This window comes from Oncorhynchus keta, chromosome 17 (genome assembly GCF_023373465.1).
Source record: "Oncorhynchus keta strain PuntledgeMale-10-30-2019 chromosome 17, Oket_V2, whole genome shotgun sequence".
Lineage (NCBI taxonomy): Eukaryota > Metazoa > Chordata > Actinopteri > Salmoniformes > Salmonidae > Oncorhynchus > Oncorhynchus keta.
In genome coordinates, this window is record NC_068437.1 from 43,961,469 (window position 1) to 44,033,557 (window position 72,089).

At 45.2% G+C, this 72,089-nt stretch overlaps 1 protein-coding gene and 2 long non-coding RNA genes across 52 annotated transcripts; 1 reads left to right on the top strand and 2 right to left on the bottom strand.

Moving 5' to 3' along the window:
- Positions 1-2,119: 2,119 nt before the first annotated feature.
- LOC118395896 (Wilms tumor protein homolog A) lies at positions 2,120-34,638 on the top strand. Of its 50 annotated transcripts, none has more exons than XM_052466173.1 (14): positions 2,122-2,919; positions 8,399-8,515; positions 9,559-9,661; positions 20,096-20,179; positions 26,641-26,878; positions 26,967-27,104; positions 27,329-27,972; positions 28,112-28,387; positions 28,434-28,571; positions 28,618-28,663; positions 30,273-30,417; positions 30,517-30,606; positions 30,875-30,967; positions 31,239-34,638. In XM_052466173.1, the coding sequence occupies exons 1-14, from the start codon at positions 2,520-2,522 to the stop codon at positions 31,358-31,360; spliced, it is 2,634 nt and encodes an 877-aa protein (XP_052322133.1). In that variant the 5' UTR covers positions 2,122-2,519; the 3' UTR covers positions 31,361-34,638. The 50 variants fall into 50 exon arrangements, with proteins under 50 accessions (XP_052322150.1, XP_052322148.1, XP_052322146.1 ...); XM_052466172.1 differs by having other exon boundaries at positions 28,112-28,341; positions 28,388-28,525; positions 28,572-28,663; XM_052466174.1 differs by having other exon boundaries at positions 27,329-27,880; positions 27,927-27,972; positions 28,112-28,571.
- Positions 15,051-20,088, bottom strand: LOC127908306 (uncharacterized). The gene is made up of 3 exons (XR_008066759.1): positions 19,443-20,088; positions 18,355-18,848; positions 15,051-15,942 (listed from the first exon to the last, which is right to left on the bottom strand). It is a non-coding gene; the product is annotated as an uncharacterized LOC127908306 (long non-coding RNA).
- An 11,073-nt stretch (positions 34,639-45,711) lies between the features above and the next one.
- LOC127908526 (uncharacterized) lies at positions 45,712-46,156 on the bottom strand. The gene is made up of 3 exons (XR_008067562.1): positions 46,125-46,156; positions 45,903-46,087; positions 45,712-45,791 (listed from the first exon to the last, which is right to left on the bottom strand). It is a non-coding gene; the product is annotated as an uncharacterized LOC127908526 (long non-coding RNA).
- Positions 46,157-72,089: the final 25,933 nt, after the last annotated feature.

The window sequence follows — 72,089 nt, forward strand, 5'->3', positions numbered from 1 at the left end:
TGAGTGTCTTTGTGTTGCTCGCTTAACTTTGCCAGAGAGTTCAACCAAGAGTCAGCACCTGTAGGTTTTGCGCGGCCCTTTTTTGGTAGGCTATAAATATATAAGACTTGGCCATATATACTCCTTTCTAATCGAAACGGAATTCTCACTGTGCTGATGCAAGCTAGCTACATTAATTATTATGCACCACGTGAAGTTTTGACTAGTTCTTCGACTCAGTGGCTGCAGTGCCATCGTCAAATGGCGGGAGGAAATCGGTAGGCTGTGCCAGTTAAATAGCCATAATCCATGCTGTGTTACAGTGAGAGCATTTTAGGTGAACATTTCTTTCTTGCTATAGCAGCCTATACATAACCTTCCGTTATAGAGAAGGTGTTGGATTCTTTCCGATGGCACAATTTGTCTCCCTGTAGTCGAGGTAACGAGATAGGCTAGTCCTATATGTTTCGTCTTTCAGACTATTTCTACGTTTTTTAAATAACATAATTCGTTTAGTTTCGGACCAAATAACAGTGACATGTCAATGTGTTGCCTTTTCTAAGTCATAGCCCCGTAAAAATACCGGTAATTTACACAGGGAGATACTTGGGCATGTATTGTAATAAAGGATGTATAGCCAAACCCTCAATTTCAGTGTCAAGGTCACAAACCTGTTTTGACAGAATTTACACAAATAAACATGTCTATAAATGTCACGTCACCATCGACAAAACATTCATAATAGCCTATAAATGTAGGCATACTTCAAATTAAGGAGCGTAATTTGTAACTATTAATATAAATATAATATAACAATAAAACATAATAATACGTTATTATTATCATTATTAGGCTAATATTTGTATTATTATAGGCTATTTTGATAAACGTTTAGACTGAGATATGTTCAACTTTTTCGACAGCTTCATATAATGTTTAGAGATAGAGTGAACGAATGAAGAAAAAATACAGGAATGATCAGAATACATTTAGTCAAAACAATTACATATACCTATCAGAAGATAATTGACCAAGGCACCTCTCGAAAAACAAATTGTTTTACCTTCATAGGAGCCGCTTATTTAATCAATGTTAAAACATATTCAGGCTATGATATAATTTCGCAAAACATTTCGAGAGACGAGAATGCCACTCCATTGTTCATGTTGTATTTACGAATTGTATTTTCGTAAATAGGCCACTTTTAATTGCTTTCATGATACAGGCTAGGCTACGTGCAGTGACGAACTGTATGAGAGACAATTATGTTCAACTCACCGAACCATGACGACTTCCTCATGACGCACGACATGGAAAAGAGACACTGATTTACATTTATTTTAATTTTATTTAACCTTTATTTAACTAGGCAAGTCAGTTAAAAACAAATTCTTATTTACAACGACGGCTTACCGGGGAACAGTGGGTTAACTGCCTTGTTCAGGCGCAGAACCACAGATTTATACCTTGTCAGCTCGGGGATTCGATCCAGCAACCTTCGGTCACTGGCCCAAAGCTCTAACCGCTAGGCCCCGGCAGCGTTAAAATGCGTTAAAATGTTTTAGCTAACATAAGTGTTTGTGACCAAAAATATGATAAATGATATTGTTATTTCAGAAGCATATAGCTTCCACATGTTGTTGGTCTTCGTATGCAGTAATATTAAATATGTATCCACTTCCCATATAGGTCCTATTTTTTGATAAATGATTAGAAATAAGCCACCTCCAGAATAAATAAAACACACACAGTAATAATCATTCCAAATCGAACTATTTGGCAACATCCAAAGATTCAATATATAATCATGTTCCAGAAAAATCAAGCAGTAACATTGGTACTGACAATTTATTTGGACATGTTGTGAAAATAATAGTGAAACGATGTACAATTGTATTATTATTTCTAAATCCCCCAATTTCGTGCTATTCAAACAGAACTCTCTCTCTCTTACTCACACACACGCACACACACGCACGCACACTCACATGAGCGCAGGCTCATTTAGGGTGCACAGAGAGATGGGCGTTTAAAGTGAGAGGCTGAGGGGCAGTACTAAATGAATGAAGCCCAGCACTCATCCCTCTTGCTTATTGGCCTTGGCTCCTCCTCCAGCCGTCTCACTGGGTCTGTATTTGAGGTTTGTGGGCTCTACAGAAAACAGACGCATGAGTAAAGGAATAGAGGGCTACCCCCCTCCTCCTCTCTTCCTCTCCCACTCTTTCTCCTCCATTGACAGAGCTGAGAGAACGCTCCCCAGGTTAGACATCCAGACAGACCTCTCTCCACTACATGGACTATCTACCACAGCACACAAAACAGACACCTTCTATTGTTTCGACTTTCGTTTGGGGGGAATTGTGTGTTTTCCTTTAAAAAATCTGTCTTTCAATGCAACAATGAAGCTTTGTTGGACTTAAGTTTCCACAGAACCAGGAGCCGGTACATCAGAACGCCGAAGAAGACTTAGGTCCGTTTTCAGAGTGATCCTGTCGGGTTTTTGGACAGACTGGTTTCCAGGTGCGGTTGCTCCAACAGAGATGGGCTCAGACGTACGTGACCTCAATGCCCTGCTGCCCCCGGTGCCAGCCCTGCCAGGGGGGAATGGGAACTGTACCCTGCCCGTCAGCAGTGCCCCTCAGTGGGGCCCTGTACTGGACTTCCACACTGGCGCCCCCTACAGCTCGCTGGCCCCCCACTCCTTCATCAAGCAGGAGCCCAGCTGGAGCTCTGGGGATCCCCAGGAGGACCCTCACTGTGGCCTGAGTGCCTTCACCCTGCACTTCTCTGGCCAGTTCACTGGCACAGGGGCCTGCAGGTACGGGGCCTTCGGGGCCCCCCCTCCACCCAGTCAGCCCCCACCAAGCCAGCCAAGGATGTTCAGCAACGCACCCTACCTGACCAATTGTATGGACACCCAGCCCTCTTCCAGGAACCAGGGTAAGATCAATATCTAATCTGGAGATTAGTGTATTAAAAAGTTATTGTGGTTGCACTAGGACTTGATATTTGGTTAATTAAATATTTTCATTCACAGAAATATGGCATTTGTTTAGTAATGTTCATTATGGTCATTGTAGTTTCAACAGTTGGTATACTTCTAGTACTTTTGTATCATGTTGTACAGTTATTGTAGTTTCAACAGTTGGTATACTTCTAGTACTTTTGTATCATGTTGTACAGTTATTGTAGTTTCAACAGTTGGTATACTTCTAGTACTTTTGTATCATGTTGTACAGTTATTGTAGTTTCAACAGTTGGTATACTTCTAGTACTTTTGTATCATGTTGTACAGTTATTGTAGTTTCAACAGTTGGTATACTTCTAGTACTTTTGTATCATGTTGTACAGTTATTGTAGTTTCAACAGTTGGTATACTTCTAGTACTTTTGTATCATGTTGTACAGTTATTGCACTTTTATGTTTTTATGCTTCCATGACTATTTCCCTGCTGACAGTTTTTGTTAACTCTGGTGATGTACAGCTGTGTCTAGTTCATGATCAATAAACAAACAAAGGAATGATAGGTAGACCTGAAAAACAATAAATACATTCATAATGTCAAGCTCATATCGAGGATTACATTTTCTTAGGTGAAGCTTGTGTTTTATTTTGCTAGTATGTATGTCAGTGAAATAACTGATCTTATTGCCAGCACAGTACAATGACAATTTGTTCACATTAGTTTACAATGTAGAAAATATCTGCATTTGCTATGCTGTTTTCTTTATTTCCTTATAAGAACTTTAAGTTATTTGAACTTTGTACTGTTTAAATGATTTGTCATTAGTATATGCTATAGTCAGTCATTTTCATTAGGAATAATATTATGAACTTCTGACATTGCTTTTAAATGAATGTGTCATTTTAACCCAAATTATTTTCAAACAGAATATATTATTTTCCTTAAAAGTGGACACACAATTTGATCTGTGAAATTCTAACAGCAGCTGTGGTATAGTTAAACTGATCATATGAGAGTGTACAGTATTCAAAGAAATTGTTGACTTGTGGTTTTATTACAATTGATTGTTGCAAATACAAATGGTTAGGAGTCTTGGGGTTGAAAAGGTACACACATACTAAACATTCATAATTAATGGAATCATTGTTTGATGAACTGAACCATTAATTAGCCATGGCATATACTGTAGCTACTGTATAGGCTATATAATATTATACTAAATTAATATAAATGAAGGGGAAAAAAATTCTCAGTGATGACAGAAAATGTAATTACTTGTGAACTTGTAGTAAATTGACATAAACTAATCTCAGTATAACTCCTTAAATCAGTAAAATATTTGAAGCTGACCAATTGTGAGTGACATCTACCTGGCTCCTGATTTCCAAGTTTTTTGAAAAGTGATATTATTAAGACAGCTATTTGTAGTCATACTCTAGGATTTCTCTTCAGGGCTACTGGGGTCACCCGTGCTCACACCCCAAATGTAACCTGTCTGCACTTTTAATGTAGGATTAATTACAACTAACATCAGTATCAAAGGGCTCATCCAACCTTCAATCCCCTTATCATACCCCTCCTGCGCCTGGCCAAGCAGTGAAAACAAGCCATGGCTAAATCTCAGGCGGGTTACTTTCACTAGATACTGATAATACACTGAGGCTCACTGAGGGAGAATCCACTGTACTCGGGATCTGTTTACGGTTACCATGCGAAACGACACAGTCCAAACTAGTTAGTGTGAGGACAGGCATTATGTGTGTATTTGGGTCTGTTTTGCCAATGTACTTGTGCTTGTGTAATTGCAGTTTACTTGAGTGGAAGAGGAGAACATGAGGATAAAGTAGTTAAGGAATTATTCTAGGCACTTTCCTTGTACACAATGATCCAAAACGGGAAATATTTGTGTTACCCTTCAGAACATTCCCTTTTTATTATGTTTAGATTTCTTAATTAACGTTTTGTTTTTAAGTAGGCTTATCATTCAGATATTCTGTTGTCACACAGTTGTATAAGTGAGTTCCCTTGATTTACCATGCTGGGTGACATTTGTATTACATGTACATTCTGTAATAGTATGTAAAAGCATAACAATATTTCTTGAAGTATTCTTTCAACATTTGTAGGCTACTTTCGCCTGCTTTGTCAGAATGCACAGTAAAAAGAAGAAGTCGCTTACCGAAATATAATTACTGGGGAATCACAGATGGAATTCTGAAGTGTATTAATATCTACAGTATATCTATAGCCACTTTAAAATGTGTTTTTATTTATGAAAGCACTAATTTATAGAATTAGACACTTGGCGTCTGACTATTAATTAGGTTATGAGTTGACTATTAATGAGGTTATGAGTTGACTATTAATTAGGTTATGAGTTGACTATTAATTAGGTTATGAGTTGACTATTAATTAGGTTATGAGTTGACTATTAATTAGGGTATGAGTTGATTATTAATTAGGTTATGAGTTGACTATTAATTAGGTTATGAGTTGACTATTAATTAGGGTATGAGTTGACATAATTAGGTTATGAGTTGACTATTAATTAGGTTATGAGTTGACTATTAATTAGGTTATGAGTTGACTATTAATTAGGTTATGAGTTGACTATTAATTAGGGTATGAGTTGACATAATTAGGTTATGAGTTGACTATTAATTAGGTTATGAGTTGACTATTAACTAGGTTATGAGTTGACTATTAATTAGGTTATGAGTTGACTATTAATTAGGGTATGAGTTGATTATTAATTAGGTTATGAGTTGATTATTAATTAGGTTATGAGTTGACTATTAATTAGGTTATGAGTTGATTATTAATTAGGTTATGAGTTGACTATTAATTAGGTTATGAGTTGACTATTAATTAGGTTATGAGTTGACTATTAATTAGGTTATGAGTTGATTATTAATTAGGTTATGAGTTGATTATTAATTAGGTTATGAGTTGACTATTAATTAGGTTATGAGTTGATTATTAATTCGGTTATGAGTTGACTATTAATTAGGTTATGAGTTGACTATTAATTAGGTTATGAGTTGACTATTAATTAGGTTATGAGTTGACTATTAATTAGGTTATGAGTTGACTATTAATTCGGTTATGAGTTGACTATTAATTAGGTTATGAGTTGACTATTAATTAGGTTATGAGTTGATTATTAATTCGGTTATGAGTTGACTATTAATTAGGTTATGAGTTTACTATTAATTAGGTTATGAGTTGATTATTAATTTGGTTATGAGTTGACTATTAATTAGGTTATGAGTTTACTATTCACAATGGCTTCTGTAGCATGTTAACACTTTGGGAGTCGGTATAACTTCAATGTGTATTATTACATAGATACTGCAAGTATGATACTAGATACTGGATACATAGATACTAGGTACTAGATACATAGATACTGTAAGTATGATACTAGATACTGGATACATAGATACTAGGTACTAGATACATAGATACTGTAAGTATGATAGTAGATACTGGATACATAGATACTGTAAGTATGATACTAGATACTGGATACATAGATACTGTAAGTATGATAACTGATACTGGATACATAGATACTAGGTACGAGATACATATATACTGTAAGTATGATACTAGATACTGGATACATAGATACTGTAAGTATGATACTAGATACTGGATACATAGATACTAGGTACTAGATACATAGATACTGTAAGTATGATAGTAGATACTGGATACATAGATACTAGGTACTAGATACATAGATACTAGGTACTAGATACATAGATACTGTAAGTATGATAGTAGATACTGGATACATAGATACTAGGTACTAGATACATAGATACTAGGTACTAGATACATAGATACTGTGAGTATGATACTAGATACTGGATACATGGATACTAGGTACTAGATACATAGATACTTTAAGTATGATACTAGATACTGGATACATAGATACTAGGTACTATATACATAGCTACTGTAAGTATGATACTAGATACTAGATATGTGGATGTCATAAGGTGAATGCACCAATTTGTAAGTCGCTCTGGATAAGAGCGTCTGCTAAATGACTTAAATGTAAAATGTAAAAATGTAGATACGTAGATACTAGGTACTAGATACATATATACTGTCAGTATGATACTAGATACTGGATACATAGATACTAGGTACTAGATACATATATACTAGATACTAGATACCTAGAAAATTGTAAGTATGATACTAGATACTGGATACATAGATACTAGGTACTAGATACATAGATACTGTAAGTATGATACTAGGTACTGGATACATAGATACTGTAAGTATGATACTAGGTACTGGATACATAGATACTGTAAGTATGATACTAGGCACTGGATACATAGATACTGTAAGTATGATACTAGGTACTAGATACATAGATAATGTAAGTATGATACTAGGTACTGGATACATAGATACTGTAAGTATGATACTAGGTACTAGATACATAGATACCATAAGTATGATACTAGATACTAGATACATAAATACTGTAAGTGTGATACTAGGTACTAGATACATAGATACTGTAAGTATGATACTAGATACTAGATACATAGATACTAGGTACTAGATACATAGATACTAGATACTAGATACATAGTAACTAGATATTGGATACATAGATACTAGATACATAGATACTGTAAGTAATACCCTTAAGGTCATTGTTCAGTGATTTATCTTTGATTACGGGTCCTCAAAATCAATGGCTTGTGAATGGTTCATAATATATTTCACAATGGTTTATAAGAAGTTTATAACCGTCAAAACAACAAATAAACCAACAAATGAACATTCTATTTTAGAAGAGATATAGGACAAATGTCATGTCACTTTGTAAGTGCATTTGGTATTTCTTCACATCCCACTGTACTGCAGTGCGTAAAGCAGACTGGTCTGCACACAAACTGCCTAGGCAGTGCCCTTCACTATGCCCACTGTGACCCAGACCAGCCCTGTGTAATGTGATGGGGATCAGTCCTCCTCTACTCAGTCAGTCAGACAGGGATGGAAGACAAATAGAGCTCTTTAATGAGTTTTGAGTTAACCCTGCTGGGCCGCTGGTGAAAGTTGTGCTGGTGTGTAATTAATGGCATTGCTGTTTGCTGGTGTGTGATTGATGATCTGGTGTCCCACCCTGGGTCAGACATAGGCATGATTCTGGTGTCAGCCCTCCAGTGTCCTGCCACAGTTTGTTTTCACTCAGGAGCCTTTCACTCTCACCCCAATGCAGGGGTTACTGGGGAAGGGAGGGAATTTACCTACATATGCAGGACAAAGGGTCAGGGTGATGAATGTTAAGCAGTGAGCTAAATGATAATTGATACAGTAACTTCTACCATGTATCCACGTTTTTACCTACTTCAATGTTCTGAAAGTCTTGGAATTATTCATTTAGTTTTTCTAAACCTTTCTTCTTTGTGTTTACAGGTTACAGTGCTTTCGATGGTGCCACTAATTACGGTCACACTCCCACACATCACTCCTCCCAGTTCCTCAGCCACTCCTTTAAAGATGAAAACTCCCTAGCTCAGCAGACCAGTATGGGTAAACAGCACCTAGATTACTGCAATGTTTGTTTGTGTGTGTGTGTGTGTGTGTGCAGGTGTGCGTGTGTGCGGGTGTGTGTGTGTGCGTGTGTGTGTGTGTGCAGGTGTGCGGGTGTGCGGGTGTGCGTGTGCGGGTGTGCGGGTGTATGTGTGCGGGTGCGGGTGTGCGGGTGTATGTGAGCAGTCATATGTGTGTACGTGGATGCACAGTCTTAGAATAAAAGGTGCCATCTAGAACCTAAAAGGGTCTCTTGGCTGTCCCCATAGGAGAACCCTTTGAAGAACCCTTTTTGGTTCTAGGTAGAACCTTTTCCACAGAGGATTCTGCATGGTAAACATGTGTATTGTGAACTCCGTACTCCTCACCGAGGGAGTGGCCTCCATCTTAAAGTCACTGTGAGGTTAAGTCTTACACTGACCTTCACGTCACTGTCATAAATTAATAGCATCTTTTTCTTTATTGTCCTTTTCTTCATCCATGGTCCTGCTGTTAGTAAGCAGCCGGATGTGTGTGTTGCTAATTGTATTACTGTGATGTTGTAAATCGTGAGCTCTCTGTATAGAAATGATAACTGGAGGAAACGGCAATACAAGGTTTTTGGAATGTTTCGAACTGCCCTGGGACCCATTCACAACACGTGGAGGCAGAGCCAAAGCAGTGATCCTTCATTTGCACTTTGAAAAATCAAAAATTGTCTGTGTGCTTTACGGCTTCAAAGAACAGCCTCTTGTTTTTAGAAGTGCTGTCTATATTCAGACACAGTTCACAGGTTTCTTTCTCAATGTCCCTCTCAGGATAGTTTTTTTCAGAGGAGGCGCTGTCAGACAAACAGCTCCATTGGACCAGGGATGAGTTTCCTGAAAGCTTTGTGGTTAATGTGGTACTTCCAGACCCAGACAGTATAAAGTGTCACGTTGGCTACACATCTATCAGGAAACTTACCTCTGTGCAGTTGTGAAGCACTCCTTAATATACCATCGCACTGGTTTAATTCTCAATCAGTGGAGTTGGTGGGTGATAAATGTATTTTGCTTGTGTAGGTGAGCAGCCGTATTCTGTCCCTCCACCCGTGTATGGATGCCACACCCCATCAGACAGCTGTACAGGCAGCCAAGCCCTACTGCTGAGGAACCCTTACAACAGGTGAGTACTGGAGCAGCCCCACTACAGTAGATTCACTTGCCCTTACCTGACATCACATCCCTGCCACTCACCTCAGCCCCACTCCTATCACTCACCGAAGCCCCACACCTATCACTCACCTTAGCCCCACTCCAATCCGTCACCTTAGCCCCATTCCTATCACTCACCTAAGCCCCACCCCTGCCAGTCACCGAAGCCCCACTCCTATCACTCACCGAAGCCCCACACCTATCACTCACCTTAGCCCCACTCCTATCCGTCACCTTAGCCCCACTCCTATCACTCACCTAAGCCCCACCCCTGCCAGTCACCGAAGCCCCACTCCTACCACTCACCTAAGCCCCACCCCTGCCAGTCACCGAAGCCCCACTCCTATCACTCACCTAAGCCCCACCCCTGCCAGTCACCGAAGCCCCACTCCTATCACTCACCCAAGCCCCACCCCTGCCAGTCACCGAAGCCCCACTCCTATCACTCACCTAAGCCCCACCCATTGCCAGTCACCGAAGCCCCACTCCTATCACTCACCTAAGCCCCACCCCTGCCAGTCACCGAAGCCCCACTCCTATCACTCACCTAAGCCCCACTCCTATCCGTCACCTTAGCCCCACTCCTATCACTCACCTAAGCCCCACCCCTGCCAGTCACCGAAGCCCCACTCCTACCACTCACCTAAGCCCCACTCCTATCCGTCACCTTAGCCCCACTCCTATCACTCACCTAAGCCCCACCCCTGCCAGTCACCGAAGCCCCACTCCTACCACTCACCTAAGCCCCACCCCCGTCATCACCGAGCCCCACTCCTATCACTCACCTAAGCCCCACCCCTGCCAGTCACCGAAGCCCCACTCCTACCACTCACCTAAGCCCCACCCCTGCCAGTCACCGAAGCCCCACTCCTACCACTCACCTAAGCCCCACCCCTGCCAGTCACCTTAGCCCCACTCCTACCACTCACCTAAGCCCCACTCCTATCCGTCATCTTAGCCCCACTCCTATCACTCACCTAAGCCCCACCCCTGCCAGTCACCGAAGCCGCACTCCTGCCAGTCACCGAAGCCCCACTCCTATAACTCACCTAAGCCCCACCCCTGCCAGTCACCGAAGCCCCACTCCTACCACTCACCAGTGCTAAAACATCTGTTAATGTTACAAAGCAGTCTAACATGCAGACATCTTATTAAGCAAATATAGTTTTGATGATTCTAGTCATTGAAGTTAGTTAAAGACAGTGGTGGAAAAAGTACTCAATTATCATACGTGAGTAAAAGTAAATACATAAAGAAAATTACTCAAGTAAAAGTGAAAGTCACCCAGTAAAATACTACTTGAGTAAGTCTAAAAGTATTTGGTTTTAAATATACTTAAGTATCAAAAGTAAAAGTATGAATAATTTCAAATTCCTGATATTAAGCAACCCAGACTGCACGATATTCTTGTTTTTTTAATATACGGATAGCCAGGGGCACACTTCAACAATCAGACTAATTTACAAACTAAGCATTTGTGTTTAGCGAGTCTGCCATATCAGAGGCAGTAGGACTCACCAGGGATGTTCTCTTGATAAGTGCGTGAATTAGACAATTGTCCTGTCCTGCTAAGCATTCAAAATGTAATGAGTACTTTTTGGTGTCAAGGAAAATGTAAGGAGTAAAAAGTACATTGTTTTCTTTAGGAATGTAGTGGAGTAAAAGTAAAAGTTATCAAAATTATAAATAGTTAAGTTAAGTACAGATACTCAACAAAAACTACTTAAGTAGTACTTTAAAGTAATTTTACTTAAGTACTTTACACCACTGGTTAAAGGGGGTCAGGAAGCTGCACCTTTATAGCTGTCCTGACTGGCCAAGGTTGTGCTGCCGTCAAAGAAGAAAATAATCATCATCAACATAGTTCTAAAATTAAATGTGGAGAAGTCACTCTGCCATGGAGCACTCCGAGTGGCTAGAGGAAGGAGGAAGTGAAGTAACAGTGGCAGGAAGTTGGAAGTACGAGACTGTACTGATTTCCATTCAGGAAATGATCTAAAGAAAGGCATTTATCATGTTTGTACTGTAGTTATACTCTCAAAACTTTCCATTGGACTGAATCCATTCACCGCTTTTTCAAATCACATTCACGACCTGACAAAGAATAAGATAATAGCATATTTACTGTGTTTTATTCATATTTGAAGTTTGTTTCATTGAGTTAAATAGTTAAATACAGTATGTAGATGGTATGGATGAGGATCATGTCCAGATAAATGAATCACAGTTGTCCAGACAGAGAATGGGAGCAGTGCTCAGCAGGCCAAGATAAGTGGTGTAAACACTACTGGTTTCCAGTCTTAGGCCAATGTTGAATTCCTTCTACTGATAAGTAGCTCACTGTTCTCTGAGGGGAGAGAACCCCAGTGTAACCTTACACAACTGTTTACTCCCTCGCCTTGAGATGGCACAAAATTAGCTTGCATTCTTTGAATACCTTTAACATTTTGTTTTCAGCTCCAGGGAACATAAAGATTCAAAATAAGGGAATTTGGACTTGATAAGAGTGTGTTAGTCAGACTGGATACTTGTGCTGGAAGCCTCATTCTGCAGGCTCTGCTCCTCCTGCTGTCATAAACAGCCTGATATCTGCTGTGGAAGGGAAGGGGCTGGGAATCCTCAAATCAAACCGCTAAGCCGTTCTCCAATCAAATGCCCGGTACCAACAGCGCTGTATTTATACAGTCAGACGGCAGTTATGCACTTTTTAACATTTTGGAAATACATGAAATAAAAAGACATCCACTTATGAAACTAAGAACCAGGGAACCAGGGACAAAGTTCCTTTGGGAAGCAGTGGTGTAGAGGACGATGACTGAAACTTTTGAGCCGCTTAAACCAAAACACCCCTGCATTTGATTATTTTCTCAAGAGATGAAAATCTCAGGTATGTATAGAGCTGTTCACAGAGGACACTACCTACCACGTACAGTAATGGTTTAGACTGCAAAGTTCCCATTAGAGGTGCTAATGGATACACTCTTCATCATCCTTCAACCCTCATTATCCTTCAACCCTCATCATCCTTTAACCCTCATAATCCTTTAACCCTCTGTCATCCTTCAACCCTTATCATCCTTCAACCCTCATCATCCTATTCAACTTCTCTTTCGTATCGTCTGAGATCCCCAAAGATTGGAAAGCTGCCACGGTCATCCCCCTCTTTAAAGGGGGAGACACTCTAGACCCAAACTGTTATAGGCCTGTATCCAGCCAGCCCTGCCCTTCTAAAATCTTCTAAAGCCAAGTTAATAAACAGATCACCGACCATTTCGAATCCCACCGTACCTTCTCCACTATGCAATCTGGTTTCCGAGCTGGTCATGGGTGCACCTCAGCCACGCACAAGGTCCTAAACGATATCATAACCGACATCGATAAAAGACAGTACTGTGCAGCCATCTTCATCGACCTGGCCAAGGCTTTCGACTTGTCCGGACCTCTGGAAGTCTCTATGGTGGTGCCACAGGGTTAAATTCTTGGGCCGACTCTTCTCTATATATATCAATGATGTCGCTCTTGCTGTTGGTGATTCTCTGATCCACCTCTACGCAGACGACGGCATTCTGTATACATCTGGCCCTTCTTTGGACACTGTGTTAACAAACCTCCAAACGAGCTTCAACGCCATACAACTCACCTTCTGTGGCCTCCAACTACTTTTAAATGCTAGTGAAACTAAATGCATGCCCTTCAACCGATGGTTGCCCGCACCCTCCGGCCCGACTAGCATAACTACTCTGGACGGTTCTGACCTAGAATATGTGGACAACTACAAATACCTAGGTGTCTGGTTAGACTGTAAACTCTCCTTCCAGACTTACATTAAGCATCTCCAATCCAAAATGAAATCTAGAACCAGCTTCCTATTTCGCAACAATGCCTCCTTCACTCATGCCGCCAAACTTACCCTCGTAAAACTGACTATCCTACCGATCCTTGACTTCGGCGATGTCATTTACAAAATAGCCCCCAACACCCTACTCAGCAAACTGGATGTAGTCTATCACAGTGCCATCCGTTTTATCACCAGAGCCACATATACTACCCACCACTGCGACCTGTATGCTCTCATTGGCTGGCCCTCACTACATATCCGTCACCAGACCCACTGGCTCCAGATCATCTGTAAGTCTTTTCTAGGTAAAGAATCTCAGCTCAATGGTCACCATAGCAACACCCACCCGTAGCACGCGCTCCAGCAGGTGTATTTCACTGGTCACCCCCAAAACGAACACTTCCTTTGGCCGCCTTTCCTTCCAGTTCTCTGCTGCCAATGACCAGAACTAATTGCAAAAATCAAGTATCTCTACTTGCACATTCATCATCTGCACATCTATCACTCCAGTATTAATGCTAAATTGTAATTTCTTTTGCCGCTAGGGCCTATTTATTGTCTTACCTCCCTACTCTTCTATATTTGCACACACTGTACATATATTTTTCTATTTTTCTTTTCTTTTGTGTTATTGACTGTACGTTTGTTTCTGTGTAACTCTGTGTTGTTGTTTTTGTTGCACTGCTTTGCTTTATCTTGGCCAGATCACAGTTGTAAATGAGAACTTGTTCTTAACTAGCCTACTTAGGGTGAAATAAAAAATAAAAATAAAATCCTTTAACCCTCATCATATTTTAACCCTCATCATCGTTTAACCCTCATCCTCCTTTAACCCTCATCATATTTTAACCCTCATCATCGTTTAACCCTCATCATCGTTTAACCCTCATCATCTTTTAACCCTCATTATCCTTTAACCCCCATCATCGTTTAACCCTCATCATCCTTTAACCCTCATCATATTTTAACCCTAATCATCGTTTAACCCTCATCATTCTTTAACCCTCATCATCTTTTAACCCCCATCAGGGGCCCTCATCATCGAACCCTCAAACCCTCATCATATTTTAACCCTCATCATCGTTTAACCCTCATCATCTTTAACCATCATCAACCCCCATCATCGGTAACCCTCATCATCTTTTAACCCTCATTATCCTTTAACCCTCATACAGTTAACCCAATCATCCTTTAACCCTCATCATCTTTTAACCCTCATCATCCTTTAACCCTCATCATCCTTTAACCCTCATCATCTTTTAACCCCCATCATCGTTTAACCCTCATCATCTTTTAACCCTCATAATCCTTTAACCCTCATCATCCTTTAACCCTAATCATCCTTTAACCCTCATCATCTTTTAACCCTCATCATCCTTTAACGCTCATCATCCTTTAACCCTCATCATCATTTAACCCTCATCATCCTTTAACCCTCATCATCTTTTAACCCTCATCATCTTTTAACCCTCATCATCCTTTAACCCTCATCATCCTTTAACCCTAATCATCCTTTAACCTTCATCATCCTTTAACCCTCATCATCGTTTAACCCTCATCATCCTTTAACCCTCATCATCCTTTAACCCTCATCATCATTTAACACTCATCATCCTTTAACCCTCACCATCCTTTAACCCTCATCATCCTTTAACCCTCATCATCCTTTAACCCTCATCATCCTTTAACACTCATCATCCTTTAACCCTCATCATCCTTTAACCCTCATCATCCTTTAACCCTCATCATCCTTTAACACTCATCATCTTTTAACCCTCATCATCCTTTAACCCTCATCATCCTTTAACCCTCATCATTGTTTAACCCTCATCATCCTTTAACCCTCATCATCCTTTAACCCTCATCATCCTTTAACCCTCATTATTTTTTAACCCTCATCTTTTAACCGTTATCATCCTTTAACCCTCATCATCGTTTAACCCTCATCATCCTTTAAACATCTTCATCTTTTAACCCTCATCATCCTTTAATCCTCATCATCTTTTAACCCTCATCATCCTTTAACCCTCATTATCCTTTAACCCTCATCTTTTAACCGTTATCATCCTTTAACCCTCATCATCCTTTAAACATCTTCATCTTTTAACCCTCATCATCCTTTAACCCTCATCATCTTTTAACCCTCATCATCCTTTAACCCTCATCATCCTTTATCACTCATCATCGTTTAACCCTCATCATCATTTAACCCTCATCATCCTTTAACCCTCATTATCTTTTAACGCTCATCACCCTTTAACCCTCATCATCTTTTAAACCTCATCATCTTTTAACCCTCATCATCTTTTAACCCTCATCATCCTTTAACCCTCATCATCGTTTAACCCTCATCATCATTTAACCCTCATCATCCTTTAACCCTCATCATCTTTTAACCCTCATCATCTTTTAACCTCATCATCCTTTAACACTCATCATCGTTTAACTGTGCATTTAACCCTCATCATCCTTTAACCCTCATCCTTTTAACCCTTCATCTTTTAAACCGGATCATCTGGAACCCTCTCATCTTTAACCTGCATCATCCTTAACACTCATCATCGTTTAACCCTCACTCTTTAACCCTCATCATCCTTTAACCCTCATTATCTTTAACTCATCATCTTTTAAACCTCATCATCCTTTAACCCTCATCATCCTTTAACCCTCATCATCCTTTAACACTCATCATCGTTTAACCCTCATCATCTTTAACCCTCATCATCCTCTTGCTGTTGGTGATTCTCTGCAGCAGACCCTCATTATCTTTGGCCCTTCCCTCATCATGTTTTAACCCTCATCATCCTTAACACTTCATCGTTTAACCCTCATCATCTTTTAACCTCATCATCCTTAACCTCCTTTTAACCTCATCATTTTAACCCTCATCATCTTTAACCCTCAAATCTTTAACCCTCATCATCCTTTAACCCTCATCATCCTTCAACCCTCATCATCCTTTAACCCCATCATTGTTTAACCCTATCATCCTTTAACCCTCATCATCATTTAACCTCATCATCTTTAACCTCATTATTTTTTAACCCTCATCTTTTAACCGTTATCATCCTTTAACCCTCATCATCGTTTAACCCTCATCATCCTTTAAACATCTTCATCTTTTAACCCTCATCATCCTTTAATCCTCATCATCTTTTAACCCTCATCATCCTTTAACCCTCATTATCTTTTAACCCTCATCTTTTAACCGTTATCATCCTTTAACCCTCATCATCCTTTAAACATCTTCATCTTTTAACCCTCATCATCCTTTAACCCTCATCATCTTTTAACCCTCATCATCCTTTAACCCTCATCATCCTTTATCACTCATCATCGTTTAACCCTCATCATCTTTTAACCCTCATCATCCTTTAATCCTCATCATCTTTTAACCCTCATCATCCTTTAACCCTCATTATCAACCCTCATCTTTAACCGCATCCTTTAACCATCATCACCTTAACCTCATCATCCTTTAACCCTCATCATCTTTTAACCTCATCATCCTTTAACCCTCATCATCCTTTATCACTCATCATCGTTTTCATCATTTAACCCTCATCATCCCCCTCATTATCTTTTAACGCTATCACAACCCTCATCATCTTTTAAACCTCATCATCTTTAACCCTCATCATCTTTTAACCCTCATCATCCTTTAACCTCATCATCGTTTAACCCTCATCATCATTTAACCCCCATCATCCTTTAACCCTCATCATCTTTTAACCCACCATCATCTTTTAACCCTCATCATCCTTTAACACTCATCATCGTTTAACCTCATCATCATTTAACCCTCATCATCCTTTAACCCTCATCATCTTTTAACCCTCATCATCTTTAAACCTCATCATCCTTTAACCCTCATCATCTTTTAACTCCATCCTTAACACTCATCATCGTTTAACCCTCATCATCTTTTAACATTCATCATCCTTTAACCCTCATTATCTTTTAACCTCATCATCTTTTAAACCTCATCATCCTTAACCCTCATCATCCTTTAACCCTCATCATCCAGCAACACTGTATTCATCGTTTAACCTCATCAAACCCTCATCATCCTTTAACCCTCATTATCTTTTAACCCTCATCATCTTTTAACCTCATCATCCTTTAACACTCATCATCGTCTTTAACCCTCATCATCCTTAACCCTCATTATCTTTAACCCTCATCATCTTTTAACCCTCATCATCCTTAACCCTCATCATCATTTAACCCTCATCATCCTTAACCTCATCATCCTTAACCCTCATCATCCTTAACCCTCATTCCCTCATCATCCTTTAACCCTCATCATCATTTAACCCTCATCATCCTTTAACCCTATTTTTTTTAACCCTCATCTTTTAACCGTTATCATCCTTTAACCCTCATCATCGTTTAACTCATCATCCTTTAAACTCTTCATCTTTTAACCCTCATCATCCTTAATTCATCTCTTTTAACCCTTCATCTTTAACCCTCATTATCTTTAACCCTCATTTTTAACCGTTATCATCCTTTAACCCTGATCATCCTTTAAACATCTTCATTTTTAACCTGTCATCATCCTTTAACCTCATCATCTTTAACCTGTCATCATCCTTTATCACTCATCATCGTTTAACCCTCATCATCATTTAACCCTCATCATCCTTTAACCCTCATTATCTTTTAACGCCATCATCAACCCTCATCATCTTTTAAACCTCATCATCTTTTAACCCTCATCATCTTTTAACCCTCATCATCCTTTAACCCTCATCATCGTTTAACCCTCATCATCATTTAACCCTCATCATCTAACCTCATCATAACCCTCATCATCTTTTAACCCTCATCATCCTTTAACACTCATCATCGTTTAACCCTCATCATCATTTAACCCTCATCATCCTTTAACCCTCATCATCTTTTAACCCTCATCATCTTTTAAACCTCATCATCCTTTAACCCTCATCATCTTTTAACCCTCATCATCCTTTAACACTCATCATCGTTTAACCCTCATCATCTTTTAACCCTCATCATCCTTTAACCCTCATTATCTTTTAACCCTCATCATCTTTTAAACCTCATCATCCTTTAACCCTCATCATCCTTTAACCCTCATCATCCTTTAACACTCATCATCGTTTAACCCTCATCATCTTTTAACCCTCATCATCCTTTAACCCTCATTATCTTTTAACCCTCATCATCTTTTAACCCTCATCATCCTTTAACACTCATCATCGTTTAACCCTCATCATCTTTTAACCCTCATCATCCTTTAACCCTCATCATCTTTTAACCCTCATCATCTTTTAACCCTCATCATCCTTTAACCCTCATCATCTTTAACCCTCATCATCCTTTAACCCTCATCATCTTTAACCCTCATCATCTTTTAACCCTCATCATCTTTTAACCCTCATCATCCTTTAACCCTCATCATCTTTTAACCCTCATCATCTTTTAACCCTCATCATCCTTTAACCCTCATTATCTTTTAACCCTCATCATCCTTTAACCCTCATCATCTTTTAACCCTCATCATCTTTTAACCCTCATCATCTTTTAACCCTCATCATCCTTTAACCCTCATCATCCTTAAACTTCATTATCTTTTAACACTCATCATCCTTTAACCCTCATCATCCTTTAACCCTCATTATCTTTTAACCCTCATCATCAACCCTCATCATCTTTAACCCTCATCATCAACCCTCATCATCCTTTAACCCTCATCATCATTTTAACCCTCATCATCTTTTAACCCTCATCATCTTTTAACCCTCATCATTTTAACCCTCATCATCTTTTAACTCTCATCATCTTTAACCCTCATCATCCTTTAACCCTCATCATTTAACCTTCTTTAACCCTCATCATCCTTTAACACTCATCATCTTTTCATTACCCTCATCATCCTTTCCTTAACCTCATCATCTTTTAACCCTCATCATCCTTTAACCCTCATCATCATTTAACCCTCATCATCTTTTAACCCTCATCATCCTTTAACACTCATCATCGTTTAACCCTCATCATCTTTTAACCCTCATCATCTTTTAACCCTCTGTCCTCCAAATAGTTGAATTGATTTGAAGTGAAACTCTACAGAACACTGTACTGTACGTACTTTAATCACTAGACAGAGTGTAGGCTACCGTCAGTGTACAGGGTACCAGGCACCAGAGCATCCCACTACAGTGAGCTGTTCTTGTGGTATGATAAAACGATGTGATGTCAGGGGCAGCAGTGATACATCTAAAGTATGTGTTTGGGAAAGCACCTGGCAGTTTAACTAATGATCCTGGAGCCAGACGCTTAATAACAGATGGTTATTTGGATCTGAGGGTTGGAGGGCTATGGAGGGCTATGGTTAACACATCACCCTGTTGGTGTGAGTGTGGGTGGATCCTGATTCTGTGGAACATTCATGAGCCGTTGTCCAGGATGAACCTGTATAGATGGGGCCACATTTGATAATTCTCTGACTCTCCTGTGGTGCTTGTCTACACTGAAAACAGTGGTACCACGTTGTCCCAAGGAAAAATTCCTAAAAATGTTTTTTATTTGTTTAAATCCCAGCAGTGATAATTTATACCAAATGGCATCTCAGCTGGAATGCATGGCATGGAACCCTGTTAGCACGCTGGCTTCCACCATTAAGAGGTATGTCGACGTGACCCGCTCCTGTCATCTGAAACATTCCTCTTTGATCGGGATTAACAGTCATTAATCTGCACTAGTCTCAGAATAGCGGAGAGAGGGGGTGGTTGTTGGGGGTGGAGGGCTCCCTTCATTAAATCACACATTTGAACCCTCACTGGCATTGTTTAAATATTTGATTTAGTAGCAGAGTGAGGCTCCACATGGGGCCTGTGAAATACATCATTTCTCACTGAGGTGATTAGAAAGAAAAAACATTCCCAATATCACAGATGTCACATGTCACATATGGGTTGTTTTTTCTTTTCTCTTAGCTCTCTCTCTCTCTCTCACACACACACACACACACACACACACACACACACACACACACACACACACACACACACACACACACACACACACACACACACACACACACACACACACACACACACACACACTGTATAGGGAGTAAATATAAGGAGTAAGTATAGGGAGTAAGTATAGGGAGTAAATATAGGGAGTAAATATAGGGAGTAAATATAAGGAGAAGTATAGGGAGTAAATATAGGGAGTAAATATAGGGAGTAAATATAGGGAGTAAATATAAGGAGTAAGTATAGGGAGTAACTATAGGGAGTAAATATAGGAAGTAAATATAGGGAGTAAATATAAGGAGAAGTATAGGGAGTAAATATAGGGAGTAAATATAAGGAGAAGTATAGGGAGTAAATATAGGGAGAAAATATAGGGAGTAAATATAGCAAGTAAATATAAGGGGTAAGTATAGGGAGAAAGTATAGGGAGTAAATATAGCAAGTAAATATAAGGGGTAAGTATAGGGAGAAAGTATAGGGAGTAAGTGTAGGGAGAAAGTATAGGGAGTAAGTATAGGGAGAAAGTATAGGGAGTAAGTATAGGGAGAAGTATAGGGAATAAATATAGGGAGTAAATATAAGGAGAAGTATAGGGAGTAAATATAGGGAGAAAATATAGGGAGTAAATATAGGGAGTAAATATAAGGAGAAGTATAGGGAGTAAATATAGGGAGTAAATATAGGGAGAAAATATAGGGAGTAAATATAGCAAGTAAATATAAGGGGTAAGTATAGGGAGAAAGTATAGGGAGTAAATATAGCAAGTAAATATAAGGGGTAAGTATAGGGAGAAAGTATAGGGAGTAAGTGTAGGGAGAAAGTATAGGGAGTAAGTATAGGGAGAAAGTATAGGGAGTAAGTATAGGGAGTAAGTATAGGGAGTAAATATAGGGAGTAAATATAGGGAGTAAATATAGGGAGTAAATATAAGGAGAAGTATAGGGAGTAAATATAGGGAGTAAATATAGGGAGTAAGTATAGGGAGTAAGTATAGGGAGTAAATATAGGGAGTAAATATAGGGAGTAAATATAGGGAGTAAATATAGGGAGTAAATATAGGGAGTAAATATTGGGAGCGTTACTTTCTTCACATGACGGTGATCAGAGTTAACCTACCTATTTCCTTATCACTACATCACTGTCTCTAGTTGAGGGGGAAACATCACATTTTCACTTGCTTTACTGCTCTAATGAAAAGGTCCTCTTTCATTCTTGCTTTGTTGTCATTTTCAGTGTCCCTCTTTTTCTAACTCCCCTCCTCCCCTCCTCCCGAACCCTCCCTCTGTTTCTGTCTGTTTTCTCCGGAGATTGTGTGCATGTTAAATTAGCCTCTCTGTTTTGTCTGTCCTGGCTGGGAAATGTATCCTGCTATAATTTTCCCGTGTGGGGCATCAACCTTGACCACGGTGGGACATGTAACAGAGGGGAAGGGCTCTGCACTGGGGAGTAGTGGAAGTAGATCAGTAGGCTTTCCCCCTGGGATCCTCCAGCCTGGGCTCCAGAGCCAGGGCTTAGTTAGACTGGAGGGGAGGGTCTGACCCTTCCACCACCTCCCCGAAAAAGCCAGCAGAGGCCTGGGTGACTGAATGATTAATCTGCTTCTAAATGAGAGGGACTAGTGCTTAGGCTGTGGAAAATTAGACTTGGAGTCTCATCTCAAGGAACGCACGGCAAAGTATGCATGTGCCTCTTCCAGATAAACGCCACCACTCCCCAATCACCCTCCCCAGCCCTGTCACCCTCCCAAGCCCTGTCACCATCCCCAGCCTCATCTCCCTCCCCAGCCTCATCTCCCTCCCCAGCCTCATCTCCCTCCCAAGCCCAGTCTCCCTCCCCAGCCCTATCTCCCTCCCCTCCAAAGCCCAGTTTCCCTCCCCAACCCAGTCTCCCTCCTCAGCCTCGCCCCTCTCCAGCCCCATCTCCCCTCCCCAGCCTCGCCCCCTTCAGCCCCGTCCCCCTCCCCAGCCCTGTCTCCCTCCCCAGTCCCCTCTCACTCCCCTCCCCAGCCCTGTCTCCCTCCCCAGTCCCCTCTCACTCCCCTCCCCAGCCTTGTCTCCCTCCCCAGCCCAGTCTCCCTCCCTCCCCAGCCCTGTCTCCCTCCCCAGTCCCCTCTCACTCCCCTCCCCAGCCCTGTCTCCCTCCCCAGCCCCTCTCATTCCCCCCCAGCCCTCCCCTCCCCAGACCCTGCCCTCTCCCTCCCCAGTCCCCTCTCACTCCCCTCCCCAGCCCTGTCTCCCTCCCCAGTCCCCTCTCACTCCCCTCCCCAGCCCTGTCTCCCTCCCCAGGTCCCCTCCCCTCTCCCTGTCCCCTCCCCAGCCCCTGTCTCCCTCCCTCCCCAGTCCCCTCTCATTCCCCTCCCCAGCCCTGTCTCCCTCCCCCCAGTCCCCTCCCTCCCCAGCCCTGTCTCCCTCCCCAGTCCCCAGCCCCTTGTCTCCCTCCCCAGTCCCCTCCCCTCCCCTCCCCAGCCTTGTCTCCCCCCAGCCCCGTTTACCTCCCCCCCCAGGCCTGTCTCCCTCCCTCCCCAGCCCCGTCTCCCTCCCCTCCCCAGCCTCTCCCTCCCCAGCCCCGTTTACCTCCCCTCCCCAGCCCTGTCTCCCTCCCCAGCCCCGTCTCCCTCCCCAGCCTGTCTCCCTCCCCAGCCCTGTCTCCCTCCCCAGGCCTGTCTCCTCCCCAGCCTCGTCTCCCTCCCCGCCTCCCCTCCCCAGGCCTGTCTCCCTCCCCCAGCTTCGTCTCCCTCCCCAGGCCTGTCTCCCTCCCCGCCTCCTCCTCCCTTCCCAGCCCTCCCTCCCTCCCAGCCTCGTCTCCCTCCCCCTGTCTCCCTCCAAAGCCTCATCTCCTCCCCAGCCTCGTCTCTCCCTCCCCTCCCCAGGCCTGTCTCCCTCCCCAGCCTCCCCTTCCCAGCCCTGTCCCTCCCCTCCCCAGGCCTGTCTCCCTTCCCAGCCCTGTCTCCCTCCCCAGCCTCCTCTTCCCAGCCCCGTCTCCCTCCCCCCAGGCCTCCAGCCCTGTCTCCTCTCCCCAGCTCTCCCTCCCTCCCCAGCCCTGTCTCCCTCCCCTCCCCAGCCCTGTCTCCTCTCCCAGCCCCATCTCCCCCTCCCCAGCCTTGTCTCCCTCCCCAGCCCGTCTCCCTCCCTCCCCAGCCCTGTCTCCCTCCCCAGTCCCCTCCCTCCCCCCAGCCCTGTCTCCCTCCCCAGCCCTGTCTCCCTCCCCAGCCCTCCTCCCCAGCCCTCTCCCTCCCCAGCCCCCCTCCCCAGTCTCCCCCCAGTCCCCTCCCCAGGCCCCCCAGCCCTGTTTCCTCCCTCCCCAGGCCTGTCTCCCTCCCTCCCCAGCCCCGTCTCCCTCCCTCCCCAGCCTCCCTCCCTCCCCAGCCCCGTCCCCCCAGCCCTGTCTCCCTCCCCAGCCCCAGCCCTGTCTCCCTCCCCAGCCCTGTCTCCCTCCCCAGCCTCGTCTCCCTCCTCCCAGCCCTCCTCCCCTCCCCAGGCCTCTCCCTCCCCCCGCCTCCCCTCCTTCCCAGCCCCGTCTCCCTCCCCTCCCCAGCCTCGCCCCTTCCCAGCCCTGTCTCCCTCCAAAGCCTCATCTCCCTCCCCAGCCTCTCCCTTCCCAGCCCTGTCTCCCTCCCCTCCCCAGGCCTGTCTCCCTTCCCAGCCCTGTCTCCCTCCCCAGCCTCGTCTCCCTTCCCAGCCCTGTCTCCCTCCCCTCCCCAGGCCTGTCTCCCTTCCCAGCCCTGTCTCCCTCCCCAGCCTCGTCTCCCTTCCCAGCCCCGTCTCCCTCCCCTCCCCAGGCCTCTCCCTCCCCAGCCCTGTCTCCCTCCCCAGCTCTGTCTCCCTCCCCTCCCCAGCCCCGTCTCCCTCCCCAGCCCTGTCTCCCTCCCCTCCCCAGCCCTGTCTCCCTCCCCAGCCTCGTCTCCCTTCCCAGCCCCATCTCCCTCCCCTCCCCAGGCCTGTCTCCCTCCCCAGCCCTGTCTCCCTCCCCAGCCCTGTCTCCCTCCCCAGCCTCATCTCACTTCCCAGCCCCATCTCCCTCCCCTCCCCAGCCTCCCCTCCCTTCCCAGCCCTGTCTCCCTCCCCTCCCCAGGCCTGTCTCCCTCCCCAGCCTTGTCTCCCTCCCCAGCCTTGTCTCCCTCCCCAGCCTCGTCTCCCTCCCCTCCCCAGCCTCGTCTCCCTCCCCAGCCTTGTCTCCCTCCCCAGCCTCCCCTCCCTCCCCAGCCCCGTCTCCCTCCCCTCCCCAGCCTCGTCTCCCTCCCCAGCCCCATCTCCCTCCCCTCCCCAGCCTTGTCTCCCTCCCCAGCCTCGTCTCCCTCCCCTCCCCAGCCCTGTCTCCCTCCCCAGCCTCGTCTCCCTCCCCAGCCCTGTCTCCCTCCCCAGCCTCGTCTCCCTCCCCAGCCCTGTCTCCCTCCCCTCCCCAGCCTTGTCTCCCTCCCCAGCCTCGTCTCCCTCCCCTCCCCAGCCCTGTCTCCCTCCCCAGCCCTGTCTCCCACCACAGCCCTGTCTCCCTCCCCTCCCCAGCCCTGTCTCCCTCCCCAGCCCTGTCTCCCTCCCCAGCCTCGTCTCCCTCCCCTCCCCAACCTCGTCTCCCTCCCCAGCCCTGTCTCCCTCCCCAGCCCTGTCTCCCTCCCCAGCCCTGTCTCCCTCCCCAGCCTCATCTCCCTCCCCAGCCTTATCTCCCTCCCCTCCCCAGCCCTGTCTCCCTCCCCAGCCCCATCTCCCTCCCCAGCCCTGTCTCCCTCCCCAGCCCCATCTCCCTCCCCTCCCCAGCCCTGTCTCCCTCCCCAGCCCTGTCTCCCTCCCCAGCCCTGTCTCCCTCCCCAGCCCCATCTCCGTCCCCAGGCTCTGACTGTATATGTTAACGTGAGCCTGAGGTGTTAAGCGCCACAATGAATGAGTGAATGATCTGTGGGGAGATTTATTGCAGCATGCAGCTTCACTGTCTCCACTCCGGCTGTCCTTGGAAAGAGCAGAGACAAAGACTGCTTTATGCCCTCTCAACCATGTATTGATCATTTAACTGTACAGGATACAAACCCTCCTTCCCTGAAATAGAAAAATGACAGAGTGCTTTTTAAAACTAATAACAGATATAAGCCGTCTGGATATTATGGGACTAAATGTGAACCGTAGCTGTCTTGAAATGCTGTAGCTGCAGTGTACTGTGCATAACTGAACCGTCTTCAGTTAATACTCTCAGAGGCTGCCTTCAGTTTGTGATGGGTTAATAAGTGTTCAGAAAACATTTCTAAAACAAGTAGGCTAGTAGGCTGGGGAGGGAGACAGGCCTGGGGAGGGAGACAGGCCTGGGGAGGGAGACAGGCCTGGGGAGGGAGACAGGCCTGGGGAGGGAGACAAGGATCGCACACAATACCTAAACTATGTTTCATACATATTTAATATTTCTGGATATACTACAATGGATCATGGTACTTTTGTGCTATGTCCTTCTCCTGTACCTCTATTTGATTGAGAGTAGTAGGTGGGTGACAACCAGGTCTTGCAGTGCTAACCAGTTCCTCTTTGATTTATTAAGACAAGCCCTTATTTACTGAGGAAAACTAATATAGTATGCAGCTTGAACGTGTGTTAATCCCGGGTCAGAGAGAGAGGCCTAGCCTTACGAATAAATCTGTGAATGACAGGAAGTGAACCTTTTGTCTTTCCTCCGAGTTCCACTTTGGATGCTTTAGGTGAATATACTGCACTGTGACGCATAGAGCAATTTGCTCCTATGTCAAAACAAGTTATAGCGGGTGATTTCGCGGCATTTATTTATTCTGGGCTTTTACCTACTGTGCATGCTATTGAAATACAATGCCAATGCAGCTGAACCTGAGTGCTAAACTCCTAAATGACAAGTTTTATTTAGGACAGGGAGACCCTTTACAAGAGGGACCATTTACTGCAGTTTTACAGTACATTTAACAACGTGAAAATAATAGGCATTGCCATTGCATCCTACATTTTCTTGACTTCCACTCTGCCGTTTTTCATGGCCCTGAAGCTGCTGAATGCTCTTGAACTTCAGCTTTTATGTGAGTTGTAATTTGGCAGACAAAATAGAAAATGGTCACATCATTCCTCACTAAAAATGCTCTTGTGTCTTCCTGTTTGTGGACAGCCATGCTACGGGTTATGAAAGTGACCCCAACCCTCCCATGGTGTATAGCTGCAGCACCCAGTACCGCATCCACACCCATGGCATCTTCAGAGGCATGCAGGTCAGTTCTCTTCTCTCACACCCACGGCATCTTCAGAGGCATGCAGGTCAGTTCTCTTCTCTCACACCCACGGCATCTTCAGAGGCATGCAGGTCAGTTCTCTCCTCTCACACCCACGGCATCTTCAGAGGCATGCAGGTCAGTTCTCTCCTCTCACACCCACAGCATCTTCAGAGGCATGCAGGTCATCTTCTCTCACACCCACGGCATCTTCAGAGGCATGCAGGTCAGTTCTCTTCTCTCACACCCACGGCATCTTCAGAGGCATGCAGGTCAGTTCTCTTCTCTCACACCCACGGCATCTTCAGAGGCATGCAGGTCAGTTCTCTCCTCTCACACCCACGGCATCTTCAGAGGCATGCAGGTCAGTTCTCTCCTCTCACACCCACGGGCATCTTCAGAGGCATGCAGGTCAGTTCTCTCTCTCACACCCACGGCATCTTCAGAGGCATGCAGGCTCAGTTCTCTTCTCTCACACCCACGGCATCTTCAGAGGCATGCAGGCTCTTCTCTCACACCCACGGCATCTTCAGAGGCATGCAGGCAGTTCTCTTCTCTCACACCCACGGCATCTTCAGAGGCATGCAGGTCAGTTCTCTCCTCTCACACCCACGGCATCTTCAGAGGCATGCAGGTCAGTTCTCTTCTCTCACACCCACGGCATCTTCAGAGGCATGCAGGTCAGTTCTCTCCTCTCACACCCACGGCATCTTCAGAGGCATGCAGGTCAGTTCTCTCCTCTCACACCCACGGCATCTTCAGAGGCATGCAGGTCAGTTCTCTCCTCTCACACCCACGGCATCTTCAGAGGCATGCAGGTCAGTTCTCTCCTCTCACACCCACGGCATCTTCAGAGGCATGCAGGTCAGTTCTCTTCTCTCACACCCACGGCATCTTCAGAGGCATGCAGGTCAGTTCTCTCCTCTCACACCCACGGCATCTTCAGAGGCATGCAGGTCAGTTCTCTCCTCTCACACCCACGGCATCTTCAGAGGCATGCAGGTCAGTTCTCTCCTCTCACACCCACGGCATCTTCAGAGGCATGCAGGTCAGTTCTCTTCTCTCACACCCACGGCATCTTCAGAGGCATGCAGGTCAGTTCTCTCCTCTCACACCCACGGCATCTTCAGAGGCATGCAGGTCAGTTCTCTTCTCTCACACCCACGGCATCTTCAGAGGCATGCAGGTCAGTTCTCTCCTCTCACACCCACGGCATCTTCAGAGGCATGCAGGTCAGTTCTCTTCTCTCTCACACCCACAGCATCTTCAGAGGCATGCAGGTCAGTTCTCTCTCTCACACCCACGGCACCTTCAGAGGCATGCAGGTCAGTTCTCTTCTCTCACACCCACAGCATCTTCAGAGGCATGCAGGTCAGTTCTCTTCTCTCACACCCACGGCATCTTCAGAGGCATGCAGGTCAGTTCTCTTCTCTCACACCCACGGCATCTTCAGAGGCATGCAGGTCAGTTCTCTTCTCTCACACCCACGGCATCTTCAGAGGCATGCAGGTCAGTTCTCTTCTCTCACACCCACGGCATCTTCAGAGGCATGCAGGTCAGTTCTCTTCTCTCACACCCACGGCATCTTCAGAGGCATGCAGGTCAGTTCTCTCCTCTCACACCCACGGCATCTTCAGAGGCATGCAGGTCAGTTCTCTTCTCTCACACCCACGGCATCTTCAGAGGCATGCAGGTCAGTTCTCTTCTCTCACACCCACGGCATCTTCAGAGGCATGCAGGTCAGTTCTCTCCTCTCACACCCACGGCATCTTCAGAGGCATGCAGGTCAGTTCTCTTCTCTCACACCCACGGCATCTTCAGAGGCATGCAGGTCAGTTCTCTCCTCTCACACCCACGGCATCTTCAGAGGCATGCAGGTCAGTTCTCTCCTCTCACACCCACGGCATCTTCAGAGGCATGCAGGTCAGTTCTCTTCTCTCACACCCACGGCATCTTCAGAGGCATGCAGGTCAGTTCTCTCCTCTCACACCCACGGCATCTTCAGAGGCATGCAGGTCAGTTCTCTCCTCTCATGGATTCTTCACACCCAGGTCACACTCTGATTCCTACTCTCCACACATAACTTTCCTTATGTGCTCAGGTCCAAGGTCGGCACAAGGAGCACAGACACATATTCTCTCATGAACACACACACACACACACACACACACACACACACACACACACACACACACACACACACACACACACACACACACACACACACACACACACACACACACACACACACACACACACACACACACACACATAAACACACACACACTCCCTAAATGCCAGAACAAGGTCATCCTCTACTGCCAAGTCCAGGCACTGCACGGGTGCTGGCAGAAGAGGAGGAGGAGGTGAGAGAGACTAGAGATGTAGAGTAGAGAGAGAGAGATCGAAAGAGCCTGACGCAGTGAGCAGAATGCCAGAATAGTTGGGACATTTAAAAGGCATCTCAGGATGAAAAGGGAAGAGGAATCACTTTCAAGAAAACCATGAACAATAAAGATAGTTTCCATACGCAGGCCCATGTTAATAAATCATTAGATCTTAGTTAGTGTCCGTCGGCAGCTTGAAAACACAGAGAGCAGAGATTCTCCAGACCTATTCTCACTCCCTTCTCATTGTTTTCAAATGAAACCAGGAAACCCTCATTCACAAAAAATACATACTTGGATGAAACATTTGAAATGTATGGTATGAAAAGTGGACACAATTAAAAAGTGTTTTGGTGCTCAGAAAGCCTTTTATTGGACAATCCCAACATTGGCTCTGCCCCCTCTGTGAAGTGTTGGTGTCTAGATAAGGAACAAGGCAGGCAGTACAGCAGTGCTATAAAACACTGAAATCATTTACTTATCAATAGGCTGCTAACACTATTATTTAGACTGCCAGTGTCCACAGAGCCCATTACACTAAGAGCCTCCTAATGAACATCAGATGGGTTTCAGGGTCTGGGGGGTTGAAGAAGGGGAGGAGTACAGGGGGGCATGGACAACTGAGATGGGGTCTGCCTAACGTCCGTGACTAACGGCTTACGTTTAGAGACTAAATCAGTGGCATGGAGTTCATTTGAGCGCTCGTTTTACGGCTAATTCTAGTATAATGAGCCTCCGTTAGCGAGATAATCACACTTCTTTTGCCTTGGCCTTTTTTAATTGGTCATTAATTTTGAGTTACCTTTTGCTGTGATAGACTAGTAGGTAGCTTAGTTACTGTTATCTCTTTATATGATATGTTGTGGTTCTAAACCTGTACCATTGCTTACTATGTGTGTGTGTGTGTGTGTGTGTGTGTGTGTGTGTGTGTGTGTGTGTGTGTGTGTGTGTGTGTGTGTGCTTGCGCGCGTGTGTATGCGTGCGTGTGTGTCCGTGTGTGTGCGTGTGTGTGCGTGTGTGTGCGTGTGTGTGCGTGTGTGTGCGTGTGTGTGCGTGTGTGTCCGTGTGTGTGCGTGTGTGTCCGTGTGTGTGCGTGTGTGTGCGTGTGTGTCCGTGTGTGTGCGTGTGTGCGCACCACATCACAGGATGTCCGACGGGTGCCAGGTATCGCTCCAGCCATTGTTCGCTCAGAGACCAATGAGAAGAGGCCATTCATGTGTGCATATCCTGGCTGCAACAAACGATACTTCAAGCTGTCCCACCTGCAAATGCACGGCAGGAAACACACAGGTAAGAGCCAGGGCAACCATAGATCAAACCCTATTACACTAACAGACTAGTGTATCAGTGATCCAGCCCACTCTGTGTTCCCCTCTGCCCTCCCTCCAGGTGAGAAGCCCTACCAGTGTGACTTTACCGACTGTGGACGAAGGTTCTCCAGGTCAGACCAGCTCAAGAGACACCAGCGAAGACACACAGGTTTGCCCTTTCTCTCTCTTTCTCCTTCATTTTCTCTTATTTATTTTCTCTCTCTCTCTTTCTCTTATTTATTTTCTGTCTCTTTCTCTTTCTCTTATTTATTTTCTCTCTCTTTCTCTTATTTATTTTCCCTCTCTCTCTGTTTGAGCTCCCTCCATCTCTCTGCCCTCTCTGTTGTTAATGGAACACTATAACTCAGGTTCCCTTTGCAATGGCTTCCCTCCTGGCCTGTGCTCTACTCTGTCTATCTCTCTCTGTGTGTGCCTAGGGGTTAAACCGTTCCAGTGCGAGACGTGTCAGAGAAAGTTCTCGCGGTCTGACCACCTTAAGACCCACACCCGGACTCATACAGGTAAAACAAGTGCGTAAACGTTTATTTTTACACATCTACTTATCTCTTTTCTGCTTAGAACTTAGTTAGGTACGTTTCATGAACTGTAGAGCTCAAGGCTTTGTGGGTACAGTGTTTCAACGAGTCAAGGTTATGTTATTTTACCAGATGGAAATTGGTTAGATAAAATGTTACTAAAAGTGATCTAAAAGGATCATAGGAAATGAATTGGAATTCTTCCTCCCCTTCAGTATAATTTAAACCAGATACTACCTAACAACGCTCTCTCTCCCTCTCCTAGGCGAGAAGCCCTTCAACTGCAGATGGCCCAACTGTCAGAAGAAGTTTGCCAGGTCTGATGAGCTGGTTCGTCACCACAACATGCACCAGAGGAACCTGACCAAGCTGCAGCTTGCCATCTGAGCCAGATCTGAACCAGACCACTCTGCTCTGCATACACACCGGCCTCGCTGCTCTCTAACACTCTGCCTACATGAGACTCTGAATCTCCATCTCGTCAACGATGCCTGTAGCACAAAGGGGACACGCAGCAGAGCAGGTCTATCCACTAGATAGCACAGCCACAAAGTAAAACATGACTGCGTTGTAAAGATTCATAAAAACAACAATGAGCTTTTTAGTCTTAATTTAAGGTAAGGGTTAGGTATAAGGTTTTAAAGAAGAGAAATTGTAGATATTTAAAGAAGAGAAATTGTAGGAATAGGCGGGGTTTATTACTTTGTGGCTGTGGTAACAGAGCAGGGGGCTGACAGTCTTGTTCATCTGCATGTAGCTGTAGAGCCTCACCTACGCACAGTCCTCCAAACAGCCCCATCTAAGGATGGTCCTCTGTCCAGATGCTCTGATCCAGAGGGTTATTTTTAGTAAGACATTTAAAGAGGGAAAAAAAATGTTTCTGTCTCTTGTTGGTGTTGTATACAGTAGATGTGAATGACTTTATGCCTTTCATTTGTAGTGTTACTTTGAGCAGTTTCAGATTAATTTATTATTTTATCATACTTTTGTGAATTAAAATATCTTTCACTGGAATGATTTCTGGAACGGGGGACATTTTTTACTTTGGTCCAGCAGCATGTTCATAATCGCTTTCGTTCAGTCCACAAATTTGATCTGCACCAGGTAGTTGAATCATAAAGCTACAGTAAGTCCGCTTCAGTCTGTGATGTTGTCTGTAAATATTGTTTCACTTTGACTGTGGATTTTGGGGATGTGAGTTAAAAAATATACATGTATCATCACACTGGCTATGTGGCCAAGAAGTTGTGCTATTAAATTATGTAAATAATAGTACTGGACAATGGATTGTATTTGAAAAAAATATCCTTGCCATGGAAACATGTGACTTAACTATTATACTTTAGACTAGACCTACTTTGATAGATCCAGGAAATGCTTTTTTACAGTTTTTCTCAACTGCTAAAATACTAAAACCCATTGGCTGAACAAAGTTCTCAGTTGCCTGGACTCATTTAGCTAATTATGCAGTCTGTTGTCAATACCTTAAACCGTTTCACATGGTAAAACACCATTAGCAGATCTCACTTAGATTTTTCAGCAAAACTCTAAACACGTTCTCATTCTCAAAACACATTCTGCACTCTAATGCACATGTCATCCATACTGGTAAACACAAGTGGCAACAAGCAAATACAAATAGAGAACAAATGTCATTGATTGAACACAACCTCTCAAAATTGATTTAACCTGTTTCAAATGATGCGACACAACCAATATAAGCCAGTTCAGAGAGCAAACAGGTTGTTGAAGGTGGGAAGGAGAAAGTCTGAGAATGGATACTGTAGTACAGTGCATTGTAGGCTGTATACTGTACAATGGATGAATTGTATGGCCCTGAACATTGTGCTTTCCATTTATTAACAGTACTGACTGATCAATAGATTTTGACTGGTTGCAGGTTCATATCAACACAGAACAAGAATTACAGTATCACAGAGACATAAGACAAGTTTGTGAGGTGCAGCGTACAGTACTGTAAAAATAGGGGTACAAGGAGGAGGAAGAACAAAAAAACAAAATTGCAAAGAGCAAAGCAGAGTAGTCATTTCTGATCAATTTTGAGCTACTATGATAGAACATGATTTCATGTTCATCAAAAGACAATGACAGAAAAATATGAATATTTTTTTAGATAAAAAATGTACTTCTCCCTGAGAACTGTATGTTTTGAACAATGTGTTTTCTATTGCTTGAGAGTGTATATCACTCTCAATCATTTTGATCACTTTGTTTATGATTTGAGAGCAGTGTTTGATTTTGAACACAGATAAAACTGTTTTGAGGTGAATGTTTCATTTTGAGAGAGGAGTCAGAGGTTACGTAAATAGTACTTGAAGATGAGGTTTTGTGTTTAATGTTTTCAGGAAATGGAGCAAGGTTTCAGAAAATGTGTTTTAGTAATTGAGAAAAACTGTAAGTGTCAAAACACTTATCTGTCATGGAAACATTTTTTTTTTTACTCTGAAGTGTATTATCAGTATATTATGTTCTGTTCCCCTCTGTTTAAACTGTATCTTTCCCCACTATTTTTATACAGTATATATATATATATATACTGTCAACGATTCTTAGACACCATCATCATTCCTATCCTTAAGTTCTATATGCTGATTCTGTTGTTGTTATTTTTCCCCATTGAGTTCTGTATTAAAGTCCTCCAGCAGTGTGTGGCCTGCCTGGGCAGCTGTGTTGGCTCAGGGGGCCAGTGTTGAGTTACTTTTGCCCTCACTAACAGGGCTGATCAACCGCGCTCCTGAGACCCAATGACCAGACCATAGCCTGACCTTAACCTGACCAGGTCGTGACCGCTCGTAGGTCATCTTACACGAGTCGCCAGAGGAGGCTCATACTGGCCAGCATAAAAGTAGTTATGATAACAAAACAGAACTCTTTGACTGTAGCTAACATCCGCTGCTTTCTTTATCTCGAACCAGATTATTTAAAAATTCCTTGGCTTCTGAGTGAAACAGGAGACACAGATAAACATAAACATGTTTTCTCTCAAACTCACTGTTGCTCAGCACTCCATCTTCATCAAGCCAGCTATGCATCTCCCTGCACTTAGACAAAGAACACACTTCTATGTTGTTTCTCTTTCCGTTGTCAGTTTGTTTATCATTTGACATCCACATTAATGCACTGTCACTGTGAAAACAACAGACAAAAAGCTTGCTATAATGTCAAAATGTACTACAGCTAGCTTTAAAACATCAAGCCTTCTCTCCGAGTGGCTGACTGCACGGTGATAGTGTTTTATCACATTGGGGGAATATTGTTGTTGAGATCCTCTTCTTTCTTTAACTATTCGCTTGGCCCCAGTGTTGTGTAAATCAGCTTGACTCTCTCACACTATTACTCATATAGAAAAACGCTATATCTCAAGAGTGCCAGTGGTTAATCTCTGTCCCAGATTTCTGCTCCAAGGCCCAGCTCCACAGCCTTTGAAGAGAGGTGACTGTTTTTTGTAACTTTAGTGCAGTCCACTTATAATCGTCACAACAGAGGCTGTATGAAAACCATCCATTTAGAAATAGTACATTCCTTTACACAAATGTGGGGCATTCTAAGAGGATAGGGTTGAATGGGAAAGAATACGGATGACATCAGTATAGTGTACTGTCGTAGGACAACTTTACAGTACATTAAACACTGCTTTCAAAGCCTTTTGTGTTATCTAAGAAGTCATTGTTCATGAGGTTTACCTTCATCATAAAAGGTAATTCACATTTTACATCTGAAGATCCTGTGACTGTTGAAAAGAAAGTGATGTACAGTACATATAACACATTACAGTAACCCCTTAAACCATCTGAAGATCCTGTGACTGTTGAAAAGAAAGTGATGTACAGTACATATAACACATTACAGTAACCCCTTAAACCATCTGAAGATCCTGTGACTGTTAAAAAGAAAGTGATGTACAGTACATATAACACATTACAGTAACCCCTTAAACCATCTGAAGATCCTGTGACTGTTAAAAAGAAAGTGATGTACAGTACATATAACACATTACAGTAACCCCATTAAACCATCTGAAGATCCTGTGACTGTTGAAAAGAAAGTGATGTACAGTACATATAACACATTACAGTAACCCCTTAAACCATCTGAAGATCCTGTGACTGTTAAAAAGAAAGTGATGTACAGTACATATAACACATTACAGTAACCCCTTAAACCATCTGAAGATCCTGTGACTGTTAAAAAGAAAGTGATGTACAGTACATATAACACATTACAGTAACCCCTTAAACCATCTGAAGATCCTGTGACTGTTAAAAAGAAAGTGATGTACAGTACATATAACACATTACAGTAACCCCTTAAACCATCTGAAGATCCTGTGACTGTTAAAAAGAAAGTGATGTACAGTACATATAACACATTACAGTAACCCCTTAAACCATCTGAAGATCCTGTGACTGTTGAAAAGAAAGTGATGTACAGTACATATAACACATTACAGTAACCCCTTAAACCATCTGAAGATCCTGTGACTGTTAAAAAGAAAGTGTGGTTTTAGGTTCAGAACAGAAAGATGTCTCAGTGGGGTTCTCCTCTATGTCAGTTGACCCAAAGAAACCAAACAATCGACTGATATCTGATAGAACACGCTAGCATAAACAATATAGTGTACATTTGATTTCTCCATATAGATGTGCCATCTTCCTACAACTTTGAAATCCCCTCAGAATCCTCTTTCATCCATTTCCAGAATGCAAAAGCCATGGCACTGTGTCCAGAGATGTGGGAATAACACAGAATGTAGAACACATTTGTTGTATTAACAATGGCTCATCCCAACAGCTGCTATGCAAACCATTCAACTGATACAGACGCTGTTCAGAGAATATACACATTCAAACCTGCTCCCCATCTTATTTTTAGCACATTAAACCAGTCTTTCTATATAGCAGCTAATTATATTAACCATTGCATACTATATTATATCACTTTATATAATATTAGTGACCTTATTGAACACACAACATTATTAAGGAGTTCTGGCTCAGTGATATAGTAAACAGTGTGACCAGTGACCAGAGAGTGAGTGTGGGGTTGGTGTGTGTTGAGCTTGTAAAGTGCTGGTGGGTGATTCCAACCTGATAAGCCCTTAGCTGCTCTGCTGGTCAAAGCATCCTGCCGTGTCGCTGACACGTTTACGACCCAGACCAGTGGGCCCGTCTCAGCCCTTCAGTCAAGCCTCTGATTTGATAAGATTAACAGGGAGATGGTGATAAATAATGAGGCCTATTAAAGAGTAAAGACACAGGAGGGAATGTATAGGGTCTTAGGCACTCAGCGTCTGATCAGTTTGTTTATTTGGGGAATAGGTAGTGAGACTGGAGGAGTCTGTCAGCAATTAGAAGCTTAAGGCCTGTCGCTGAGAATCTGATCCAAGGAGAGCGGAGATAATCTGATCCAAGGAGGGTGGAGAGAATCTGATCCAAGGAGAGTGGAGAGAATCTGATCCAAGGAGAGTGGAGAGAATCTGATCCAAGGAGAGCGGAGAGAATCTGATCCAAGGAGAGCGGAGAGAATCTGATCCAAGGAGAGTGGAGAGAATCTGATCCAAGGAGAGCGGAGAGAATCTGATCCAAGGAGAGTGGAGAGAATCTGATCCAAGGAGAGCGGAGAGAATCTGATCCAAGGAGAGCGGAGAGAATCTGATCCAAGGAGGGTGGAGAGAATCTGATCCAAGGAGAGCGGAGAGAATCTGATCCAAGGAGAGCGGAGAGAATCTGATCCAAGGAGAGCGGAGAGAATCTGATCCAAGGAGAGCGGAGAGAATCTGATCCAAGGAGAGCGGAGAGAATCTGATCCAAGGAGAGCGGAGAGAATCTGATCCAAGGAGAGCGGAGAGAATCTGATCCAAGGAGAGCGGAGAGAATCTGATCCAAGGAGAGCGGAGAGAATCTGATCCAAGGAGAGCGGAGATAATCTGATCCAAGGAGAGCGGAGAGAATCTGATCCAAGGAGAGCGGAGATAATCTGATCCAAGGAGGGTGGAGAGAATCTGATCCAAGGAGAGTGGAGAGAATCTGATCCAAGGAGAGTGGAGAGAATCTGATCCAAGGAGAGTGGAGAGAATCTGATCCAAGGAGGGTGGAGAGAATCTGATCCAAGGAGAGTGGAGAGAATCTGATCCAAGGAGAGCGGAGAGAATCTGATCCAAGGAGAGCGGAGAGAATCTGATCCAAGGAGGGCGGAGAGAATCTGATCCAAGGAGAGCGGAGAGAATCTGATCCAAGGAGGGCGGAGAGAATCTGATCCAAGGAGAGCGGAGAGAATCTGATCCAAGGAGAGCGGAGAGAATCTGATCCAAGGAGAGCGGAGAGAATCTGATCCAAGGAGAGCGGAGAGAATCTGATCCAAGGAGAGCGGAGAGAATCTGATCCAAGGAGAGCGGAGAGAATCTGATCCAAGGAGAGCGGAGAGAATCTGATCCAAGGAGAGCGGAGATAATCTGATCCAAGGAGAGCGGAGATAATCTGATCCAAGGAGAGCGGAGATAATCTGATCCAAGGAGAGTGGAGAGAATCTGATCCAAGGAGAGCGGAGAGAATCTGATCCAAGGAGAGCGGATAGAATCTGATCCAAGGAGAGAATCTGATCCAAGGAGGGTGGAGAGAATCTGATCCAAGGAGAGCGGAGATAATCTGATCCAAGGAGAGTGGAGAGAATCTGATCCAAGGAGAGCAGAGATAATCTGATCCAAGGAGGGTGGAGAGAATCTGATCCAAGGAGAGTGGAGAGAATCTGATCCAAGGAGAGTGGAGAGAATCTGATCCAAGGAGAGTGGAGATAATCTGATCCAAGGAGAGCGGAGAGAATCTGATCCAAGGAGAGTGGAGAGAATCTGATCCAAGGAGAGTGGAGAGAATCTGATCCAAGGAGAGTGGAGAGAATCTGATCCAAGGAGAGTGGATAGTAGCTGAAGTATCAGTGAGTTGTAAATCTCATGAAGTTACACTCCTACTTCTCACCCCCATCCACACTCACTCTGCCCAAAAACATCTGTACTCCAACCTGCATGGCAACGGAATAAATCCACAGAACCTATAACATATAACATCACCTTGAGGTCATAGTCTTTTAGGAGCTCCCTTTAATGTCCTTGATTAACCTTACTTGATTACAAATCATCTGTGGATGTTTTACCTCCTGGATCTAAGGGACACAATACAATGAAGGACACTTAGTGCACTTTGAAAATAAAAAGCAAACGAAACAATGGATACTAAACACTGCCTTAACTGCAATTTATAGAAGCTCTACCCCGATAACAAAAGGAGAGGGTTGATCATAAACAAATGCAGAACAGTTTGAGTAAAAATGCAATTAATTCAAATAATCATAAATATTGTTATGATTATGAGAAAAGAATTATTGAATATAGAATGGAAAATTGAAATCGTTGATAGCACTCAAATCCCAGCTTTTTTTCACCAGGCAGGCAGTACAGTAAGCTGAGCCAAATCAGGGCTATATTGGGAGACAGAGAGAGAGAGAATCGGAGAGAGACAGAGAGATAGAGAGAGACAGAGAGGCGGAGAGAAAGAGACAGAGAGATATATAGAGAGAAGAGAGAGACGGAGAGATAGAGAGAGAGAGAGAGAGAGAGAGAGAGAGAGAGAGAGAGAGAGAGAGAGAGAGAGAGAGAGAGAGAGAGAGAGAGAGAGAGCAGAAGATAAACAGAAAGAAAGAGAGAGAGAGAGAAAGAGAAAGAGAGCAGAAGAGAAACAGAGAGAGAGAGAGAGAGAGAGAGAAATAGAGCAGAAGAGAAACAGAGAGGGAGAGAAATAAACAAGTGCAAAGGAGCGAGAGAGAGAGAGAGAGAGGGAGCTAGTGAGTGTTGGTGTTGTGCAGGCCTCTTGGCCACTGGGTAATGCTGTAATGATAGGAGATGGACCTGGTACAGCTTAGCGCCGAGTGGAGCGCTGGCCGTTCCGTTCTGGTATGTTCTGGTATGGGGGGGCTGTAGCTAGTTGAGCCTTACACTGTAGTTGTGCTTTGATATCAATCAAATCAATGAATCACATGTATTTATAAAGCCCTTTTTACATCAGCAGTTGACACAAAGTTCTTATACAGCAACCCAGCCTAAAACCCAGAGCAACATTATATTTAGATTAAATTGCAGTGTCCTTATTACAGTAATTACAGTGTAACATGTATTGTAACTCATTGTTACACTGGACTTACAATGTACTTATCTAGGGTTAGTGTTGAGGCTATAGGGTTAGTGTTAAATCGAGAAGTTATCTAGGGTTAGTGTTGAGGCTATAGGGTTAGTGTTAAACCGAGAAGTTATCTAGGGTTAGTGTTGAGGCTATAGGGTTAGTGTTAAACCGAGAAGTTATCTAGGGTTAGTGTTGAGGCTATAGGGTTAGTGTTAAACCGAGAAGTTATCTAGGGTTAGTGTTGAGGCTATAGGGTTAGTGTTAAACCGAGAAGTTATCTAGGGTTAGTGTTGAGGCTATAGGGTTAGTGTTAAACCGAGAAGTTATCTAGGGTTAGTGTTGAGGCTATAGGGTTAGTGTTAAACCGAGAAGTTATCTAGGGTTAGTGTTGAGGCTATAGGGTTAGTGTTAAACCGAGAAGTTATCTAGGGTTAGTGTTGAGGCTATAGGGTGTATGTGTTAATACGGGAAGTCGACATGAATCTAGGTTGAGGTAAGGGGACTAGAGGTCTGTTACCCACGAAAGGGACATATCCCCTCGACCAACCATACTCAACTGGCAGACTGCAGGTACCCCTGACCGAGACCAACCATACTCAACTGGCAGACTGCAGGTACCCCTGACCTAGACCAACCATACTCAACTGGTGGACTGCAGATTCCCCTGACCGACACCAACCATACTCAACTGGTGGACTGCAGATACCCCTGACCTAGACCAACCATACTCAACTGGCGGACTGCAGATACCCCTGACCGACACCAACCATACCCAACTGGTGGACTGCAGATACCCCTGACCTAGACCAACCATACTCAACTGGCAGACTGCAGGTACCCCTGACCGACACCAACCATACCCAACTGGTGGACTGCAGATACCCCTGACCTAGACCAACCATACTCAACTGGCAGACTGCAGGTACCCCTGACCGAGACCAACCATACTCAACTGGCAGACCTAGACCAACCATACTCAACTGGTGGACTGCAGATACCCCTGACCGACACCAACCATACTCAACTGGTGGACTGCAGATACCCCTGACCTAGACCAACCATACTCAACTGGTGGACTGCAGATACCCCTGACCGACACCAACCATACTCAACTGGTGGACTGCAGGTACCCCTGACCGACACCAACCATACTCAACTGGTAGACTGCAGATACCCCTGACCTAGACCAATCATACTCAACTGGAGGACTGCAGATACCCCTGACCGACACCAACCATACTCAACTGGTGGACTGCAGATACCCCTGACCTAGACCAACCATACTCAACTGGCGGACTGCAGATACCCCTGACCGACACCAACCATACCCAACTGGTGGACTGCAGATACCCCTGACCTAGACCAACCATACTCAACTGGCAGACTGCAGGTACCCCTGACCGACACCAACCATACCCAACTGGTGGACTGCAGGTACCCCTGACCTAGACCAACCATACTCAACTGGCAGACTGCAGGTACCCCTGACCGAGACCAACCATACTCAACTGGCAGACCTAGACCAACCATACTCAACTGGTGGACTGCAGATACCCCTGACCGACACCAACCATACTCAACTGGTGGACTGCAGATACCCCTGACCTAGACCAATCATACTCAACTGGAGGACTGCAGATACCCCTGACCGACACCAACCATACTCAACTGGTGGACTGCAGATACCCCTGACCTAGACCAACCATACTCAACTGGCAGACTGCAGGTACCCCTGACCGACACCAACCATACCCAACTGGTGGACTGCAGGTACCCCTGACCTAGACCAACCATACTCAACTGGCAGACTGCAGGTACCCCTGACCGAGACCAACCATACTCAACTGGCAGACTGCAGGTACCCCTGACCTAGACCAACCATACTCAACTGGTGGACTGCAGATACCCCTGACTGACACCAACCATACTCAACTGGTGGACTGCAGATACCCCTGACCTAGACCAACCATACTCAACTGGTGGACTGCAGATACCCCTGACCGACACCAACCATACTCAACTGGTGGACTGCAGGTACCCCTGACCTAGACCAACCATACTCAACTGGTGGACTGCAGATACCCCTGACCTAGACCAACCATACTCAACTGGTGGACTGCAGATACCCCTGACCTAGACCAACCATACTCAACTGGTGGACTGCAGATACCCCTGACCTAGACCAACCATACTCAACTGGCAGACTTGCAGATACCCTTGACCTAGACCAACCATACTCAACTGGTGGACTGCAGATACCCCTGACCTAGACCAACCATACTCAACTGGCAGATTGCAGATACCCCTGACCTAGACCAACCATACTCAACTGGTGGACTGCAGATACCCCTGACCTAGACCAACCATACTCAACTGGTGATTGCAGATACCCTTGACCTAGACCAACCATACTCAACTGGCAGATTGCAGATACCCCTGACCTAGACCAACCATACTCAACTGGTGGACTGCAGATACCCCTGACCTAGACCAACCATACTCAACTGGCAGATTGCAGATACCCCTGACCTAGACCAACCATACTCAACTGGTGGACTGCAGATACCCCTGACCTAGACCAACCATACTCAACTGGCAGATTGCAGATACCCCTGACCTAGACCAACCATACTCAACTGGCAGATTGCAGATACCCCTGACCTAGACCAACCATACTCAACTGGTGGACTGCAGATACCCCTGACCTAGACCAACCATACTCAACTGGCAGATTGCAGATACCCCTGACCTAGACCAACCATACTCAACTGGCAGATTGCAGATACCCCTGACCTAGACCAACCATACTCAACTGGCAGATTGCAGATACCCCTGACCTAGACCAACCATACTCAACTGGCAGATTGCAGATACCCTTGACCTAGACCAACCATACTCAACTGGCAGATTGCAGATACCCCTGACCTAGACCAACCATACTCAACTGGCAGATTGCAGATACCCCTGACCTAGACCAACCATACTCAACTGGCAGATTGCAGATACCCCTGACCTAGACCAACCATACTCAACTGGCAGATTGCAGATACCCCTGACCTAGACCAACCATACTCAACTGGCAGATTGCAGATACCCCTGACCTAGACCAACCATACTCAACTGGCAGATTGCAGATACCCCTGACCTAGACCAACCATACTCAACTGGCAGCCTGCAGATACCCCTGACCTAGACCAACCATACTCAACTGGCAGATTGCAGATACCCTGACCTAGACCAACCATACTCAACTGGCAGATTGCAGATACCCCTGACCTAGACCAACCATACTCAACTGGCAGATTGCAGATACCCTGACCTAGACCAACCATACTCAACTGGCAGATTGCAGATACCCTGACCTAGACCAACCATACTCAACTGGCAGATTGCAGATACCCCTGACCTAGACCAACCATACTCAACTGGCAGATTGCAGATACCCCTGACCTAGACCAACCATACTCAACTGGCAGATTGCAGATACCCCTGACCTAGACCAACCATACTCAACTGGCAGATTGCAGATACCCCTGACCTAGACCAACCATACTCAACTGGCAGCCTGCAGGTACCCCTGACCTAGACCAACCATACTCAACTGGCAGATTGCAGATACCCCTGACCTAGACCAACCATACTCAACTGGCAGATTGCAGATACCCCTGACCTAGACCAACCATACTCAACTGGCAGATTGCAGATACCCCTGACCTAGACCAACCATACTCAACTGGCAGATTGCAGATACCCCTGACCTAGACCAACCATACTCAACTGGTGGACTGCAGATACCCTTGACCTAGACCAACCATACCCAACTGGCAGATTGCAGATACCCCTGACCTAGACCAACCATACTCAACTGGCAGATTGCAGATACCCCTGACCTAGACCAACCATACTCAACTGGCAGATTGCAGATACCCTTGACCTAGACCAACCATACTCAACTGGCAGATTGCAGATACCCCTGACCTAGACCAACCAAAATCAACTGGCAGATTAGATACCCCTGACCTAGACCAACCATACTCAACTGGCAGATTGCAGATACCCCTGACCTGACCAACCATACTCAACTGGCAGATGATACCCCTGACCTAGACCAACCATACTCAACTGGCAGCCTGCAGGTACCCCTGACCTAGACCAACCATACTCAACTGGCAGATTGCAGATACCCCTGACCTAGACCAACCATACTCAACTGGCAGATTGCAGATACCCCTGACCTAGACCAACCATACTCAACTGGCAGATTGCAGATACCCCTGACCTAGACCAACCATACTCAACTGGCAGATTGCAGATACCCCTGACCTAGACCAACCATACTCAACTGGCAGATTGCAGATACCCTTGACCTAGACCAACCATACTCAACTGGTGGACTGCAGATACCCTTGACCTAGACCAACCATACTCAACTGGCAGATTGCAGATACCCTTGACCTAGACCAACCATACTCAACTGGCAGATTGCAGATACCCCTGACCTAGACCAACCAAAATCACCTCCAGTTAATAATGAACACTTCAAAAAGCTGCCAGAGAGGTGAAAGGTTCGGGGAAAGGTTCACACAGGCCACTTCAAACTCCTACCAGAATGAAAAGCTGCCCTGTAGTGCTTCCAATTGGTATGGGTTAGGGTTAGGGTATGGGTTAGGGTAAGGGTTAGGGTAAGGGTTAGGGTTAGGGTAAGGGTAAGGGTAAGGGTAAGGGTAAGGGTAAGGGTAAGGGTAAAGGTTAGGCTTATGGTTAGGGTAAGGTTTAGGGTTAGGGTTGGGGTAAGGGTGAGGGTTAGGGTTAGGGTAAGGGTAAGGGTTAGGGTAAGGGTAAGGGTAAGGGTAAGGGTAAGGGTAAGGGTAAGGGTAAAGGTTAGGCTTATGGTTAGGGTAAGGTTTAGGGTTAGGGTTGGGGTAAGGGTTAGGGTTGGGGTAAGGGTTAGGGTTGGGGTAAGGGTTAGGGTTGGGGTAAGGGTTAGGGTTAGGGTTAGGGTCAGGGTTAGGGTTAGGGTTAGGGTTAGGGTTAGGGTTAGGGTTAGGGTTAGGGTTAGGGTTAGGGTTAGGGTTAGGGTTAGTGTTAGTGTTAGGGTTAGAGTTGAGGCTACAGTTAGATATGAATTGGGATGTGGACATGAAGTCAATGTGGCAAAATTCAACACGATCACACACACAACTCTTAAAACATATTGTGAAACATATGGAGAGGCACAACTGGGACTAGAAGCTGTAACAGTATATGTGATGGAATGCTTGGTTTAATGTTGGAAGTGCACATCGCTGCGCTACAAACCTGCCCTGTGAGTTCAGGGTGATGGGGGTCTGTTGCTGTTCCACACAGTAAAGTAGACAGACAGAAGAAAGCAAACACAAAGGAGATGAAATACAGCGCTTCATAGGGGCCAATGCTGCAGCTGCACCACAGAGGGCAGAGGGTGAGCTGCTTTAGGTGCACCTCACCACTGGCCCCTTAAAGTGGCAGTTAACCATTTAGGTGGCAGTACTCTGGAGAGAAGAGAGACAGGTTACTGCCCACACACACACACACACACACACACACACACACACACACACACACACACACACACACACACACACACACACACACACACACACACACACACACACACACACACACACACACACACACACGCACAGTGCAGCTGTGCTGGCCTTCGATGAGCCCCTGTCTGATAATTTATCCCCCTGGTTTAAGAGAGGGGAACAGAGTGATCTGAGATATGAGCGTTGATTTAAATACCTTTTAAAATTCTCTCAGGCATATGGCTCTTCCTCTCTTAGAGTGCTGGCTGCTGGTCTTTCTCAGTGCCACTGTGGCACTACTCTCCTCTGATGAATGATTTAATTTGATGGGGTGTTTCCCTCGGACAGCGTTATTCTGTTCGCACTGTTGTAAAACAAACCATGTTGTTGTTGTGATAGAATGGGAAAAATATGACATGATCAACATGAAAAGTGGGATATAAAACAACATTTTAGAATGGAAAAAAGCTTTCGTTTCCAGGTTTCCAGGTTTTACCGTTTTTTTACAACCACTCTGGCACTAATTTCAGAACCTTGTGGTCATTTTTCAAAACTCTAGACACAAAACTCAAAACAGTCATCACTTGTAACACAGGCTGGCCAATGTTCAAAACATTGCATTGTGCATTCATATCTTTAAAGAAACCTTGCACTTCCAGAATCATTGGTTCAAATAACTCATTTATCATGAAATACCATAGGAACATTCATTTAGATCACCCACACATAAGATACCGATAGTTTCCCTCTGTAGTTGTTCGTACAATCATTAAATATTGTAGTACAAAATATGTGATACATGTTTCATTATGCTACTACACGTAAATACATCACTGTAAAAGGACTAGTAGAGAGAATACTACAGACAGAGTGCCATCATTGCACAAAATATGATATTTCTGGTGAAATGCAATAAAATCACAACATAGGTTTCTTTGAATCAAAGGAAAAATAATTAGCAACAAAAAATAAAAAACAGTTAAAGGTGAACTGCAGTGTTCCTCACCTGGCTTACTGTAAAACATCACTGCAGTGTTCCTCACCTGGCTTACTGTAAAACATCACTGCAGTGTTCCTCACCTGGCTTACTGTAAAACATCACTGTAGTGTTCCTCACCTGGCTTACTGTAAAACATCACTGTAGTGTTCCTCACCTGGCTTACTGTAAAACATCACTGTAGTGTTCCTCACCTGGCTTACTGTAAAACATCACTGCAGTGTTCCTCACCTGGCTTACTGTAAAACATCACTGCAGTGTTCCTCACCTGGCTTACTGTAAAACATCACTGCAGTGTTCCTCACCTGACTTACTGTAAAACATCACTGCAGTGTTCCTCACCTGGCTTACTGTAAAACATCACTGCAGTGTTCCTCACCTGGTTTACTGTAAAACATCACTGCAGTGTTCCTCACCTGGCTTACTGTAAAACATCACTGCAGTGTTCCTCACCTGGCTTACTGTAAAACATCACTGCAGTGTTCCCTACCTGGCTTACTGTACTTCTATATTTCCTTCAACTCTGTCTTGTGGATTTGGCCACAGGTTCTCATCCACATCACAATGGATGTTTTCATTAGCCAAACATCTTGGGAAGAATCTTCGGGCGAATCCAGGCCTGACACTGGTCTGCCGTGATGTCATTGCATGTGTCATCCATGGCCTGGAGAAGGGCGCCTATCAAATACCTTCCACCTGCATGTGGAGAAAAATTCCTCAATCGGATTAAGGAAAGGAGAGTATGGGGGAAAGTACAAGGTGGTAAATTGTGGTTGGGCCTGAAACCATGCTTGCCCAATTTGAGCAAGGTGTAACCTGACATTATCCCACACAATGACATAGGTCATGCCATCAGCTCTACACACCTGATTTAGCTCATCAAGGAAGGTTACATTCGAACAGCGAATCATGTGGCTGCCTGCAACTCAATATGTAGAGTATATAGAGTAGAGAGCTTTAGATGTTGTTCGATCAAACATTAGAATGGGAAAGATGAGTAATTTAAGCAACTTTGACCGTGGTATGATGTGGTATGATTGTTGATGCCACACATGGTGATTCCAGCATCTCAGAAACAGCTGCCTTCCTGAGATTTTTATGCACTACAGTCTCTAGAGTTCACAGAGAATGATGCAATAAACAAAACACATTCAGTGAGCGGCAGTTCTGTGGGAAAAACACCTTGTTAATGAGAGGGGTCAGAGGAGAATGTCCAGACTCATTTAAGCTAACAGGAAGGCCACAAATGCTCAAATAACAGCTGTTTAAAACAGTGGTGTGCAGAAGGGCATCTCTTAACGTACAACACCGTGAATAATTCAGGCTGTTGTGGAGGCAGGGGGGTCCTACCCAGTACTAGATAGGTGTACTTAATAAAGTTGCTGGTGAGTGTACAGTAATGTCAAATCTGAAAACATGGTCTGGAAAAGTGGTACATGGGACCATAGAAACAGTGTCTGATAAAGAATGATGATGAAATATTACATCCATAGATAATGTAGTCCAATTGGTTCATGTTCCACGGTAATTGGTGTCAATGGATCTCGTTATCCTGAAACTTTCATGATCTAAACATGGAATATTGTTTGTCAGTTTCCATAAAACTATACATTAAGAGTAATGCAACAGTTACTTATCATTTTGATCAGTTGTATCAATTGATAGTTAGATCATTGTAATGAAATGAATAGACAGTCATTTCAGATGTAATGTGTGAATTGCATTTTGAAATGGTAATACTTCCAATCAAATCAAATCAAATTGTATTTGTCACATACACATGGTTAGCAGATGTTAATGCGAGTGTAGCGAAATGCTTGTGCTTCTAGTTCCGACAATGCAGTGATAACCAACAAGTAATCTAACTAACAATTCCTAAACTACTGTCTTATACACAGTGTAAGGGGATAAAGAACATGTACATAAGGATATATGAATGAGTGATGGTACAGAGCAGCATAGGCAAGATGTTATGTTGTGTCATTTTGAACAGGTGATTTTAGTTCAATGACCAAATTATGTGTATTGTATCCAAGCAATTGGAAAAAGTGTGTTAGCGTTTTGAAAAATTTGCATTTTGATCATTGGTTGTGAGTTTGGTGTCTAGAGTTTTGAAAAATTACATCAAGGTTCCACAATTAGTGCCAAAGTGATTGTAAAAAAACTGTATTAAACTTGATGAAATCATTATATGTGGATCTCTTACATCAACAATGATGACGGGATCTCTACTATTAAGAGCAGATAGATCAGTGTAAAGGTTTGGAGAGGAATGCGTGTGGATTACAAGCTTTGCTCCCATGTCATGTTCCAATACCTAAAGGAGTTAGGGCCCAAAATATATCAGTTAAGGGCTATCTAGATCCTGTTCTAGTGGCCCACATAGAGTTTCATTCATCAAAAGGAGATAAGATTAAGAACAAAACTTTTATTTTGAAAGGTAAACCCTGCTTGCCTTGTCCGGTCGGTGATATATGGCACCTAATAAAAACATGAACTAGACTAGATGTATTATCTCTGGTGAGGAAATCTGATGAAAGCATCGAGCAAAACCTAGATTTATACAAAACAAGTATTTTATTATTCATCTCTCATGTTAAGATACATTATTTTAATGGCTATCTTGATTATCTGTAAGTAAGCCTACAGGAAGTACAAGTTTATTTTTGTCATTAGTGGAATTTATCTATCAATTTGCACATGTAATCATGTGGCTTGGCAACTCCCAGTTGACACTCATGTGCCCAAATTCCTCTGTGAAAATGTTATTTTTGAAAAAAGGTCTATGAGTATAGGCGATAGCTCTCTCTAGTGGTTAAAAGCACACAAGCACATTTGACCATATTTTTTCACATCTAAATGCAATGCCCATGTCACAGGCCTCTCTTTTTGTTGATGCTGTTATTACCAAACCCACAGTGCCACCTAGCAATTGAAATAGATGATCATTTTAAAGGTCCAATGCAGACATTTTTATCTGAATTTGAAATAATTTCTGGGAATCAATTAAGTACATTACTGTGGTTGTTGCCATTAAAATTGTGAAAATCGCGTCTTAGCCAAGAGCAAATCCTCAAACAATACTTTTGCTTGGACTGTCTGGGAGTGGTCTGAGTGGGAAGGGGAAAACTGAAAAGCAAATGGTTTTGGTAGAGAGGTTTGGAACTCTCTCTCTTATTCGTCTACTCACTAATTGACCACTTGGTGATGTCACCAGGCAGGCCAAATCCCACTAAAACAGGCAAAAATTTCAGGCAGTCTTTTCAAACTGCTCTTACACTAAAAGGGCATTATCACAATTTCACAGTATTATTCCAACCTCATAGTGTGGAAATATAAAACACAGGAGGATCTAGTTTTTGACTGCGCTGAGCCTTTAATAATAGCAGTTGGAACAGCCAGATAGATTATCATAATGTCATCCAGTAATTTACAATGTAAATATCTTTCTCACTTAGTGGTTGTTGTATATTTTCCCTCATATAATGAAAAGCCCCATGAGGATAACATGGATGGTTTGGATCAGGAAGGAGTGGAGTGTGTTTGTACAGAGCTAAGTGAAACTGCCCAGCAGAGTATCACATTTCAGGCCCACATCCATCACTCTACAGACAGAGGTAACTGACAGCCAGTCATTGGCTGGGAAGGTTTGTCCGATTTATAAACTGTCAGTGGGAGCTTTAAAAAGAGATTATCCCCAACAAGGAGATGTGTGATGTAAACAAAGTGAGGAGGCTGTGAGTGGCCAGGGAAACATTCAGCGGAGAACAGAAGCTAAGGTGCTGATGAACAGTCAGACACACAGTGAGAGGGGTATTGGCTCTCAGCCAGGGATATATTGTTTGGTTGCTTTAGGTTTGTAATCTTCCGTTGGGGTGTGTGTTCTATTCAAGGATACTACAATTGCAAATACTGTTGGTTAAAAGTAGAGAAATGTATGAACATGTTTTTTATTGAATGAATGCTTACTAATATAACTTAATGTGCATGTACAGTATATATATTTTAACCTTTATTTAACTAGGCAAGTCAGTTAAGAACAAATTCTTATTTTCAATGACGGCCTAGGAACAGTGGGTTAACTGCCTGTTCAGGGGCAGAACGACAGATTTTTACTTTGTCAGCTCGGGGATTCAATCTTGCAACCTTTCGCTCTAACCACTAGGCTACCTGCCACTGTATAACTGTGTGTGTGTGTGTGTGTGTGTGTGTGTGTGTGTGTGTGTGTGTGTGTGTGTGTGTGTGTGTGTGTGTGTGTGTGTGTGTGTGTGTGTGTGTGTGTGTGTGTGTGTGTGTGTGTGTGTGTGTGTGTGTGTGTGTGTGTGTGTATGTGCCAGAGAGCCAAGATGTCTACGTGTGTGTGTATTTCTATGTCTATCTATGTGTGTGTGTATTTGTATTTGTATGTCTATGTGTGTGCATGCTCAGGTTTCTTCTGTATGTCTTCAGAGTCTTCAGAGTCTCGTTGATGTTGTAAGTATATAAAAAAAAAAAAAGTATATGCCATTTAGCTGACGCTTTTATCCAAAGCGACTTACAGTCATGTGTGCATACATTCTACGTATGGGTGGTCCCGGGAATCGAACCCACTACCCTGGCGTTACAAGCGCCATGCTCTACCAACTGAGCCATGTCCCCAAGGGCAAGAAGGAATTGGCAGGGGTGCTCAGTCTTGGACCACCCAAATGACCGAGCCCATGCCCTCACCTCCCTTTCCCATTCATCTCTCATCCCTCCATCCCTCCAACCCTCCATCTCTCCATCCCTCCATCCCTTCCCCCCATCCTAGGGGCTTTCCAACACTCTGGAGCAAGGCCTACTGCAGGGGCCAAGCCTCCACCAATACACAGGCAGATAAAGAAACCCCACACACAAAATAATTATGTTAAACCCCCTAGCCCTCGTTATGAGATAAGACTGTGTTGTAGTTGCTCTTTATAACCACACGAGTGCAGTGTTTGTCTTTGTCAGAGAGGAGGGCTGATCAGTGTAGCTGCTAATGACACTGAGGGGAATCCATAACATCCAAATCAGAGTTAGAGAATGTGTATTAAACATGTATGATGTGCACAGAGTTGTTTAATTTAAACACCTTTACCTCAAATATGTAAAGATTTATTAAACTCCCCCCCTCACACACACACACACACACACACACACACACACACACACACACACACACACACACACACACACACACACACACACACACACACACACACACACACACACACACACACACACACACACACACACACAGTGGAGGAGGTTTTCATCAAGGATCTCTCTGTACTTTGCTCTGTTCATTTTTGCCTCGATCCTGACTAGTCTCCCAGTCATTGTCGCTGAAAAACATCCCCAAAGCATGATGCTGCCACCACCATGCTTCACCATACGGATGGTGGCAGGTTTCCTCCAGACATGACGCTTGGCATTCAGGCCAAATAGTTCAAACTTGGTTTAATCAGACCAGAGAATCTTGTTTCTGATGGTCTGAGAGTCTTTAGGTGCCTTTTGACAAACTCCAAGCGGGCTGTCATGTGCCTTTTACTGAGGAGTGGCTTCTGCCACTACCAGAAAGGCCTGATTGCTGTAGTGCTGCAGAGATTGTTGTCCTTCTGGAAGGTTCTCCCATCTCCACAGAGGAACTCTGGAGCTCTGTCAGTGACGAATAAGGTTCTTGGTCACCTCCCTGACCAAGGCCTATCTCCCCCTATTGCTCAATTTGGCCAGGCGGCCAGCTCTAGGAAGAGTCTTGGTGGTTCCAAATTTGCCACTGTGTTCTTGGGGACCTTCATTGCTGCAGAAATGTTTTGGTACCCTTCCCCAGAACTGTGCCTCAACAAAATCTTTTTTTTTTTCGCTTTGTCATTATGGGACATTGTGTATAGATTGATGAGGATTTTTTTATAAAAATCAATTTTAGAATAAGGCTGTAACATAACAAAATGTGTAAAAAGCGAAGGGGTCTGAATACTTTCTGAATGCATTGTACACACAAACTTACAAGCACACAGCAAGTTAAAAGCTCCGTCAATGGTACCGTTTTAGATCACGCAATATTTACATCTATAAAGATAATTAGATTTTTTGTTCATTATCAGAACCAAAATATTTTTTAAGCTTAAAAAATAATCTATAATGGTACAGTAACTGTAGTGAAATGAGGCAGAATATAAGGAAGGGGGTCTGTGGGGTTCTAGCCTAGTGCAGAGAGAGGCACATGTCACGTTCCCTTCCCCTACATCACCAGATACTATCTGAGGTGACAAAACCCATGCCGTCGTGTTTGCAAGTCAAATGAGCCTGTTGTGCATATGCTAATGACAGCTTGGATCTGCTCGTTCTGTGTTCTCTGTATTGATGGTCATGTCTGATGAGAGTCACAGCGAGGAGTGTGCTGCCCAAATATGTGTTCATCTGCAGAGTTGCTGTGTTTCGTTTGTGTAGCCTGCAGCCTTGGCGACCCTCCTAACCCCCTCTCTAAGGGCCTTGTCAGCCACTAAGCTTTCAGGGGCACAGTGGCGCTGTGACAACTGGCTATTACATATGCACTGACATACAGAAAACTGTCACTTGGGCAAATCAGACACAATATATGATAATGATTTGATTTGGGCCAAGCCAATGTGTTACCATTGCACCAAGCCCTTTATTCTTTATGTTTTACTGGCTCTTTTTTCCTCTGAGTCGTTTTCCGACTCCTCTGCATCCTGTGTGCTACAGTGGTACATGAAACACACTGGATGGATGTGCGCACTCTGTGTCTGTGGGGGAAAGAGCATACAGCCAAGAGTTTTAACGCCCTCAACTCTGCTGCTCATTGCGACTTGGCTCGGCTTTTTCCAATTTGGAGGATGAAAAAGATATGTTCTGACTAAACTGAATACATAACTCTTAACTGGGTGATCTCATGCATTCATAAGTAGGTACAACTACTTCCGATAAGACTTCTCACAGCCTTGGCCTGGATACAGCATCCTAAATCTGACTCGCTCATTAAAAAGGCTGCTGTTGTGTAGTTCCTGTTCTTTGCTGAGAAGTTTTTGTATTTTTTCTTTTTTTACAGTGAATGGGTCAAATATGTCCACAGCCAGCACTGAACCCTCAGTTGGGTCCACAGCCAGCACTGAACCCTCAGTTGGGTCCACAGCCAGCACTGAACCCTCAGTTGGGTCCACAGCCAGCACTGAACCCTCAGTTGGGTCCACAGCCAGCACTGAACCCCCAGTTCAGTTCATTAACATGACATAGTATACCAGGCTTTTAGTTAAGTGGGGAAGTTCATAGCTCAGTTCGTTCTGGGTCAGACTCTCGCCTCATGGCATATAATTGGCGAAGGCTGTGATTTACAGAATGAAGATTGCACTCGCTATCAGAATAATGAATGTTATTCTCCTCATTTATTCCTGTTTGTCCAAGCTCCACCATTATTAGTGTGATGGTCAGCCCAGGGCTCGTTTTCACACAGGTACTTGTGGGAAGGACAGAGCAGTGGTTAAAGCCATGCAATCAGATTATGCCTTTCCAGTTAGCAGGACAGTGTGCAGATGGATTTGGGAGGGAATAGTCACCAAAGGAAATAGCTGTTGGAATTTGATCGTCCTGGAAAGAGATTCAATGGTATATTTTCCGTTTGACTGATCTGCCCTACATACTAGGAGACACATACAGTATATAATGATTACACTGTGGAGAAAACAAGCCGGCCAGGAGACACATACAGTATATAATGATTACAATGTGGAGAAAACAAGCCGGCCAGGAGACACATACAGTATATAATGATTACAATGTGGAGAAAACAAGCCGGTCAGGAGACACATACAGTATATAATGATTACAATGTGGAGAAAACAAGCCGGCCAGGAGACACATACAGTATATAATGATTACAATGTGGAGAAAACAAGCCGGTCAGGAGACACATACAGTATATAATGATTACACTGTGGAGAAAACAAGCCGGTCAGGAGACACATACAGTATATAATGATTACAATGTGGAGAAAACAAGCCGGTCAGGAGACACATACAGTATATAATGATTACACTGTGGAGAAAACAAGCCGGCCAGGAGACACATACAGTATATAATGATTACACTGTGGAGAAAACAAGCCGGTCAGGAGACACATACAGTATATAATGATTACACTGTGGAGAAAACAAGCCGGCCAGGAGACACATACAGTATATAATGATTACAATGTGGAGAAAACAAGCGGGCCAGGAGACACAGACAGTATATAATGATTACACTGTGGAGAAAACAAGCCGGCCAGGAGACACATACAGTATATAATGATTACACTGTGGAGAAAACAAGCCGGCCAGGAGACACATACAGTATATAATGATTACAATGTGGAGAAAACAAGCCGGTCAGGAGACACATACAGTATATAATGATTACAATGTGGAGAAAACAAGCCGGCCAGGAGACACATACAGTATATAATGATTACACTGTGGAGAAAACAAGCCGGTCAGGAGACACATACAGTATATAATGATTACACTGTGGAGAAAACAAGCCGGCCAGGAGACACATACAGTATATAATGATTACAATGTGGAGAAAACAAGCGGGCCAGGAGACACAGACAGTATATAATGATTACAATGTGGAGAAAACAAGCCGGTCAGGAGACACATACAGTATATAATGATTACAATGTGGAGAAAACAAGCCGGTCAGGAGACACATACAGTATATAATGATTACAATGTGGAGAAAACAAGCCGGCCAGGAGACACATACAGTATATAATGATTACAATGTGGAGAAAACAAGCCGGTCAGGAGACACATACAGTATATAATGATTACAATGTGGAGAAAACAAGCCGGCCAGGAGACACATACAGTATATAATGATTACAATGTGGAGAAAACAAGCCGGCCAGGAGACACATACAGTATATAATGATTACAATGTGGAGAAAACAAGCCGGTCAGGAGACACATACAGTATATAGTGATTACAATGTGGAGAAAACAAGCCTGTGTTTCATTTCGTTGTATTCTGAAGTGTTGATGTTAAAAACAAAAATCTTTAAAAGATACCAAAACACCATTGTTGCATGCATGCAGTTCTACGGTACTCTATGCCTAAAGGCCCGATAGGTTATCAGTGATTAATAGATTCTTGAAGAGGAGGCAATCTAAGTCAAAACCAACCATGACTCAGTTCCTGACCTTTACCATTCTTAGTAATATTCCCCAATTAGTCCACCCAGAGCATCACACCCAGCTAGAAAGCACTGCAGGTTTGGCGCGAGGCGTCTGTCTAAACGTCTAAATGACAGTGTCCCCCTCTGGTCTAAAACTCCATATAACGTGAGACTGCTGATGACTCTAGGATTGTCTGCCTGCCTTTTAGGCCAGGGCCTTTGGTCAAAAGGAAATGTACATTTTAAATTGGCCTTTAAATATAACCCACTAATTGTAAGAAGTCGTGTGGCCTTGTATAACCTAAGGGTGAGTCCCTCATTTCGCAATGTCCAGTCAGATAGAGTGTTTAGTTGCAGATTCCACAGAGATTATACCAGAGGGGTGTGTCGGAGTGAGAGTAGGGGACACAGGTTCAGAGGGGTGTTGGAGTGAGAGTAGGGGACACAGGTTCAGAGGGGTGTGTCGGAGTGAGAGTAGGGGACACAGGTTCAGAAGGGTGTGTTGGAGTGAGAGTAGGGGACACAGGTTCAGAGGGGTGTGTTGGAGTGAGAGTAGGGGACACAGGTTCAGAGGGGTGTTTTGGAGTGAGAGTAGGGGACACAGGTTCAGAGGGGTGTTGGAGTGAGAGTAGGGGACACAGGTTCAGAGGGGTGTGTCGGAGTGAGAGTAGGGGACACAGGTTCAGAAGGGTGTGTTGGAGTGAGAGTAGGGGACACAGGTTCAGAAGGGTGTGTTGGAGTGAGAGTAGGGGACACAAGTTCAGAGGGGTGTGTTGGAGTGAGAGTAGGGGACACAGGTTCAGAGGGGTGTTTTGGAGTGAGAGTAGGGGACACAGGTTCAGAGGGGTGTTGGAGTGAGAGTAGGGGACACAGGTTCAGTGGGGTGTGTCGGAGTGAGAGTAGGGGACACAGGTTCAGAAGGGTGTGTTGGAGTGAGAGTAGGGGACACAGGTTCAGAGGGGTGTGTTGGAGTGAGAGTAGGGGACACAGGTTCAGAGGGGTGTTTTGGAGTGAGAGTACGGGACACAGGTCCAGAATGGTGTGTCGGAGTGAGAGTAGGGGACGCAGGTTCAGAGGGGTGTTGGAGTGAGAGTAGGGGACACAGGTTCAGAGGGGTGTTTTGGAGTGAGAGTAGGGGACATAGGTTCAGAAGGGTGTGTCAGAGTGAGAGTACGGGACACAGGTCCAGAAGGGTGTGTCGGAGTGAGAGTAGGGGACACAGGTCCAGAAGGGTGTGTCGGAGTGAGAGTAGGGGACACAGGTCCAGAAGGGTGTGTCGGAGTGAGAGTAGGGGACACAGGTTCAGAAGGGTGTGTCGGAGTGAGAGTAGGGGACACAGGTTCAGAGGGGTGTTTTGGAGTGAGAGTACGGGACACAGGTCCAGAATGGTGTGTCGGAGTGAGAGTAGGGGACGCAGGTTCAGAGGGGTGTTGGAGTGAGAGTAGGGGACACAGGTTCAGAGGGGTGTGTCGGAGTGAGAGTAGGGGACACAGGTTCAGAAGGGTGTGTTGGAGTGAGAGTAGGGGACACAGGTTCAGAGGGGTGTGTTGGAGTGAGAGTAGGGGACACATGTTCAGAGGGGTGTGTCGAGTGAGAGTACGGGACACAGGTCCAGAAGGGTTTGTCGGAGTGAGAGTAGTGGACACAGGTTCAGAAGGGTGTTTCGGAGTGAGAGTAGGGGACACAGGTTAGTGGACACAGGTTCAGAAGGGTGTGTCGGAGTGAGAGTAGGGGACACAGGTCCAGAAGGGTGTGTCGGAGTGAGAGTAGGGGACACAGGTTCAGAGGGGTGTTTTGGAGTGAGAGTAGGGGACACAGGTTCAGAGGGGTGTGTCGGAGTGAGAGTACGGGACACAGGTCCATAAGGGTGTGTCGGAGTGAGATTAGTGGACACCGGTTCAGAAGGGTGTGTCGGAGTGAGAGTAGGGGACACAGGTTCAGAAGGGTGTGTTGGAGTGAGAGTAGGGTACACAGGTTCAGAGGGGTGTGTTGGAGTGAGAGTAGGGGACACAGGTTCAGAGGGGTGTGTCGGAGTGAGAGAGGGGACACAGGTTCAGAGGGGTGTGTCGGAGTGAGAGTAGGGGACACAGCTTCAGAGGGGTGTGTCGGAGTGAGAAGTAGGGGACACGGGTCCAGAGGGTGTGTCGGAGTTAGAGTAGGGGACACAGATTCAGAGGGGTGTGTCGGAGTGAGAGTAGGGGACACAGGTTCAGAGGGTGTGTCGGAGTGAGAGTAGGGGACACAGGTTCAGAGGGGTGTGTCGGAGTGAGAGTAGGGGACACAGGTTCAGAGGGTGTGTTGGGTGAGAGTAGGGGACACAGGTTCAGAGGGTGTTTTGGAGTGAGAGTAGAGGACACAGGTTCAGAAGGGTGTGTCGGAGTGAGAGTATGGGACACAGGTCAGAAGGGTGTGTCGGAGTGAGAGTAGGGGACACAGGTCGAGAAGGGTGTGTCAGAGTGAGAGTAGGGGACACAGGTTCAGAGGGGTGTGTTGGAGTGAGAGTAGGGGACACAGGTTCAGAGGGTGTGTCGTAGTGAGAGTAGGGGACACAGGTTCAGAGGGTGTGTTGGTGAGAGTAGGGGACACAGGTTCAGAGGGCTGTGTCGGAGTGAGAGTACGGGACACAGGTTCAGAGGGGTGTGTCGGAGTGAGAGAGGGGACACAGGTTCAGAGGGGTGTGTCGAGTGAGAGTACGGGACACAGGTCCAGAAGGGTTTGTCGGGGGGGGAGTAGTGGACACAGGTTCAGAAGGGTGTGTCGGAGTGAGAGTAGGGGACACAGGTCCAGAAGGTTGTGTCGGAGTGAGAGTACAGGACACCGGTCCAGAAGGGTGTGTCGGAGTGAGAGTAGGGGACACAGGTCCAGAAGGGTGTTTCGGAGTGAGAGTAGGGGACACAGGTTCAGAAGGGTGTGTCAGAGTGAGAGTACGGGACACAGGTCCAGAAGGGTGTGTTGGAGTGAGAGTACGGGACACAGGTCCAGAAGGGTGTGTCGGAATGAAAGTAGGGGACACAGGTTCAGAGGGCTGTGTCGGAGTGAGAGTACGGGACACAGGTTCAGAGGGGTGTGTCGGAGTGAGAGAGGGGACACAGGTTCAGAGGGGTGTGTCGAGTGAGAGTACGGGACACAGGTCCAGAAGGGTTTGTCGGGGGGGGAGTAGTGGACACAGGTTCAGAAGGGTGTGTCGGAGTGAGAGTAGGGGACACAGGTCCAGAAGGTTGTGTCGGAGTGAGAGTACAGGACACCGGTCCAGAAGGGTGTGTTGGAGTGAGAGTAGGGGACACAGGTTCAGAAGGGTGTGTCGGAGTGAGAGTAGGGGACACAGGTCCAGAAGGGTGTGTCGGAGTGAGAGGAGGGGACACAGGTCCAGAAGGGTGTGTCGGAGTGAGTGGGGGACACAGGTCCATAAAGGTGTGTCGGAGTGAGAGTTGGGGACACAGGTTCAGAGGGGTGTGTCGGAGTGAGAGTAGGGGACACAGGTCCAGAAGGGTGTGTCGGAGTGAGAGTAGGGGACACAGGTCCAGAAGGGTGTGTCAGAGTGAGAGTAGGGGACACAGGTTCAGAAGGGTGTTTCGGAGTGAGAGTAGGGGACACAGGTTCAGAAGGGTGTGTCAGAGTGAGAGTACGGGACACAGGTCCAGAAGGGTGTGTTGGAGTGAGAGTACGGGACACAGGTCCAGAAGGGTGTGTCGGAGTGAAAGTAGGGGACACAGGTTCAGAGGGGTGTGTCGGAGTGAGAGTACGGGACACAGGTCCATAAGGGTGTGTCGGAGTGAGATTAGTGGACACCGGTTCAGAAGGGTGTGTCGGAGTGAGAGTAGGGGACACAGGTCCAGAAGGGTGTGTCGGAGTGAGAGTACAGGACACAGGTCCAGAAGGGTGTGTTGGAGTGAGAGTAGGGGACAAAGGTTCAGAGGGGTGTTTTGGAGTGAGAGTAGGGGACACAGGTTCAGAAGGGTGTGTCGGAGTGAGAGTAGGGGACACAGGTCCAGAAGGGTGTGTCGGAGTGAGAGTTGGGGACACAGGTTCAGAGGGGTGTGTCGGAGTGAGAGTAGGGGACACAGGTCCAGAAGGGTGTTTCGGAGTGAGTGTAGGGGACACAGGTTCAGAGGGGTGTGTCAGAGTGAGACGAGGGGACACAGGTTCAGAAGTGTGTGTTGGAGTGAGAGTAGGGGACACAGGTTCAGAGGGTGTGTCGGGTGAGAGTAGGGGACACGGGTCCAGAGGGGTGTGTCGGGTGAGAGTAGGGGACACAGATTCTGAGGGTGTGTCGGAGTGAGAGTAGGGGACACAGGTTCAGAGGGTGTGTCGGGTGAGGAAAGTAGGGGACACAGGTTCAGAGGGGTGTGTCGGAGTGAGAGTAGGGGATACAGGTTCAGAGGGGTGTGTTGGAGTGAGAGTAGGGGACACAGGTTCAGAGGGGTGAGGAACACTGCAGTGATGTTTTACAGTAAGCCAGGTGAGGAACACTGCAGTGATGTTTTACAGTAAGCCAGGTGAGGAACACTGCAGTGATGTTTTACAGTAAGCCAGGTGAGCAACACTGCAGTGATGTTTTACAGTAAGCCAGGTGAGGAACACTACAGTGATGTCTTACAGTAAGCCAGGTGAGGAACACTGCAGTGATGTTTTACAGTAAGCCAGGTGAGGAACACTGCAGTGATGTTTACAGTATGCCAGGTGAGGAACACTGGGTGATGTTTACAGTACGCCAGGTGAGGAACACTGCAGTGATGTTTTACAGTACGCCAGGTGAGGAACACTGCAGTGATGTTTTACAGTACGCCAGGTGAGGAACACTGCAGTGATGTTTTGCAGTACGCCAGGTGAGGAACACTGCAGTGATGTTTTACAGTACGCCAGGTGAGGAACACTGCAGTGATGTTTTTACAGTACGCCAGGTGAGAACACTGCAGTGATGTTTTACAGTAAGCCAGGTGAGGAACACTGCAGTGATGTTTTACAGTAAGCCAGGTGAGGAACACGGCAGTGATGTTTTACAGTAAGCCAGGTGAGGAACACTGCAGTGATGTTTTACAGTAAGCCAGGTGAGGAACACTGCAGTGATGTTTTACTGTAAGCCAGGTGAGGAAAACTGCAGTGATGTTTTACAGTAAGCCAGGTGAGGAACACTGCAGTGATGTTTTACAGTACACCAGGTGAGGAACACTGCAGTGATGTTTTACAGGAAGCCAGGTGAGGAACACTGCAGTGATGTTTTACAGGAAGCCAGGTGAGGAACACTGCAGTGATGTTTTACAGTAAGCCAGGTGAGGAACACTGCAGTGATGTTTTACAGTAAGACAGGTGAGGAACACTGCAGTGATGTTTTACAGTAAGCCAGGTGAGGAACACTGCAGTGATGTTTTACTGTAAGCCAGGTGAGGAACACTGCAGTTATGTTTTACAGTAAGCCAGGTGAGGAACACTGCAGTGATGTTTTACTGTAAGCCAGGTGAGGAACACTGCAGTGATGTTTTACAGTAAGCCAGGTGAGGAACACTGCAGTTCACCTTTAACTGTTTTTTCTTTTTTGTAGCTAATTATTTTTGCTTTGATTCAAAGAAACCTACGTTGTGATTTTATTTAATTTCATCAGAAATGTCATATTTTGTTTAGTGATTCAAATCAAATCAAATCACATTTTTATTTGTCACATACACATGGTTAGCAGATGTTAATGCGAGTGTAGCGAAATGCTTGTGCTTCTAGTTCCGACAATGCAGTAATAACCAACAAGTAATCTAACTAACAATTCCACAACTACTGTCTTATACACAGTGTAAGGGGATAAAGAATATGTACATAAAGATATATGAATGAGTGATGGTACAGAGCAGTATAGGCAAGATACATTTACATTTACATTTAAGTCATTTAGCAGACGCTCTTATCCAGAGCGACTTACAAATTGGTGCATTCACCTTATGACATCGAGTGGAACAGCCACTTTACAATAGTGCATCTAAATCTTTTAAGGGGGGGGGGGTGAGAAGGATTACTTTATCCTATCCTAGGTATTCCTTAAAGAGGTGGGGTTTCAGGTGTCTCCGGAAGGTGGTGATTGACTCCGCTGTCCTGGCATCGTGAGGGAGTTTGTTCCACCATTGGGGGGCCAGAGCAGCGAACAGTTTTCACTGGGCTGAGCGGGAACTGTACTTCCTCAGTGGTAGGGAGGCGAGCAGGCCAGAGGTGGATGAACGCAGTGCCCTTGTTTGGGTGTAGGGCCTGATCAGAGCCTGGAGGTACTGAGGTGCCGTTCCCCTCACAGCTCCGTAGGCAAGCACCATGGTCTTGTAGCGGATGCGAGCTTCAACTGGAAGCCAGTGGAGAGAGCGGAGGAGCGGGGTGACGTGAGAGAACTTGGGAAGGTTCAACACCAGACGGGCTGCAGCGTTCTGGATGAGTTGTAGGGGTTTAATGGCACAGGCAGGGAGCCCAGCCAACAGCGAGTTGCAGTAATCCAGACGGGAGATGACAAGTGCCTGGATTAGGACCTGCGCCGCTTCCTGTGTGAGGCAGGGCAGCCGATAGGTCTAGAAGGATGAGAGCAGAGGAGAGAGAGTTAGCTTTGGCAGTGCGGAGCGCCTCCGTGATACAGAGAAGAGCAGTCTCAGTTGAATGACTAGTCTTGAAACCTGACTGATTTGGATCAGAGAGAGATAGCGGGAGAGCTGGCCGAGGACGGCACGTTCAAGAGTTTTGGAGAGAAAAGAAAGAAGGGATACTGGTCTGTAGTTGTTGACATCGGAGGGATCGAGTGTAGGTTTTTTCAGAAGGGGTGCAACTCTCGCTCTCTTGAAGACGGAAGGGACGTAGCCAGCGGTCAGGGATGAGTTGATGAGCGAGGTGAGGTAAGGGAGAAGGTCTCCGGAAATGGTCTGGAGAAGAGAGGAGGGATAGGGTCAAGCGGGCAGGTTGTTGGGCGGCCGGCCGTCACAAGACGCGAGATTTCATCTGGAGAGAGAGGGAGAAAGAGGTCAGAGCACAGGGTAGGGCAGTGTGAGCAGAACCAGCGGTGTCGTTTGACTTAGCAAGCGAGGATCGGATGTCGTCGACCTTCTTTTCAAAATGGTTGACGAAGTCATCTGCAGAGAGGGAGGAGGGGGGAGGATTCAGGAGGGGAGGGGAAGGTGGCAAGAGCTTCCTAGGGTTAGAGGCAGATGCTTGGAATTTAGAGTGGTAGAAAGTGGCTTTAGCAGCAGAGACAGAGGAGGAAAATGTAGAGAGGAGGGAGTGAAAGGATGCCAGGTCCGCAGGGGAGGCGAGTTTTCCTCCATTTCCGCTCGGCTGCCCGGAGCCCTGTTCTGTGAGCTCGCAATGAGTCGTCGAGCCACGGAGCGGGAGGGGAGGACCGAGCCGGCCTGGAAGATAGGGGACATAGAGAGTCAAAGGACGCAGAAAGGGAGGAGGGAGGGTTGAGGAGGCAGAATCAGGAGATAGGTTGGAGAAGGTTTGAGCAGAGGGAAGAGATGATAGGATGGAAGAGGAGAGAGTAGCGGGGGAGAGAGAGAGCGAAGGTTGGGACGGCGCGATACCATCCGAGTAGGGGCAGTGTGGGAAGTGTTCGATGAGAGCGAGAGGGAAAAGGATACAAGGTAGTGGTCGGAGACTTGGAGGAGTTGCAATGAGGTTAGTGGAAGAACAGCATCTAGTAAAGATGAGGTCGAGCGTATTGCCTGCCTTGTGAGTAGGGGGGTGAAGGTGAGAGGGTGAGGTCAAAAGAGGAGAGGAGTGGAAAGAAGGAGGCAGAGAGGAATGAGTCAAAGGTAGACGTGGGGAGGTTAAAGTCGCCCAGAACTGTGAGAGGTGAGCCATCCTCAGGAAAGGAGCTTATCAAGGCATCAAGCTCATTGATGAACTCTCCGAGGAACCTGGAGGGCGATAAATGATAAGGATGTGAAGCTTGAAAGGGCTGGTAACTGTGACAGCATGGAATTCAAAGGAGGCGATAGACAGATGGGTAAGGGGAGAAAGAGAGAATGACCACTTGGGAGAGATGAGGATCCCGGTGCCACCACCCCGCTGACCAGAAGCTCTCGGAGTGTGCGAGAACACGTGGGCGGACGAAGAGAGAGCAGTAGGAGTAGCAGTGTTATCTGTGGTGATCCATGTTACGGTCAGTGCCAAGAAGTCGAGGGACTGGAGGAGGCATAGGCTGAGATGAACTCTGCCTTGTTGGCCGCAGATCGGCAGTTCCAGAGGCTACCGGAGACCTGGAACTCCACGTGGGTCGTGCGCGCTGGGACCACCAGATTAGGGTGGCCGCGGCCACGCGGTGTGGAGCGTTTGTATGGTCTGTGCAGAGAGGAGAGAACAGGGATAGACAGACACATAGTTGACAGGCTACAGAAGAGGCTACGCTAATGCAAGGAGATTGGAATGACAAGTGGACTACACGTCTCGAATGTTCAGAAAGTTAAGCTTACGTAGCAAGATACAGTAGATGGTATCGAGTACAGTATATACATATGAGATGAGTATGTAAACAAAGTGGCATAGTTAAAGTGGCTAATGATACATGTATTACATAAGGATGCAGTCGATGATATAGAGTACAGTATATACATATGCATATGCGTATGCATTCCACTCTGTCTGTAGTATTCTCTCTACTAGTCCTTTTACAGTGATGTATTTACGTGTAGTAGCATAATGAAACATGTATCACATATTTTGTACTACAATATTTAATGATTGTACAAACAACAGAGGGAAACTATTGGTATCTTGTGTGTGGGTGAGCTAAATCAATGTTCCTATGGTATTTCATGATAAATGAGTTATTTGAACCAATGATTTGGCAAGTGCAAGGTTTCTTTAAAGATATGAATGCTCAATGCACTGTTTTGAACATTGGCCAGCCTTTGTTACAAGTGATGACCGTTTTGAGTTTTGTGTCTAGTTTTGAAAAATGACCACAAGGTTCTAAAATTAGTGCCACAGTGATTGTAAAAATCTGAGAGGAAGAGGAAGACACTACAGGGAGGGAGGGACTGGGGTTTTGCTCCCAATTGAGGCATTTGGGATATTAATTAAATGTCTTAAACAAACATCATGGCTGCGGACGGTATGTGGAGAGAGTGGAGGCAGCGCAGTGCTCCATCTGCCATCTCTATGTGTGTGTGTGTGTGTGTGTGTGTGTGTGTGTGTGTGTGTGTGTGTGTGTGTGTGTGTGTGTGTGTGTGTGTGTGTGTGTGTGTGTGTGTGTGTGTGTGTGTGTGTGTGTGTGTGTGTGTGTGTGTGTGTGTGTGTGTGTGTGTGTGTGGGTGTGTGTGTGTGTGTGTGTGTGTGTGTGTGTGTGTGTGTGTGTGTGTGTGTGTGTGTGTGTGTGTGTGTGTGTGTGTGTGTGTGTGTGTGTGTGTGTGTGTGTGTGTGTGTGTGTGTGTGTGTGTGTGTGTGTGTGTGTGTGTGTGTGTGTGTGTGTGTGTGTGGAGAGTCTCTCAGTGGAGGGCCAGGCAGAATGGAGCGTTGTGGTAGTTAAAGATCAGGAGCACAGAGGAACAGATGGGCTCCCCGTCTCTCGGGCCAACAGCCTCACAATGCCTCCAGTCCTTTATGTCTCTCTCTCTTCAAGCTGCAAGGAAACAGAGAGAGCGAGAGACAGAGAGACAGATAAAGAGAAAGAGATTGACTGAAAGACAGAGATAGGGAGAGGGTGAGGGAGAGAGAGAGAAGACCAAGAGAGGAGAGGGAGAGAGAGAGAGAGAGAGAGAGAGAGAGAGAGAGAGAGAGAGAGAGAGAGAGAGAGAGAGAAGAGAGATGAGAGAGAGAGAGAGAGAGAGAGAGAGAGAGAAGAAATGGGGAGTGTGGAATGCTTCCATCATTCAAGTGATTCTTAAGCCAGATTGATTGATCTGCAGGGCCAAATCACAGTGGTGATAGTGCTCTGTAACACTCAATAAGAGCATAATTAGTTTTATGTGATCCTGTTGACTTCACACCTTTCCGGTGTGTATGCTTCTATTCTGTTCTCTCTAGCTAGACTCAATATATATTCAAACCTTTAATTCACTTGTTCTTAATGTCTTTTAGATTCAGTAAATTACTTTGCCCAGAAAGACATCCATCTAAATCAGTAAATCCACTATTCGCTGTTAAAGTGAGCCATCATTCCTCATAGCCACTTTCATTTCTCAGAATCACCTATCAAAACACAGATAGTCCCATATGAGCCAATTATCTATAATGATAATTTGATAGAATGATGAATCTATAGAAATAGAATGACTAGAATGACTAAATTCTATTCTATTTAAATGGAGTCCACTCCAAGAAGCCGGTGATCTCGGTTCTCGTAGGTTGGTTCGTCAGTAAAGGGTAATTAAGTTCTCTGTCACTTATAATTTCCAACACCTCCTCTCTCCAGGCCTGGAAGGACCTAATGGCTCTCCTCTGGCAGCCCATTTAAACTGCTGTACAGCTCTGACTCAATTAGTGTTGTCAAGAGATAATGACGAGGAGCTCCTCTTCCCTTTTAGATGAGTTCCAAGGTAAGAGAGCAGCTTCTTACGGTCTCTCAATCATACTCAAATCTTCTTTAATCTCATTGTGCATATGAACTCTTGTCAAATCATAAAGTTCAGCTAGCCATTAGTTATATAAAGAGTGAAAAAATGAATCATTAACCTTTTAGTTGAGTTGAGTTGCTTTCTAGTTCCATTACGATTAGGCTTAATTGTAGCACAATGCTAGCCATGGTAATTTTTCAGGGGCGGCTCACAATAATGCAATATTATTAGAAATATTGTGATTGTGTTAGCTATTTCTGATATTGGTAAGTATGATGCCGTGGCACATGGTTTATGAACTGATACACAAAACAATGCTTGATTCAAAGCTTAGAGTTTTAAAATGATTATGCAAACTTCTTGCAACAATCTCAGCTCTGCAGAATTCGCTGCGAAGAGACAGAATCATTAGATCATTTATTCTGGTATTGCCCCCATGTAGCTTGTTTCTGGTCACAGGAATGGCTGAACAATCACAACATTAACCCTACAAATAGCAGTGTTGGGAGATTTGGAAAGCCTTAGTCAATCAATCAACAATATAATAATACTTTTTGTAAATAAAAAATACAATCTGTAGATACTATGGGATTAGAAAGGCTCAGAATAAATGTGAAACATCACAGCACAGTTAGAAAATCTATGGCACATCATAAGAGGGTGGTTGACGGAGATAGTTGGGATGACTGGGAGTAGCTGAGGGGTGGGTTTCTACAATAGTTATGACTGAAAACACGATATATAATGTATAATTACTATCTATCCAGATTCAATGTATATCAAATGTATTCCTGCTATGTAACTACTGTGAAAAGAGTGACATGTATGTAAAACGTGTGTAGAATGTACATGTAACAACAAAATTAAAAGCTGCAAAAAAACATGTTTCTTTTTATCTCCGAAGTGGATTCCCCCCCATTTTTACTAACTAAAAGTATGACGCTGACAGCCTACCTCTGGTGGATGAACATACAGTAGCCTACATCAACAGTTGAAGTAAAACATTCTGTTTTTTAACAATACAGAGCTGAAACAAATAGTGTCATAACCTATATGTGAATTTACTGGATCCAATTCAAGTCCTAAGACTCTTTCTGGGCAATCTACCTTGTGCATCTTTATTAATGTACTGTTCCATTTCATTGCAACCAAAGGCATATACACACATCTAGCTCAGGTCTACAGAGGGGGAGTTATTAACTGTGTCTGAACTTACTGTGAACAATAATGATCCTATAGTTCACTCATCACCTTGTCTTGTCACCTCACATAAAGCAATTTGTCGTTCATTGAGCCATTCGTCTCGCTCACAAACATAGCAAATGAACCATTAAGCGCTGGGACCTAGCCATTAGCCATTAGCCATTAGCCATTAGCCATTAGCCATTAGCCATTAGCCATTAGCCGTTATTTCCATCTGTGTGCTGATGCTAATGGCAGATAAGGAAAATAAGTGTGACATGCGGTGTAAAATAATGATACTCAGATGTAGAGAAGACCATTTCTTGATGGACAGATCACAAAATGGAAGGCAAATTATGCCTTACTCTCACTCTGCCAGCCCACATGCTTTTAGCCCTCTGGTTAGCCCAGGCTAGCCTGTTTCTTTCCCTAAGAACAGAACAAATTGGCCCATGAGATAACACATTAGACTTACCGTGCAAACCCCCTGACCTCACAAACCTGCCTTGAACTTCCATTTACTCTCATTACCAGATGTAAACATTTTCACCTGAAAGCTGAAGGATGTTGCTCATCACTCCACAAAACAACTTCTGTCAACGTCTCACTGACCTTTTCCATGTTGTGTCCATGAGTAAACACCATTTCTCTCTTTGTGAATCTCAAGCTGAAAAAAGGGTGAGACCAGACAGTTAAGATCTAACTCAATCCAGCCGCTGCGTCACCTTAAGTTGAAGAGCATTCTTACAAGCTGATTCCTAGAGAAAAGTTCATGGAACGATGCCAGCCAATGGCCAACACAAAGCATATGGAATGTCATCCTCAGATTGTGCCACAGTTCACCAAACACTGATGATCGTCCATCATCGGGATGGTATAGGATGTTCCTGGTGTCAGCAGTAATGGTGTTCTCCCTGGGAGGTGTCAGGTAATTAAGTCCTCGTTAGCATATTGAGGGTCACACCGGGGTCCCAGCCTCAGGCACACTGAGTGACATGATAACATGACATTTATCCCCAGCCGCACCAATGTGTCGGAGGAAACCGTACAACTGGTGACCGAAGTCAGCGTGCATGCACCCGGGCCCACCACAAGGAGTCACTAGAGCGTGAAGGGGACAAGGACCCTCCCCTAACCCGGATGACAATCTGAACAGAACCATTCCTTTTTTCATTTCGTTCCAATATTCAGACCCGCAAAATAAAGTTCAGAAGTGGTTTGAACCCCCAAAAACGTACTGTTTATATAGTTCCTTTCTGTCCTTTTTAAACCTCTGAAATCGAAAATGTTTGTAAATTTAGTTCAATTTTAAATTACTTCACCAATCAGTGCGGATAGAGCAGCTTGCTATGGAGGGGGCATGCTATAGTTGTTTACATGCATTAGACAGACAAATGTAGGGTGCGAGATGCGACTGAAATCTTGCGGGTGAGGAGAGAGCGAGAGTGGGTAGAAGAGGAGGCTTGGCTTGAAGCGCTGATCATCTTGTTATGACATGACATCTGAATTAGGCCCACAGAATTATACATAAGGAAGATCGGCTCCTATGGAGGAACTTTGAACGTCTTTGTACTTCAGAGAGTTGGCTTAACATTGGACCAGCTAGCTAACAAGCTTGTGTGTGCAGAGTGGCACCAAATGTTTTATTAAAACAAGTCTTACAGTTTTTGTAGTTAATAAATCCAATGTGAAACTGGTATAGTATCCTAGTATCCTGCAAGGGCAGGGGCAGGGGCAGGGGCAGGGGCAGGGGCAGGGGCAGGTGCAGGGGCAGAGGCAGAGCCAGGGACAGGGGCAGGGGCAGGGGCAGGGGGGCAGGGGCAGGGGCAGGGGCAGGGGGCAGGGGCAGGCAGGGGCAGGGCAGGGGCAGGGGGCAGGGCAAGGGGCAGGGGCAGGGGCAGAGGCAGGGGCAAGGGCAGGGGCAGGGGCAGGGCAAGGGGCAGGGGCAGGGTCAGGGGCAGGGGCAGGGGCAGGGGCAGGGGCAGGGGCAGGGGCAGGGGCAGGTAGCCTACACACGTATGCACAGTGGCAAACATTTTCATCTGGCAGGCAATATGTGGCAGGCAAACTGTAATATGTTTCTGAGTGACAGAGTGAGGGCTTTGCATAGGTGCTTTGTTGCACTTTTTGTGGGACTGGAAAAAAATGTCCGGGAACCTAAAATAACGTCATTAACCGGTTCCCATGCTTTTAAAATAAAGGATCCCGGAACAGTAAAATGTTCCCGTTTCTGATTGCGTTCCTTCTTTTCGGTTTTACTTCTGTTCCCTGAACTAGTTCAAACCCCTGATTTCTGGATAAGGACAGTATGTGTGTCTGATTGCAGATCTAATCAATAGCTTATGTCTTTGATTTTACAGTATCTTAACAGACTGTTGTCCATTCATCATGCTGTGAAACTTGTGGAACCAGCTCATGTATACTGTACCTGCTTTTGTTCAAATGCATAGATTTGACATTCATACTCATAGAAAACAGTTTTTAGCTTCTCAAAACCTAACACATTGATGGCATTGTTGGAAACATGTTTATTGTTTTTGAACTATGTTCTGTATTAGAGGGATATGAACTGATGAACAGTACAGCTTATGGTCCAAGGAGCACAAGTTCCGTCTGATAGATATTGTGAATCTGCCAACACAAGCATCTTCACACTGACTGCACCATGCTGAATATCCGCTGGGGTTTACCCTGCGCTGCTTGTTTGCATCTCCCTATTCTTATTAGAAACATACAATATGCATGACACGGGATAGGGAATCTTTTATGGATGAGGTGAGGTGGATGGTAGTTGGAGAGCATAGGGGAACTTCTCATTCCCTCAGATTAGGGAGAAGATACGAACAGAGTTTATTGTCATGAGTTGGCCCCAGGGTCTGTCACTTTACATTAAAACCATCACATCTGAATTAACACAAATAACAAGGTTCCTGTTAACGTGATCAGATGAATGTCACTTTGGGATTCGTCTTTCTGCATTCCCCCATTAGCATACAGCTAGCTCCCCCATACTGCCTCTCCCCTGTGTTTGTCAAGCAGGTAAATTGGTTGGGATGGCAATGGAATAGAGTTGAAGCAGAGCTGATGTAATCCTATTTAGTATGTCATTTCATTCAGGGGGCAAGAACACATTTCCTTTTTTTGTGAAACTAAGATTAATTTTGGAGCTGAATAATTCATGTTTTTTTGGGCGGTTTGTCAACGTTGCTGAGGGAAAGGAGAGGAAGTCGACATGTCAGAGGGGAAATGGGAAAGGTTACGCTAGCTAGCTACTTTCACTAGATGAACAGTTAGCTACCTCATTCTGAATGGAGGACAATGAGGAAGCAGAGGATAATGAAGGCCTTTTTTCACTGTCAATAAGAACAAATGGGAGATGTACTAGCTCTAATGGAGGACGTGAGGGAAACACAAGGTGTCACTTTATTCCAGGGTCATAGGTCATTGATCTGTTTTGTCAGGGGCCTTCCCTCCGACAGAGCATATCACATGAATAAGGCAAAAGACTAAATTAAGGTTAGAGGTTAGATAGGTCCTACCCCCTCTTCCATTATCTCAATTACTGACACATACGCTGCTGGGAAGACTACCAAGCTTATTAACCCTGTATTTTCTGAATGCTCTGAATGCTCTGTCAGTCTTCCCCTATGGCAGCGTGGAGGGGCCCCCGTTAGGCAGAGAGGACGCTTCCCATATAGCAGAGTGGAGGGGCCCCCGTTAGGCAGAAAGAACGCTTCCCCTACGGCAGCATGGAGGGCCCCCTGTTAGGCAGAAAGAACGCTTCCCCTACGGCAGCACGGAGGGCCCCCTGTTAGGCAGAAAGAACGCTTCCCCTACGGCAGCATGGAGGGCCCCCTGTTAGGCAGAAAGAACGCTTCCCCTACGGCAGCACGGAGGGCCCCCTGTTAGGCAGAAAGAACGATTCCCCTACGGCAGCACGGAGGGCCCCCTGTTAGGGAGAGAGAACGCTTCCCCTACGGCAGCACGGAGGGCCCCCTGTTAGGGAGAGAGAACGCTTCCCCTACGGCAGCATGGAGGGCCCCCTGTTAGGCAAAGGAGAGACCAGCTCTGACCTGACTGAGGGTGATCTCCTTGTTAATTTAGCAACATGGAAACATGGGATGAGTGACAGGGTAAATAACAGAGCTCATTTCCCTACACAGTGGGGCCCAGTGGGGCCCAGTGTGCTGCCTCTGGCTCCTCCTTGTGATGTCACTGGAATGACATCTCAGAATCCTCAAATGATATTAGGCCTTAATAACTGGACAAACCTACTCATACAGTACACACATACACACACACACACATTTACATTACATTTACATTTAAGTCATTTAGCAGACGCTCTTATCCAGAGCGACTTACAAATTGGTGCATTCACCTTATGGCATCCAGTAGAATAGTCACTTTACAATAGTGCATCTAAATCTTAAAGGGGGGTGAGAAGGATTACTTATCCTATCCTCGGTATTCCTTAAAGAGGTGGGGTTTCAGGTGTCTCCGGAAGGTGGTGATTGACTCCGCTGTCCTGGCGTCGTGAGGGAGTTTGTTCCACCATTGGGGGGCCAGAGCAGCGAACAGTTTTGACACACAAACACACACATATTCACACACAATCATACACACACACACACACGGTCCTATATTTCAGTCTTGTGTTTCATCCCACTGATCCCAGAATGGAGCAGAGTAGACAGAGGTTCTCTGTAGAGTGGTATTACCCCTGGTGGAACAGACAGACGCCCTCACAGCTTTAAGGGCTTGTTCCTGCTTGTCAGAGTCCTGGCTGGGTGCCCAAGTGACGGACCCCCTTTCTATGTGCCTCAAAGCTCCTTCCATTTTCTCCTCCCATCTCCTATGTCAGGTATGAGACAACCTCCATCATCTTCCCTAAATACACACATACTAGCACAAACACACACACACACACACACACACACACACACACACACACACACACCACCTGGAGCCAGATGCCCGATCAGCGCTCCTCTCCTCCAGTGACCAGACACTCTTGGAGACAGTGCCAGCATGTGAAATTTCAGGTGACAGTCACCTGGAAGTCTCTGAGTCCCAGAACAGCTGTAGGGCCTTGATTACCTCCCCCTGTCTACACCACGTCACACCGCATGGCTCTGCACCACCGCCACATCAATCGCATGTCAATCCCACTCAGCCTTAACCATGACCTACTCAACCACACACATACACACACCCAAACTGGGGAACACGGGGGAGAGGAGAGGAGGGTTCAAATTAATTGCTACATAAGGAAGATTTTTTAGATAATTATTTGTGCTTTCCTCTCATTGCTGCGGAAAGGATGACCTCATTAACTTGCCGCTTGTACGCAATTCAATTACCAAGATATGGAAATACATTTTTGATTACTTTGGAGGCCACAGCTTGATTCATCTCTATTTCAGATGTGGAGTTGTGGGGGGCTCTCTGTTTGTATTTAATCAAAGATACCAGCTTTGGTCGCCATCCTTTGAGAGGGACTCAGGCAGAG

Excerpts from the sequence above, each read along its gene's own strand:
- LOC118395896 (XM_052466173.1), top strand. The coding sequence starts at position 2,520 with ATGGGCTCAGACGTACGTGACCTCAATGCCCTGCTGCCCCCGGTGCCA. Across the intron at positions 27,105-27,328 it reads GCATCTTCAGAGGCATGCAG|GTCAGTTCTCTCCTCTCACA; the intron begins GTCAGTTCTCTC and ends AGAGGCATGCAG. Across the intron at positions 30,418-30,516 it reads GCACGGCAGGAAACACACAG|GTGAGAAGCCCTACCAGTGT; the intron begins GTAAGAGCCAGG and ends CCCTCCCTCCAG.